The 72089-nt window shown below is 39.8% G+C and overlaps 1 pseudogene; it reads right to left on the bottom strand.

Moving 5' to 3' along the window:
* Nucleotides 1–28786: 28786 nt before the first annotated feature.
* On the bottom strand, nucleotides 28787–57473 carry LOC148532147 (uncharacterized; annotated as a pseudogene).
* Nucleotides 57474–72089: the final 14616 nt, after the last annotated feature.

Here is a 72089-nt window from a genome sequence, read left to right as displayed (position 1 = left end):
AATTAAAAGTTAAAAAAATCTATATGAAAATTACTAATGCATGACAATAGTAAATAATGTAATCTAACATATAAAAAAACATTGGGATATTATTATGAAACATACTATATATTGAAAACTAATAGACAGCAGCTCCAACCTCATGCCTCCCAACCGGATTTAGCTCAAATCTATTATGTTCAATTTCCTCTCAGATTGAAGAAAATATTTCAATTTAATTTTAAAATATTTGCAAAATGTATAGAAGGGCATATACAATGTTCTTTGATGCATTGGTCCCCTTAAAAAAATTAAAATTAATGTACAAATATACATTTTTATTTTTGGCAAGTATATACTTTGCATATAATTGCATCCATTTTAACATTATTTTCCTATTTTTGCTATTAAAAATTATTTAAAAAAATCAAAGAGTTCTATCAGAACAAATATACTAAACTGTAATTTGACATAAATTGTTTCTCAAGACCCCCCTAAAGTAAATTCAAATACTGTACATATATTTAATCAAGTATTGGGTTTCAATATCAATGTGTATCCATTCATAATGAGATGGCTGTGCTGATGCAGGTCAAATTTGATTTTCATAAATGTGTGTAGATTGAATATTTATTTAAGTTTTTTACAATACCCTTGTACAATGAGTGAAGTGCTTCACCGAGAAGTGCAAATTGCTGAAAACTTTAAATTATATTCCTCTGAGATTTTGCACATGAGCAGTTATATATTGTCTGTACAAAATGGGAAATATGTCAGATTGTTCAAAATAATACAAAGTGATGTACCATCACTACATGGACCAGATTAAATGAAATTAAGAGAGAAAAACCATTTCCTCTTACAGTAAAATTTTATACAAAACAAAAAGCAGTATTAAATAATCAGTATAAATTCAAACTAGTTATGTATGGTTCAAATATAGCTACAAAATACAGTATGTGAAATATTGCTCATGGTGAAAGATCGTTCTCCTATCTAATAAACAGTACACATCTGTCAGTCTCATATGCAGTAATTATCCTGCTACTGTTTCAGGAAAGGCAGCTCACCTCAAGAGGCTCAGAAAACTGGAATTTTCTAAGGAGTAGCTTGGTATACAGTTTGCAAGCTGGCAAATATGTGATTTTCAGTTAATCTGCTGGAATTATTAAATTTAAGGTTAAACATTCAATCCACTGGTTCAAATAGGCTTAATTCCTAGACTTGGTTTCTACAGATAGGACAACATGTGGCTTCAGTTATCTTGCCTTTAAAACAAAAAAATATACTGTCAATATACTGTCAATAACTTCACTATGGGTAATAAATGTACTTAGTAATTATGGAAGTAGATTATCGGAAACAACAAGACTTTGAATTAGCCAAAATGCTGATGGGTGTGAATGCTGGAGGGGGACATGGCTACAGCCCCTTATAGTTTGCATAACTCTGGTGCACACTATTACTAAGCAGCAGTGCTCAAAGTAGGAGCATGACCTCAGCATCACAGGGGACTTGGATTCATCTACCCTGCACATGCGGGATCATTCATAGGCCCAGCCCCAGTAATTTGTAACTCCCCACATTGATGCTCTTGATGGTAATAATTTTTTTAGCAGTCAATATTAGTTCACTATTTCAAAGAGTTAATTTTAATAATAATATATTGTATTATAACATAAGTAATATAAAAGTATTTTTTTTTGGAAGTACACTGTGCATATAAATGTATTATTTCATTGTCTGGGCAATACTATGTGAATATAATGATGGCACTGAACTCATCATCTTCCCTCCTAAAAAAGTAGTCACCCTCACCAAACTCTCTATTAATGTTGACAATACCATCATCTCCCCTGTACCCCATCTCTGCTGCTTGGGTGTTACCCTTGACTTCACCCTCTACTTTTCCTACCTCATTCTCTCTCTGGGTCAATCCTGTTGGTTCCAACTATGCAACATCTCTCACATCAGGCAATTCCTCTCCCAGATTGCTACAAAACTGATTATTCATTCACTAATCATTTCTTGTCTTGACTACAGCAACCTTCTCCTCACTGTTCTCCCATGTTCCCATCTTGCCTCCTTCCAATCTGTTCTTAATGCTGCAGCTAGAGTTATATTTCCCATTTCCTATTTCCCTACAGATTCATCTTCTAACTCCTCACCCTCACATACCCTATATAACCCCACTGCTCCTTACACCTCCAACCTCATATTTTTACATACTCCCTTCTGTCCTATCTGGTTGTCCAATGACCTGTGCCTCTCCTCTACCCTGTTTACTGCATGTTTATTGATTCCAAGATCTTTCCCTTCACTGGAAGGAGCTCCCTTTCTCTTTTGGGCTCTCTATGACCTTGCATAGCTTCAAATGTGCACTGAAAACCCACCTCTTCATCAAAGTGTATTCTTTCACCACATAACCTTACAACCAAGTCACACACCCCACACTCCTACCCCATCTACATGCTCATGTCATCTGTCTGTCTCCTCTCTCAGCTAGATTGTAAGCTCCTAGGAGCATGGAGAATGGGAGGGGGAAGGAAGGAGGGCAGGAAATGGATAAAATCTCTCTGTGGTAACTGAAGAGGTCTGTAAGTGTAAAAACTAGAACATGGGCTTAGTGTCATATCACCCTATTCTTTTGAGCAGATGTGTATAATTGTTTTGTGATATGTTGTAATGTCTTGTAGTGATGTATCTTGACACTTTAGCAAAGTTTTGGTGGGTAAAAAACTAAACTAATAAAGATGTTGAGTCCGCACTGATAAATGTTACTATATAGATAATAAGAAAAAAAGAGGATAAATACCTCTAAATAACCTAATGATATGGTATATCATGCAATGTTTATTTATTTGATGACCCTTTATTGGTGGTGCTTCCAAAAAGTTTGTGTAGTACACATTCAAATCCGTTGCTATAGGTAATCAAAGACAAAAATTATCTTTTTGGGTCACTCTTGAAAATTTTTTTTTAAAAAATTATAGATATTGAATGGTGTAATGGTTAAATGAAAATTAACATTTATTAGATACCCTTTTTAAAAGGAGTGGTCATTTTATACACTCCTTCCAACAGCAGACACAGTATATCAGACTGGTAGGCAAAAACTGTAGGCAGTTTCTTAATACTGAATTCAAGAGTTCACATATAATATGTCAATATTTGTCCTTACAGCAGGTAGGCAATAACTCTGGGCAGGTTGTTGAATATACCAGTGTATCGGTGTGATTTCTACTATGTACTACTGCAGCCTTTCTTTGTACACTAAACTAGAATGGTTGTGGCAGATGGTGATTTGTGAGATGTTTCCTTTTATGGACCCTTGAAGAAAAACACAGTATCAGGGTGGTGTGGACACAATAGTGCAGATGGTAATTGTCAGGAATATCTTTACTTATACTATGGTGCTGTTGGTCCTCCTTATTCCCATTGATCTGCTTCCTTGGTACTCATAGTGTATAACTATGAGGGCTGGGGCACGCTGAAATAGGTACAGGTGCTATATTAAATTTCCTGACTTTATACTGCCTGTTATGCAGGTCCTTTATGTGTTCGAATACACCCCTCGGAGCAGGGGCTTCCTCATTTCCTGTTCTCACAGCCCTATTCTCTAGCACCAATGATAACCTTCACCTACTCATTGTCTGTTTAGCCCATAATTCCTCTCACCCCTAGCCACTTGTTTCTTCCAGTGGCACAACTAACTCCTGTTAGTCAAGCCCTCACTATGGGAGATAGGTTCCACCCTTCACCTATTACTCCTTTGCTCAAGTTGCTTCCCAGCTGTATTGTGTTCTGAGAATTGTGTTGCTAACTGTTACTTATGCTCTGTTTGTGTTTAGTTTACTGTATTGTAATGTTCTGTGTATCCTACCTACAGTTTATGTATGGCATTGCAAACCACTTATGGAGCCTTATAAATAAAATGTAATAATAACAATATTATTATTATTATTATTATTATTATTATGCAACAATATTTGTTTCATTAAGGGGGCATCCATTAAAAACTTTTGATATTTTAAGTGTTGCCAACTTTTTATAAGTAAAGTATTGGAACAATCTCCTCCACACCAGAATTATTTTTAATACAGTACATTTTGGTTTGTTGAAGCTATGGAATTTTTTTGGACACATGGTTTCTTATGCCTGCAACATAAAATGATCTCCATTAGGAAGTATTATATTTTTTCAATATGGAATGAAGACTGAAAATCTCAGACTGCTATATTTCAAGGATCAACATTGTTACAGATATATTAATAGTAAGGCTGGATACACACATAAATAGTTTCTGTCCAACCATCCAACTAGTTGATTGGTTGGAATGAAAATCTGGTAATGTATGGGAGAAAATGATAATCAGCAAGATAATTGCTTCCAAACACCGGAAAATGGATAAAAAATGTTGTTTGAGCAAATTGTTTATATTAAACATTTAAGAAACTTGTCTGAACATCCATTTTCATCTGTTTTCTGGCATTTAAGCACAAATTGCAGATCATCATTTACTCCCATACGTTACCAGACTTTCAATCCAACCAATCAACTAGTTGGCTGGTTGGACAGAAAATCTTTACATGTGTATGCAGCATAACACAGAACAGAGTAGCCCATCTGCAATTGATAAAACCTATTTCATATAATCTATCGGTATGATATGCTGTTCAGGTCATGCCAGAGATGATTTTCGCTAGTAAAAAAGTTGCTTGCTGTGAAAAGTACATTGTTTATTTAATATTTAATTATAATATTATAATTTTTGTGAAAACATTGATATAGTAAGTTGGAGCAGAGTAAGAAAAAAAGAAGGACCATTACATCATCAAGTAATAAATGGAAGTATGCTTCAGAAATCTACAAGAGGAGCAAGCAATACAAAATTGTATATATATACTATAATGCCTTTATCACCAATGTCAGGATAACTTTTGAGCCTAAAGTTCTCAAATAAATGACAACAAAATGCTTCATTGCATACTGAAAAACAATTATCTCTTCCAATGTCATGTAAATAAGAACAACAGATATTGAAAGCAAATTACAGTGTAATCGAGCTAGATAAAAAGCAGCTCTATGAGAGATAAAATCTGAATAAAATGATGAGAGCGCTACTAATACAATAAATAGGCCATACTAATTTCATCATTTCATTTTAACAATTAGTAGCGCTCTCATCATTTTATTCAGATTTTATCTCTCATAGAGCTGCTTTTTATCCATTGTGATTATACTGTAATTTGTTTTCAATATTCACACTAAGTGTATCACTGTTGATATTTAACATGACCCAGTACCAATCAATACACATTACACATCAACTACAAATAATATTGAGAATATATTTGATATAGGGCACATCCATAATGAACCACCCAGAGAAGATGAAAGGTTTTGTGCCCAATGGATTGAGGATTAACAAAAATGCAACATTTCAACCGACACAAAATAACTTTTTTGAAAAGTGGAACCTAATTATTGACTCCTGTTCCACAAAACTCATTGAATTGATAATAGAGGATAGGAAAATTGCCTTAGAAAACACCAATGAAAACACAGATATATGAAAAAAGATTTTAAGGTTTAACCAACATGGATGATTTTAAGAATTTGATGACAATGACAAACAACAAAATTTTAAAACTGGAAGACATCATAATACAAAAACAGAAAAAAAGTAGAAGAGACATGGATCAATTAACAGTTTATCAACAAAAGAAGAATGAAAAAAGAATACCCATTACATTTACTCTATCAGATACAAATTATATGAAAAAATTCCACACAGAAACAAAGAACCAATGGAATTCCAAACCACAGCAGAAATCATGCTTTCAATAACCTTACAGCAATAATAATAAAGTGCCATTAATCAAGTACACACCAGCATATACTAAAATAAATTATCTGCCATATAATCAAAAGAACTTCTCCTACAATAACCCATATAAACTCATTAAAAAATCTTATAAATCAGGTAAATAATATGCCATAAGGGAAGAAAGAGAAGAGATCAATTCACTTATACAAACCATTTCCAAAAAAAACTTGGAATCACAAGGAGATCCAACAAGCAGAAAATATTTGATGAAAAGACTCCTTTCCAATTAAATAGTACATATAATGAGGAGGAATTTTTTTTAGAGGCAACACATGGAGAAGAGAAACCACCAGATCGAAACAGGACACCATAGTACAAAAGAACAAGAACAAATGGAGGAGAAGAGGAAAAAGAGGAGGTTGTCAAACCAAAAAGAAGAACATAAGTAATGAATCAAAAACAACAATATTCAATCTAAGTGGGAGAACACTCACAAATGCCCAAACATCAATACTTGGAAAAGGACTAAAGTTTGCCCCACAATCAGGGATAAACAAATTCAATCTATATATTTATGTCCATAAATTTATTAGAAAATTAACCTTGAATAAATATTTTATCAAAGATGCATCAACAAGGACTCAAATGAATTATAATCAACAATTTAAATACACTGGATTCAAGCCTCCATCCACTTTTAATCCCATATTTTGCAAGAGTTCAGAAATCAATACATTCCAGAAGCTAATAGAACAAGAAATAGACCAAATTCCAGAAAAATTGAAGATGAAACATAATATATTAAAAGAAGAGAAAAATAATGTAAAATAATTAAAAGAAGACAAAACAATAGTCATCAAGCCAGCAGATAAAGATGGAGGAGTGGTAATAATGAAAAAAGAAAATTACAAAATTGAAGTGGAACATCTACTATCTGATACGAACTAATGAAAGATGATCCAACTGAAAATTTCTCAAAAAAGCTTGATGATTTATTGGAAGAAGGCCTGGAAATTGACATAATAGATAAAAAAGAATATGATTTTATAAAAGAAAAGAACCCCAAAATTCTGACCTTTTATTTTTTGCCAAAAATACATAAGGACATAAACCACCCACCTGGACGTCCTATAATATCCAGCATAGGATCAATTACAACAAATTTATCTAAATATACAGATCATTTCCATCAAGATTTGGTATCACAGCAAAGAAGTTACCTAAAGGACACGATCAGTATTTTGCAAATATTAGAATTTTTAAAATGGAATAAATATTATTTTTTATGTACTAGTGATGTGAAGTCATTATACACTTGTATCCCACATGATTTAGGCTGCGACCATGCCAGACACTACCTTTCTACTTTGACTGAAATTTCAAACCAACAAATTAATTTTATCATGGAAGGTATCGATTTCATCTTAAAAAATAATTATTTTTGGTACAAAAACAAATTCTTTCTTCAAAAATGCGGGACAGCCATGGGTACATCATTTGCACCAAGTTACGCAAACCTTTACGTATCTAAATGGGAAGATGAGTTTATTTGGAAGAACAATGATTTTAAAAAAAATATATGCTGGAAAAGATACATAAACAATATTTTTTTTGTATGGGATGGCTCAGAGGAAGACTTAAAGAAGTTCATAACCCATATCAACAATAACACCAAAAATTTCGAATTTACAACTACCACAGGTAAAGAAATGGTAGTCTTCTTAGACGTAGAAATTTACATAAAAAGTAATCACTTACATACAAGAACACATAAAAAAGAGGTTAATGGCAATAACACACTTCCTATTTCAAGTAATAATCACTGGAATTGGAAAAGAAATATCCCTATTGGCCAATTTAGAAGAGTGAGATGAAATTGACCGGAAAATAAAGTTTACCAAATACAAAGTATAGAGTTTAAAAGAAACATCATGGACCAAGGATGTAATGAAACAGAATTAGAAGAACATATCCAAAAAGTAAATCAACTAGAGAGAAAAGATCTAGTACAGTATAAAATGAAGGCCAATAATACCAGTTTGGAGCCCCTTTTTATCACCCAATTTAATAGTAATTTACAATTAATATAAAATATGATGGAAAAACACTGGCATATTCTCAGATAAGATCAAGTTCTTAAATCTATTATTCCAGACAAACCAAAAATAGTTTATCGTAAAGCAAAGAATATTAAACAAGAATTAGTAAGAAGTGTTTTACTACCCATGAACAACATGAATAAAAACAATACAAATAAAGGTTATCATTATTGCCTTAATTGTAAGACCTGTAAAAATTTAGATAAAACTACAAAACCTAAAAAAGAATTAAAATCAAATCAAACTGGAAAAACATACCAGATAAAAGACCATATCACTTGTGATACAGAGGGGGTAATTTACTTGTTAGAGTGCCCTTGCGGGCTCCAATATATTGGCCAGACTAAAAGAAAACTCATAATTCGATTATCCGAACACTTATATAACAACAAAAAAGGAATGACCACCCATAGTGTTTCAAATCACTTTCTAGAGGTACATAATAAAAATCCAAAAGGACTTCTGTTTTTAGCAATATAGAAGATTAACAACAAATGGAGAGGTGGAGATCAGATAAATAATTAAAAAAATGAAAGAATCCGAATGGATATTTAATATGAAGACTTTACAACCCTCCGGATTAAACATCGACTTTGAATTCAATGCATATCTGTAATTTTTAGAACACAATTTTGTATATTTTATATATTTCATATCACTCAAATTTTTCTTTCATTCATTATTATTTTTTCTTTCTCTGTATCTTTCTTCATCTTTTTAATCATTGACATACTTTTTGATAATGGCCTATCTATATATATATATATAGAAATAAAATGGCCTTTTTTACATTCGGTTACCGCTATTTTTTATTCACTTCCTGTTCTGGACTTTTGGTTTTTACTAGGAACAATAAAGTTTTTTCCTATAAATAGGAACATTTTTAGGATACAATCCATCCTTGATGAAGTGCATTTATCCCATGAAACACGTTGGAGGCTACCAGTGGAGCCCACCAGGAATTTTAGACTCAGCAGCGTCTTCCCGCACTATCACCCGCGGCATTCACAAGTGATGTCATCACTCACGACCAGTCCCGGTTGGGCAAGCTGGAATAGAACGCCGACAGTCAGCATCATTCAGGAACAGCTGCCACCTGCAAGCCGTGCAAGCGGTATCACCAGCTGCCAGCAGCAGGTAGTGGTGCGGAAAAGGAACGCTAACAACCATCATCAGCAGGGGTCACATCACCACTAGGACAACACGGACGGGACTGAGGTGCCACTTCTTTCTCAGGATAGAGGTAGGGAGAGTTAGTGTGTTGTCCTCTGCATTATGTTCTATAACATCTTAACAGGTCTCCACTGAATTCATCTCAAAAGAGCTATAAACAAACAGTTTTTGTATGTCATTTTTCTTTTATTTTCTCCTTTTTTTTCTCTCCTTCCTTTTATTTCTTGTTTCTCATAATACCTTGGTGTTTACCACAACATACTCATATTTTCACATATGTTCATTTTATATCTTTCATCATTTAATTTTAACAATTAGTAGTGCTCTCATCATTTTATTAAGAACAACAGATCATTTTGTGATCATATTGGAATGATCTCTATATGTTTTTTAAAAAACAAATTGCACCATAATATTCAGCCTGCCCTTATTGTGGTAGCTAATAGCTAGCAGGTTCACATCACTCATAGATACTTCCATAATGTCAAATTGATCAAACATTATCAAGCCCTTCATTAATATTTGTTTCTCAGCTGTAGACTTTTGCACCTACCACTGCATAAAAAGTGCATGTTAACTGCAGGCATCCAACTTGCACAACTCCAAGGCACTCCTACTTTGTAATAAAATAACATTTAACCTACCAATGCAATAAGTTACATGTTTTTAGTAGGCTAAGCAGTGTGGATTTATAAATCAAACAGAACTGAATTTGGGGTTTCCGAATAGAGTTGAGTCCTGACAGGTCCTCTTACCAAATTTTGTTCTCAAACCAAGGCAAATTGTAATTTTCCCAGAAATCTCTGATATCACCTGTTTTGGATTGCATATAAGTAAAGATGTGCGCCAACCCCTGTATTTTGCTTTTGGATCTGTAATTGATTTTGTGTTTTGGTTCTGGTTTTGAAGAACATTCCTCATGTTGTTTTGTTTTGGATCCATATTCTCTTTTCAAAAAATTATAAAAACAGCTAAAAACACATTAATTGGACCTGATTTTGTTTATATAGTATTATTAACCTTAATACCATTAATTTCCAGTCATTTCCAATTCATTTTGACCACCTCACAGCTCACAATATTATTTTCATCCAGTTTTGGCCAAAAGGTTGCACTGAGCAAACTTGCTGACTAAGCTAAGTGACAGCAGTGAATGGCACAAACATGTGGCAGTTCAACTTCCAACATGATACATCTAGGAATTAGAGTGGCACTGCAGTGGCAGGCAGGAAGGCCATGTAATGCACTATACAACACCATATTAGAAACCATGAAAGTTTATTTTTAATTTATCAAGAACTAGATCAGAGACCCATGGGAGGTGGAGAATGTATGTAGTGAAAGGCAGGGAAAAAATGATTGATTAATTTGTACATTTAATTACATTTTTGTATTCAGAAGAAAATTTATGTGGGAGGAGGGGGATCCAATGGGATGCAAGCCCAACTCAGGTAACCCTGCGATGCTCAAATTCGAAATCTGGGCAAAACATCATCATCTTGTTATTGGATTTCACAGGCTTTGAATTCGATATACTCTAAGTCCCTCAAGCTGTGATTTGGCTGCCATTTCACACAGGACTGCTGGAAAAAGAGAAGGAACTAGAAAGCCAGGGCAGAATTAATAATTAATTACAAATGGATGAACATGTCCCATGGATTGCTGCTTAATAAACTATATGACTCCATATTACAAACAAAGAATGTTTTCAGATCAGAGATTTTAGGTAAGTAGAGTATGTATGTAGTGGAAGGTAGGGAAAAGAAGTAAAGATTGATTCATTTGTAAATTTAAGTCACATTTTTGATTGAAAACAAAATTTATGAAGGAGTGGAGCAGATTACAGAGACATTTTTCCCATTCACATCAGTCCCTGCCGCAGATCTATGTTCCCTATCACATGCACACACATAAACACTAGGGCTAAGTTTTGTAGGTATCCAATTATTAACCTACCAGTATATTTTTGGAGTGTGGGAGAAAAATGTAGTACATGTAGGAGACCCCACAAGCACAGGGAGAATATACAATCTCCACACATGATTAGTGTTGATAATTTAACCATAACAGAGCAAATGAGACAAGTGGAGAGCATTGTTAAGAACAAGCAACCAATGACGTTGATTCCTCAGGATTTAAGCCTAGTAAAATTGACTAATTATTTATGGTTTGATGATACTAGTCTGCATCTGCTGAGAAGCTAAAGGAAATGGGACCTATATGCCTGGAAGAGAAGCTGGTGAAGGATGGCATTGCAAGATATTGTACAAAAGAACAGGAACACCCACATAAAGTACAGTAATATACACTACACAGCCTGTCAAACACACACAATCTTGGCAAAGCCAATAATTAAAAGTGGTGCAAATGGATTTGTCTTTGGGTTCTCTCATCCATCCTTATGTTGTATATTAAAAAGGACAATCACAGATTATCAAACTAGGAACTTTATCAACAAGAACTATCACTTTTGTGTCTGAAGTCCTTGGTTTGTTTGAGGCCCTACATAACAATTTTTTGTAAGGACTACCTCCTGATCATTAATTAGGAGGTTGGTGTTGAGGGGTGGGGAATGCACATGCTGGTCCAAACTGTGGTAGCTGATACTGGACTGCTTGCTGTTATTTCACAAATTATTACAAATTTGTTAAATAAATTGCATGAACTCACTGCAAATGATGTAACAGGGAGGATAAGCCTATATGGTTAATATCCCTACCTCTACCAACTTTGGCCTCACAAATGATACATGTGCCTTCACAAATGTTGTCAGAATTTTAATTAAAATAATTCTGCACCCAAGAGGAGGATTTCTAGTCTTATGCCCAGGCAAGAACTGCTGCCACTGGTGGCTGACTTACACAATAACAACCTGATTAGCATCAGATAGTACACAAATTCCCCCCTCATCCTTCTGTTGTACTTCCTCCACATTACCATTCCCAATTTCAATTATGCTACTAGCTAAACTCTACTGCCCGCCTCCACATTTGCACATGGTGCATAAATGGAAGGAGGATTCTCTACAAGTATAGTATCAGAAAGGTTAGCTCTTACATAGCACTTGCGGACATACTTAGAATTACCTCAAGGATTTGTGACATTTCTTAACACACTGTTTGTTCTACTGTCTTAGTGTTTTTTTAATTAGTACTGATTTTCCAGTTTTAATTTTTTTGATACCTCTTCTACACTCTGAGTGAGAAGGGCTTGCATCATCATGAGAGGCAGAAGAAGATGCCTCACTGACAGTAGTTGCAGAACCACCACTCATAAATAAAGGCCAAGGCCTTTGCCTTTCCTTGCCACTGCTTTTGGTGAATGACAGATGGCAATTTTATGTTTTCTGCACTAAACTTTTTCTTTGTTAGAGGTGTTTTTCTCTTTACTACTGTAAAATATTGTGTTTTTTATTTCAGATGCCCTGACACATTAGTAGATGACGTTGTATGACTATTATCATATTTGCCATGACTGGTGGCAGCAGCAGCAGTGCTAGTATTTGGTTACTGCTCCTGCTCTTCTCTCAACTGATCATTATACATATTGACAAATACACAGACGTAGTACAAACAATCTAAAAGTTATTTTTTAATGTTTGTCAATTTGCAGCTTAGCTCATAATGTGTGGAGACACAACGCTTTTATATGTATGTGAACAAACACACTGGGGATCAATGCACATACATAGTGCAAACAGTAGAACCTTTTTTTTACTTTTTTTTATTTGCAGCTCATCTCACACTGTATGGAGACACAGCCTTTTTATATGTACAAGAACATTTGCACTAGGGGACAATATACAGACATATAGTAGTACAAACTATAAAAACTATAGAACATTTTTTCAACGTTTTTTAAACTGCAGGTCAGCTCACACAATGTGCAGTCATAGCACTTATATGTACATGAATAAACACACTGGAGGACAGCACACAGACATAGTACAAACAAAAGAAAATGTTTTGTTTTTCTTCTTTTTTCAATTTGCAGCTTAGCTCACACTATGTGAAAACTCAGCGCTTCTATATGTATGTAAACAGACACACTGAGGGATAGTTCACAGACATAGTACAAGCAGTAAAACAATATAATTTTGTTTCTACTTTTTTCATTTAATTTGCAGGTCAGCTCACACTGTGTGCAATCAAAGTGCTTATATATACGTTAATAGATGCACTGGGAGACAGCACATATAGTACAAACAATATAAAATAAATATTTTTCTACTTTTTTTCAATTTGCAGCTCAGCTCACACTGCTTGGAGACACAGCACTTTTACATGTAAGTGAAAAAAACACACATGAGAACAGCTCACAGACAGTACATTTAATAGAAAATATTTTTTTACATGTTTTTAAATCTCAACTCAAACTGCATGTGCTTATGTATGTGAACAAACACACTGGGATACAGCACACACAGGTTGTATAAAAAACATTTTTTAAAAACTGTTTTTAACTTTTTTTTTTACTATTTCCGTATATACAACTCTGGAGTCACATTGCTTAGACACAGGGGTTCTGTGGACAAAGCACAGCACAGACTAGAGTCAGTGTGAAATGGTACTGAATAACCATGGGAGGGACTTATGTAGAATCCCAAATCAGTGAGAATCTGTCATGGGACGAGGACATTTTGCCTCACTTTGGAATCTGAGCAAGGTGGAAAAATCCAAGCTGTTGCTCAGATAGTCTCAGATCCAGGAAATTCAGGTGGGCTCAGTGTTCATAAAACCAAGCCCTCACATATCTGCATACAGGTTCCTTCTTTGTTATTTCAGGTGCCATTTTACACAGGTAAGTGAATTGAGAGGTTTGTGGGCTACTACTGTACTGCAAAAGTCACCATTAGAGTTGCAGGTGGTTGGAGTGGGTGGGAAGGGTGTAAAGGAAAGCAGGTGTATTTAATATGTGTCTTTGAGGGTCATTCATTAGCAAGCAATCTACAATACATGCCCCTAAGTTTGTTTGTCATACATTAGCAATAGCAATCTGTAATGCAGGCTCCTCCTTTTGTTTCTTTGAGCTTGAAGTATGCTGCATTTCTTACAATTGTTTTTACACAAGTGTGTATATCTACACTGCTATGGATGTTAAAATGCCCACTTTGGAAGTAATATCATAAAGGGACAGTGGCATGAATAAATATAGTTATTAAGCATGAACTTTGAACCTGTTTCACTATTTATTACCCCTCCCTATATTCTGCTTTGGTATATCCCAGAGAATTGGCTACCATGAAGTAGGAAGAACAAAACAGCAAATTACGCTTACCAATAATTGATTTTTTTAGATACTTTATGGCAGCCTATGGTATACCCTCCCTAAATTGTGTTTTCTTTTGCCAGGAACAAAATGTGAGGAGACACTCAGCATACAAGGGAGGAAGAGGAGGAATGAGCATATATACCCTAAGTGGGTGGTTCCTAGGGGAAAAAATTCCTGTCTAGAACTAGGAGGATGGGCTGTAATCCCAGAGTAATGGATGCCATGATGTGTATCTTAAAGAAATGAAATTATTGGTAAGCATAATTTGCTTTTTTCTACTAGACTTTACTCTGGCAGCAATAATCTCTACTGGCCTATGTTCTGTGATTTGCTATTTGGAGAAGTGTGTTGGTAATACATTATATTTTCTACTAGGCTTTTACTTTTAGGCTATAAGTTCTTGATTAATTAAATAATTTTGTAAGGTAATACTATTACTCTGCCAAGCCACAAAATTCATAGATTTAGTTTTACTGCAGCTTTCAAAAAGGTACTATATTGGTACCCTTCTGTATGTATCAATCCAAGAATATCCTTAAAGGAACTAATCCTTCAAAGAAAATGGAAGAACTGTTGAACTAGTTGGAAATTAATTTATTAATCTTTTATTATTAGATCAATTTAGACTATAATGGTTAATTATATAAAAACGTTTAGTAGAAGTATACATTCTAAATAAACATTATAAAAATTAAAAACACATATACTTAAATCTCACATTAAATCAATCCATAAATCCCTGGTTTTGCTGATTCATTTTGAGTTGGCCACAAATATTGATATTTAACCTCCTTATCCCTAATTTATTGGCTTGGTTGAAAATCAATAATCTAGCAAAAAATTGGTATCCATCTTACTGAGTACTTTGAAAAATGAATTATTTATTTTATTTTAATATTCTTACATAGAAGCTTGGATTGTTCCTTTTATGTATTTTAGTTATTAATATTTTGGTTATGCTTTTGATGTTTAGTCACTTATTTTCAAAGGTGATTGACTACATTCAGTATAAATACCAGACTCTCGACTGACCCTCCATACCTTGAAAGACACCCAAATGTGTGGGTAAAATATGTGTGGAACTACTGTATTTAGGACAACTGAGATTTTTCCTTTATATACACATAATGTAAGAGTTTATATGACAAATTTGTATAATTCTAGCATCTAGTCAAGTTTTTGAGGTCAGTGTCTTAGTGGCTTTGAATCAAATGGAAATACTACATGGCAATGTAGGTAAATTCTGAAATTTTCTATCAATTGGTTGCAGAATTAGCTGGCTATTCATCCTGCCTCATTTCTTGATTACTATTAATAGATTTTCTCTTTCCCTGGTGTGGAGTTTTTGTTACAGTTTTATTTTATATTTCCATGATGTAACTTTCTGACATATTTATTTCTATTGTTGGTAGAATGGCTGAAAACTGTGCACAAGCATTTTAAAATTGTAGAATTAATTCAAAAAAGTTGAATTAAATAATCTTCTTTACACACTTGTCAGCTTGAATACATATCAGTTAACAGTGTGTTATGGTTGCTTATTCTAAAACCACCTACAGAGTCAATTTTTATCTGTTTAATCCTCATCAATTATTAAATCTTAGATTCCATAAAATACTATTCTGACTATCATAATCTACATAATTATAATTGTACCCCTTTCACCACAGCTTGAATATGTAGGCATATGTAATTGTTGATTTTTGTTAACAGGACAATGTCATTAACATTATCTTTAACAAATGTTCTAGGAAAGAAATTGGTCAAGTGTTGCTCACATCATAATCATCTCTAGTAACAACCCTGTATTCTAAATTGAACAATAAATTATAAATCACATAATAAGTAGGGTTGCATCAGTGTTTATTATTGGTTATTATTGTTTTGAGTGGGTAAAAAATAAATTTCCCACAAATTTAGAATACCACAAGATGTAGTAGTTGATGGCTTTTCTTGGACACATACTGTAGGTTTTAATTCTGAGTTGGACACAGAGGTGGTGTCAGACACAGTTATCTATGGGCCTGATTCAATTGTATTCACAGCTGCAATCGCACTTGTAATTTATGTATGAAAATAGGCTCATGGCTTCAATGTTTTCCTTGCCTAGGCAAGTGCAAAGTAACTATGTATAATCAGAATAAAGATTGGAGCAAAGTACTAGATGGGTGATATTTGCCATGAACACATGCATGTCCTGGAATCAGTGGCAGTGGCATCACAAGGGGAGGTGCAGGCCACACCCAGGTGCCTCCCACTGAGGTGAGACACCAAAGTGCCAACTCCTCCTCAGTGACAGGAACTGGGTGCTGCACTGTAGCATTACATGCAACACTCAGCTCCTGACACAAAGAGCGAGCTGGCACTGGACACAGAGTCATCCCCAGAGACAGCTCGAACCTTCAGGACCCCCCGGAGTGATTACAATTGGGGTTCGACTGTGAGGCTATTCCCCCTACCCATGAGGCCACACCACTTTTTGTATCAACTTTTTATTTCCCATAAGTTGCTTCAAGACAAAGTGGAGCAGATTGGGCTGCCTCATATTTGTTACAATGTTATTTTTTATTTAGTACAGTTCTGACAGATATACTGTATAATGGTGGAGGAGACAATAGCTTGGGTGGCTGTTTCTGAGTCTGATTCTATTCTGGTATTCACACAGATGGCCAATGGCTATTAATTTGCTCATGTGTCTGAGTGGGCATGCATCTTGATTTTGTACATACAAAGTAGCAGTACCAATTTGGATGCACAGTAGTAGAAATGTAAGGGGTGTTCCTGGATGGTGACAGGGAGATAACAGGGGCAGCTGAAAAGATGAACATAGATGTTGCATCTTATAGAAGTGTCAAAGGTATGTCATGTGTGTGTGTTGCTGAATGCTGTTACATACATATCTGCTCACATATGAGGCCATACTCTGTCAAATACACCTGCCATAGGAATGGAACAACTGCAGATAATGTCACAGGTGATCTATACCTTTGTTTAAGTATCATCATAATCACAGAGTTATCAGTGAATAAACTTGGATTATACTGGCATTATTTCCTGATAAAATGATTAATTGAATATCTGTTAATTTTATATACAGTAAATCCTACATCTAAGATAATTCATATGTTCATTTATGATTATAATAGGTTATAAAAGGTTTCCTCCTGAATCATTTATTCACAAATCTCATACAGTTAAACCAGCAGAAATTACAGTGCTTTATTTTTAAACAGCAATTGTTATAAGCAATTGGATTCACATCTATTAAATCAGCATAATTTACTAGCAACTATTTAGTATAAGCTTAGTTAATTGTCTCATTACTATATTACACAACATTGATATTATGTAGTTCATTGTATTCAGTGTAAGTTTTGCTATTTTTAAGTTTGCTCTCTGTTCTTATTTACAGTAACTATAATAGAAATTAAGTTTTAAATGATCTCATGTAACCCTTTTGATGTTTATAGTACTTTAGCAACTCTTTGCATGTAATCTTTTTCCCTACCCCCTTTTGATCACAGTTATTATTGCCTGTGGGGAGCACCACTGACTAGCCAAACTAGGTACCCGCACAATGATAATCGATTGGGAGACTTTGCTCTATAAAATACACAGCCAGGCAGATTAGACACCCCTATCAATAGCATTTCTTATTTCTGATCAATTTAGCTACCTCCTGTGCAAAGACTACTTAAATCTGCTCTGTATACACAGTAATGTTGCCATAGCTTTAGGCTCTTATCTGTACATCTACTGTATTCCCTTAACACATTTCAATCTATCTGTAGACTAGACATGGGTTGATTGAACATTCCTTTTCTTTATTTAATTATATTTTGTATATTCCTGCATAACATAGTCCAATCCATCTTGGGTCCTTGGTGACATGTGGGTGAATCCTGGGGGTTAAATTGACTCTACACTCCTGTTCCTGTCAGTGCTGATCCAGGCTGGTGAAAGAGAAACCACTAATATTGCTTGACTGTGACAGTATACTCTAGCCAATGATCATGCTGGTAATCCAGGAAGTTTACTAGGAGTAGCACGTGCAGCAGTTCCTATGTGCATCTCTACTCATTTGGAAACACTCTACATTACCCTGAGTGCTCTAGTACACTCATCTGCCCCCATGTTAAGAGACCTGCCACTATGATAGATCCTTCTTAGTTACACACAATATATTTCATCCCTAGAATGATGATGATTCTTCAGAGGCTTTTCGAATCAGTATGTCACCCATTTATGGAGCACAGCTTCATAATCAATATTACTTCCACATCTACAAGAAACAAAGCCTCTCTTTGATATAAGTATTTTTTATGGACTAGAGGAGGAGTGCTGTTACTAGGAAAGTGTGATTATCCATGCTGATTTTTTATCTTGGAGTCAGAGGCATGAAGGTACTGTAGCTTTGTGATAATTTGTGTCTTCTGAATGTCTTCACAAACTTCATCTGGTTGCCTTCAATATGACTTCCTACCTCATAACATATTTCATTGGTGTTTAAATTGCATTAAATCCATTATTGATTAATTATTTTTCTTCTAGTGACATGAAAAGTTTTAGGGCCCTATTTACTGCAATCCATATTTAAAATGCATTTGTAGAGTGATATTTCCAACTAAATTCACAATGTGAATTTAGGAAATATCACAGGAATTGCTAAAAGTCCCTTGCATAAACAGAGCTAGCAAATCCCATCTGCACACTTCTCCCTGTATTGTTTGAAAAAAATAGGGAGAATGTGTCTGCTACCACACCTTCCCTGCATTCCCCCTGTACCCCTCCACCCCACTGCAACTTTCCTGCTTAGCTTGCACTTATGTCCTGTTGGGCTCCCAGCTCCTGCTCTGTGACCCTGGTCAGCTGTTCTATGCAGCTGACTAGGGTCACAGTGCAGTAGCCGGAGACCAGCTGACTGGAGCCCCAGAGGAAATCATGGGAGCACTGATCCCTGGATGAAAGTAAGTTTTTTTTTTCAACAATTTTTTCTTGCAGTAATCAGCTTGTGGTCTTTTTAGACCACACAGCTTATGACTGGGGCCTGGCTCCCGGATCTGCTCTGTCTGGAAATCCTGGGTAATGTCATCTCCAGGTGGCACTATTATCACAGCTGTTTTTTCACATTTTATTTTTATTAAATCTGGGCAGATCACATTTCCCATTACAATTATGGGAAATGTGATCTGCTTACTAAAAATATGTGATAATTAAGGTTCACAGTAGAGTTTTACGAATTCTACTCCAATTGACCTTTAGTAAATTTGTGATACTAAAATAATGTCAAAAGGATGTGAAAATACCCCATTTCACTTTATTTTAGTAAAAAATAATGTTAATAAATAGGTTCCTTAGTTTTGATGTGACATACAAATCGCCACATAAAGTTGTCCATGAGCAAAACATCTCCAGTCACATTTAATGTCTGTGTCTGTGCTTTATTTATTGTCATGTCAAAGCAGGATCTAGTATTGGACTCATTTGAAATTAAAGAGTAGTTTTTCACATAAATGAAATAGGAGTGGTAATTAAAGGAAATAACTGAAATTTTGTATTAGTAAACATGGCTTATGTCAATTTGCTTGAGAACCCTGATAATATATATCAATCTCTACATGGTATAAAATAAAGTCCATTATTGTGATTTATCTAACTGTTTAGGCAGCGTAAGCCAAGAAAGTGTTTGGACATTTGTTTTTTAATTGAGTTTCTACACTAATATTATCACTGCTTGGCTTCCCTTTGTCATACATTAATACATACTTGCCAACTCTCCCTCATTGTCAGGGAGACTCCCTGAAATAGTAGCAATCTCCCTGAAGAGCCTAGCAATTTCCCTCATTTCATATTTACCCCCATTATGAAGCTGTTATATAAAAAAAATAGAGATATATGCATTCAAATGGGATCATTAGTATCATTTCCCTGCATTGGTTATTATAAGGCACAATGATCCCTATGAATTTCTGCAAAGTATTAGTGTGTTTTCATCAACAAACAGATATTACTAACTACTTTTGGGCTGGTTTACATTTGGATGTAAGTCAGTTTTAGGACATGCCTCTCAGAGTTATCAGTACATGCCCACTGAAACACACACTCATAGGTGCTGCTTTCACAATCTCCCTGAAATGCTTTTTCAAAAGTAGGTAAGTATGCATTAATGTTTCATACACCTAAACCTTCCTCGACAAATGCTCCATAGCATAGTGAAAACTGCATCATAATCTGTCCAGCGTTTCATGAGATCAGCCTGAACAAACAGCCAGATGCTTACCAAGGACTGTATTTTATACTACATTATATATAGATTACTACTGTAATAAGATATTGGATATCTATGTTTCTAAAGGTGTACATCAATTCCTTAAAGATTGAGAATGTTTCAGTCCTAAGGACCATTATTGGGGCTGGATTTAAGATCTTCACATTCTCACAAATCTTTTATTAAATGTGCAAAGTTCACTGTTAGGTGGGGAATATTGTCAAGTTCTGTCTATTTAAATCTACTATAATATGCACTATGGGCCTGATTCAGAGATGCATGGATTTGCAGAGTCTTTCAAGCTGCAGTGCAAATCTGTCCATCTCATATGCAAATCAGGGTTGCCTACCCTCCCGATTTTAGCGGGAGGCTCCCGATTTTCAATGAAGCCTCCCGCTGCCCCGCAAAATGTACATGAACTCCCGAATTTTTTTTTTTTAAACCCACCGGACTGCGCATGCGCAAGTCCGGACATTCTGGGGGCGGGGCCTGTGTGCGGACGTCATGACGTCACTATGCGTGATGCTATGTCACTTAAAGGCAGGCCACCGCGGGGTTGCTGTGGCCAGATAGTCAGCCCAGCAGTGTGTGTGTTGAGAGGGAACAGGAGGGCAGACTGTGGTGGTGGCCGTATCAGCTCCGCTGCACTGATCAGCCCTCTCTCTGATGAGCAACTGCTGTCACAGACTGAAAGCGGGCCGGAGATGTCAGTCTGGTGACTGAGCCGGCCCCTGCAACATGCAGCGCAGCCTCTGTGAACACAATGTGTCACTCACTGTCAGTGTACTCCATATACTTCCTCCGAGTCCTATGCTCTAGCTGTGTCTTGCACTGTTGGGAATGTCTCCTTTCCCCGCCCCCTCCCCAAGTCCCCGCCCCTCCTGCTCTGCCTGGCATGTACTCAGCAAACAGCTTGAGGTCCCATCTGCCTGCTTCCTTCCAGTCCCCACCCCCTCCTGCTGTGGCTGGAATATTCTCAGCACTGTGAGGTTCCATCTCCCCGCCCCTTCCAGTCCCCGCCCCCTTCTGCTATGCTCTGCTCTGCAAGGACTGTCCTCCCTTGCACACAGCTTCCGGTGGGTAAGGGTCCTGGAAGACAGAGCTTCCTACGGTGCAGCAACACAGGTAAGTACCATGTATTCATGCTATGGGGTAAGGTGGGTTAGGAGGTATAATTTATTAGGGGGGGTGAGGTCTGTTAGGAGGTATAATTTATTAGGGGGATGAGGTCTGTTAGGAGGTATAAATTATTAGGGGGGGTGAGGTCTGTTAGGTATAAATTATTAGGGGGGGTGAGGTCTGTTAGGTATAATTTATTAGGGGGGGTGAGGTCTGTTAGGAGGTATAATTTATTAGGGGGGGTGAGGTGGGTTAGGAGTATAATTAGGGGGGGTGAGGTGGGTTAGGAGGTGTAAATTATTAGGGGGGTGAGGTGGGTTAGGAGGTATAATTTATTAGGGGGAGTGAGGTGTGTTAGGAGGTATAATTAGGGGGGGTGAGGTGGGTTAGGAGGTGTAAATTATTAGGGGGGGTTAGGAGGTATAATTAGGGGGGGTGAGGTGGGTTAGGAGGTGTAAATTATTAGGGGGGGTGAGGTGGGTTAGGAGGCATAATTTATTATGGGGGGTGAGGTGGGTTAGGAGATATAATTAGGGGGGTGAGGTGGGTTAGGAGGTGTAAATTATTAGGGGGGGTGAGGTGGGTTAGGAGGTATAATTTATTGGGGGGGTGAGGTGGGTTAGGAGGTGTAAATTATTAGGGGGGTGAGGTGGGTTAGGATGTATAATTAGGGGGGGTGAGGTGGGTTAGGAGGCATAAATTATTAGGGGGGTGAGGTGGGTTAGGAGGTATAATTAGGGGGGGTGAGGTGGGTTGTATTATTGTGTCTGGTCTAGTGCAGTAGTATTCTGTGTGGTGGAGTATATTAATAGTACAGGCTGCATACTATGTTCTTTTAGGATATATTGAATTTATTTGGTGATATATATAGATAGATATATTCATGATGAGATGATGGCAATTGGGCAGGAAGATGGAGTTTAGAGAGATTGATGTCTGGGGTGGGGGCCATGGGGGGGGAATGATTAATGATTAGAAAAGAGATGATCTGTCTGTGGTGGGAGGGGGGTTCTGCTGAACTAGGGAGAGATGATCTGTCTGTGGGGTGGGGTTATTTTGTGCTAAGGGCCTGCTAGGGACTATGCTCTGAGGGGGTCTTTGGTGAGGAGAGCTGTGAGGAGCTGTACTGTGAAGGGGGCTGTCATATGTTTGCGACTGTCCTGAGGAGGGCTGTGGTGTGAAGGGCTGAGTTGTGGAGGGCAGCGCTATGATGGGGACTGTGATGAGTGAGGCTGTGATGTGAAGGGCTGCGATGAGGGGGGCTGCGGTGTGGAAGACTGTGCTGTGAGGGGGGCTGTGATGAGGAGGGCTCTGGTCTGAAGGGCTGTTCTGAAGGGGACTGTGAGGAGTGCTGTGAGGGGAGAGGATTTTGCTGTGCTGTGGGAGGATGTTGTGATGTGGGGAGAGGTTTAACACTGGGGGCACAGAGGAGATGGTGCTGGGGCAAAAAGGAGATGGCCTTGGGGGGAAAAGAGGAGCTGGAGCTGGACAGTGGGATGTATTGGAGAGACCCAGGTGGATGGTATTGGAGAGTGACAGGGGGGTGGTGCTGGAGAGATACAGGGAGATGGTACTGGCGAGAACCTCTGTTGCATGTTGATGACATTGGATTTTATTCCTACGCTGACAGGCGGCTTCCGGACCTGACTCAAGACGCTACCTGTCCATGGAGGATCAATTTCTTCAGAGGTTCCTTCTTGCAGAGAAATCATATAGGTAAGAGAATACTTATACACATGCTGTTTATTCACTGGAGAGAGGAGCTGGGGGCATATCCATCAGCTCCCGGAGCAGTAGGCATACCCCCAGAATGATGAAAAAAGAGTAGCTTGCGGGCATAGCATTTCACACGCGCCCATACCTCTTGCCGCAAGGCCACACCCACTTTTTCAGGTGCACATCTTCGGTGCGCTCATGGGGCCTCTTTCAGGATTTTTTCCAGGGCCACTGTAAATTCCCAATCCGCCTCTGACCACAGCGCATGGTCCGCCTCCTACCTTTCCTCCCTGGGGCTTCTCGCAGTTCAGCAGAAGTGCTGCGGGACCCACTCCTCCTCTATGACAGCCACACAGCAGTGAGCCTGTGCTGCTCACAAACTGAAGCACATGACCTAGCCAGCACAGAGCACCACACACATATCAGGGCTGGCTGTCCGATATTGCTTCACAGCGGCTGGCCTCTATCAAGGGACCAGCCAACCTACCACCAGGCTCAAAGTGGGCTGAACATATCAGCCCTCTTCTTCCTGCTGACTTGCTCCTTGTCTGAGTCACTGCCTGTGCCACCTCCCCTCACAACACTGCCCCAGCTCCCTGCACAGTTTTTACAGGAGGAGAAAAAAAGGTACCATGGGGGCACTATGTGTATTGGGGGGATTACATTGGGGCACTGTGTGTACTGGGAGGTAATATGGGGACACTGTGTGTACTGGGGGGTAATATGGGCCACTGTGTAATGAGGGCACTGTGTGTTCTGGGGGTAATATGGAGATGCTCCATGTACAGGGGGTAATATGGGCCACTGTGTGTACTGGGGGGGGCAATATGGGGAACTGTGTGTACTGGGGGGTAATATGGGGGCACTGTGAGTACTGGGGGGTAATATGGGGCATTGTGTGTACTGAGAGGTAATATGGGGCACTGTGTGTACTGAGGGTAATATGGAGCACGGTGTACAGGGTGGTAATATGGAGGTGCTCTGTTTACTGGGGGGTAATATGGGACACTGTGTATACTAAGGATACTATGGGGACACTGTGTACTGGGGGGTACTATGGGGGCATTGCAACCATATATAACAGGAATAACACATGATACATGATTGCCGGCTTTGACTATACAACCTCTGATAGTATACTACCCATAGAAAAACTAGCTCTGGTGGTATGTTGCTCTTAGTACTATAGTTTTCACCTGCCACTGAAGGACACGCCCCTTAGTGACAATAGACAAGCCCATAAGTGAAGCTAGACACACCTTTTGGGCGGAACATGACACGCCCCCCTCATCGCCCTCATCGCCATTATCCTGCCACCTAAAATCTCCCTGAATCTAGTTTTCAAAAGTAGGCAAGTATGATGCAAATGCAGAAGGAGGTGTCAGACACTTCCTTGCTGCATTTGTGATCCCAGCACTGCGTCTGACATTTCAGCCTGGGAACATCATCGTCTGTCGCAAGAGTTGCTCCTTTGGACAGGCTGTGGGAGCTAAAGCTTCCCACTGCCTTGCCAGTGCCTGGTCATGCAAGAGACCAGGACTCTGCATCCAATAATGCAAACCTGGCCTTGTCCCCCCCAGAAAATGGGGGCATCATGTCCACATTCCCAGGAATAGCAGCCAGGCCACATTTCCAGGAATATGCCCCTGCTCCGTCCCCCCAAATGCTGCAACATGTCAACCATGCTGCGGCTTGGGGGATCTGCAATAAAGATCCTGCAGAATGTGTCCTGCACAGGCACAGACCCCTAACAATTGAAGATGTACGTTCATCATCAGATAAATATACATCTGGATTCAGGCCCTATGTTGACAGAACATTAGGCACCTGTAATTAACACCTGTACTCAAGAATTACTGTTCATTTCCAATTGTTGTTCCCTGTGTTTTTACCCTGAATGAACTGAATACTCTCTTGCTAACATTTTCAATTCTGCTTAGCATTCTAAAGTCTTTCTGTGTACAAGTCCAGGCTTCATTGAAATGTATTTATTTTACACCAGCATTTCACACCTGGAACAGCAAAACATTCTACAAACCTGTCAGGTTTGACGTACTGGAATCCCCTAGTGAGGGGTTGTGATGGTAGCTTGGAAGAATTCGGGGAACTGGCCTGGACATCAGGACTCCTCATCCACAGGTCTTGGATGTTGACGAGACCTGGTCAAAGGTGCAGAGTCTAACCTGCAGGGAGGTGTTCGCCATTGACCCCTCCAAGTGGGATATGGGCTTAGCTGCACCCTGCAGGCAGGTCGCGGTCCTTTGACCAGGTATCCAAGCCCTGTGGGAATAGAGACTCGAATGTCAATGGCGCAAGGGAAGTGCCTAACCAAGGTACTATTGCACCTGGAGATTCACCAGGAGATGCTGTTTGTGAGGTACTTGTAAATAGCACCTGAACTGCGGGGTGGCACACAAAGGATACACAGGGAACGGTGTGTGGACACACTTAGCCACACGGAATGGCACTGGTAATATACACAGGTTGAGATGGAATGGTACTGTAGCTCACAGGAGACACTGGTAACTTTAATGTTCAGGCAATGATGGAATTGCACTGTAGCTCACAGGAGACACTGGTAGCAAATATTCAGGCAGTGATGGAATAGCACTGTAGTTCAAAGGAGACACTGGTAGCAAATATTCAGGCAGAGATGGAATTGCAGTGTCACTGAAAACAAAGCTATCAGGCTGGGATGTAATCAGCACTGTTGCTCACAGGAACACTTGTAGCTTGTAATTGGTGCAGCTGTGAAACACTCAGGATAACCTTGTAGCTGGGAATCACAAAACAGCATGCACAGGTAGAGATATTAATCACCCTGGTGCTGAAAGGAGACGCGATAACTCCAACACACACAGAGCTATAAAAGCACTGTAGCTCGCTGGAGGCTAGATACACAGGCCAGGAGTGTTATAGCTCTGTGGCTCACAGGAATACACAGGAGACTTGGAACACAGGCAGGAATTTTATAGCTCTGTGGCTCACAGGATAATACACAGGAGACTTGGAACACAGGCAGGAATGTTATAGCTCTGTGGCTCACAGGAATGACTCTGGAGACTTGGAACACAGGCAGGAATGTTATAGCTCTGCTGCTCACTGGAAAGCACTGGAACAAAAGCTTGGAATCCGAGGGAACCTGAAACAAAACTCAACAAGTAAACTAGGATTGACAACTGTTCATCAGGCAACTTCCTGGAGTTCTGTAGGCGGATTTATACACAGGGGTAGCAGATTACTGGAGCACAGCGTCAGCTGACTGAGATCATGCTACCATTGGTTAGGAGGACTGTCACATGAGAGGAACTGTCATGGCGGCACCCATGATGGGAACTCCGATCCCCAAAACACATAGCCAACCATGGAAGTCCGCAAAAGCGCCTAAGGTAGAATACTCAGCATCACACCCCTCATTGCACCAGGCGTCTTACCCCAAGGAAGTCAGGGGAAGCCGGCACAGTAGTAAGAGATAGCCAATCCTAGGCTGAACCCTGACACAAACCAACCAGCAGCAAGGATTAAACCTCCATGCAGGAGTCCCTGGTGAAAACCAGGGGTTCACCCTCTGTTCCTGACAGTGCTAATTAAGGTTAGTTAAAAATAATCTACTACATCCTCACAACAATGACACTTGAATAAGGGTCTGATTCAGAGATGGAAAGAATGGTGATTTATACACAGATTGAGCGATTGTTTGCCTTTGTGCATGTATATTAGATGCAATGCACACATGCTGTGATTATCTTGTGATTCAGTATGCACAGAGAACCCATTCACAACGGGCATGACAGGTAGTCAGCATTTTATGGGAGGTAATGTGAGGTGGTCATAAAAATGCAGGTGTGTCTTACCATTTAAATGATGTGCATATGTTAGCCAATGCAAATACATATAAATATATATTAGTTTTTGTGCTAATTATTAAAGAGGTCTGACATGTTTATTAAACACTCAAATACTCTAGAATACTTATATAAAGTTATATATTGCACAGTGTAATAGTAAAAAAATTGCAACCGGTTGCTATAATATCATTGTTTATTCCTTTAAAAAATCACAAAACATTGGCATAAAAAACTATTAAGAGAAAAAGAAAATATAATGTATCTTATGTTTATACTACAGGGGTCTTTTAATTGGTCCCCTTTAATGGCTATAAGTGTGAAAGCTCACCGCAGCAGTTTTTTTCTTATTTGGGTGTAATCAATAGAAATGTGCACCGACCCCCGTGTTATGGTTTTGGAACTGGATCTCCCTTGGTTTTGGATCTGGATTTGTTTTGCCAAATCCTCACCTCCATGTTTTGTTTTCGTGTTTTTGTTTTGGATATGTATTTTTTCTTCAAAAATAAAAAAACAGCTAAAATCGCATAATATGGGCCTTTTTTTGTTCCTACAGTATTAATAACCTCAATAATGTTTATTTCCATTAATTTCCAGTCAATTTTGACCACCTCACAGCTCACAATATTGATTTGTTCATTTTGCTTAGGCCCAAAATTTGCACCATGATAGCTGGCTGACTAAGCTAAGCTACAGCAGTGGGTGGCACAAACACATGGCAGTTCAACTTCAAACATGACACATCAGGAAACACTTTTAATATTCAATAGAGGCCTGAGGGAGTTGGAGTATGTATGAAGTTGAAGATTGGGCAGGGACAGGAAGGGTTGATTGGTAGTAAATTTAATTTGTTTTTTGATTCAAAAGAAAATTTATGAGGGAGAAGGGAAGGGGAGGTGGCATTTACAAAAAAATGTGATACAGTACATTTCCATCAGTCCTTGCCACATAAGAATCCTTGAGCATGGCTGCTACTGCTGGGAGTTGATTTTCTCATCCCAGAAGGGGACGAGGAAGAGTACCTTCCAAAAAAATAAACAATTTACTTAAATAATGCTTTGCAAAACTTCTATAAAGGCATTTCCCAACCTGTACATGGACATAAAAACATATATAGTTAGTGGCCTTCAAACTGCCATTGTTCCCACTGTCCACTTAAGCATATGAGATATGTGTACAAGCAGAACAGAGTGGCAAATTCAATATTTCAGATTAAAGGTTTAAGTCTTACATTGTGTCTTTCTTGGGAATTCTTTCTTGAGCGCCATGCCTGCTTGCTGGGAGTGGATTTTTTTCATCTCAGAAGGGGACCAGGAAGTGTGCTTTCCAAAAATAAAAAAACAATTGACTTAAATAATCCTTTGCAAACCTTCTGTTCTGTAGTGGAATTTCCTAACCTGTACAGGGACATTAAAACAATGGAGTTAGTTAGTGGCCTTCAAATTGCCATTGTTCCAACTGTCCACTTCTAAGATATGTGAGTATGTTAGAATATTGAAAGCCAAAAATTGGGTGGACAACACATGGCTGATTGATCAACCGTGGCGACTGGATTAGTGTCATAAGGAAGAGGAGGCTGCAAACTGGGTGTCATGTTATGAGTTGGCCATATGGGGTATGTTGCTGTTAAGGGATCAGGCTGGTTATCAGTGGACACATTATTATAGTTGTTGTTATTTTGGGTTGCCATCTCTTGAATGGCTTTTACCAATAGACAAAGACTACCTACCTATCAGCTCAGGCATAGATACGTCATGAGGAACAGAGCTCTGTTCTCTGAAGTGAAGCCAAATAGGTGGGAGCACCTGTTCCAACAACTGAAGCTCTTATCTCTCCACATCATCTATTATAGATGAAAAAATATCATTGGGGACATCTAGTTCCTCTTTCTGTACCCTGCTCACCCTTTATGGACAGGAAGTCCAGGATGGATGATTTGGAAGAAGAAGGCCTAGAAACAGATGGGGATGGTCATTATCAAGACCTGGTCCCCCCAGTGAGTGTAGTCTGGTAGGTATTGGTTGGCATGCAGGCAGCGGAATAACAATGGCCTCCATGTTTTCTGTGCTTACTGTTCCATATTTCAGTTTGCAATTCAGGTAGGAATAAAGTCGGATACAGAACACAGTGAAAGAATCACTGGATGTCTTAGTGCATTTAGGCCAAATATGATCCATGAATTCCCAGACAGATTCCGGATTGATGAATCCTTTGCTTGTAATAGTCTTTGGTAATTCCTGGCAAAGGTGGGTGTTAAAGCCAGACACTTTGAAGGGTGTAACTTTGAACTGCTTTACAGAAAACATGTGAATGAAACCTTTCCACACTGCAGAACATGTTAGAGAAAACCCTTGAAGTTCAGCACCTAGAGCAGTGGTGGCCAACCTGTGGCTCTTGAGCCACATGCAGCTCTTCCATTGTTCTGATGTGGCTACCCTGACTGCCTCCTCTGATAGGTGCACAGCTGTTCAGAGGAGGCACATCCTTTGATGCAACAGTCTGCTCCACTCTGGAGACATGTATGGGCGGTGTGCTGCTGTCACGCCTCCAAACAGGAGACAGAGCACAACTTGTGACTGAACCTGCAGACATGAGGAGGATGCGGTTGCAGATGACGGATTCTACCTATGTGACACAGACAGTCGCAACAGGGTAAGTGCTGTGGGGGGGTTCGTTTTATTTGTGACATGTGGGGGGGCTGTAGTGGCCTGTGGAGTGGGAGGGAGTTTGGGGGATGGTGGCTGGACTAGAGTGGTCCGAGGAGAGAGGAGGGTTGGAGTGGCACATGAGGGGCTGCTGAAGTGACCCATGGAGGGGCAGCTGGAGAGACAAATGAGGGGCTGAAGTGACACATGGTAGGGCTGGAGTAACAACAAGGAGAGTTGGCGTGTATTATGTAGATCTATTTTTATGTTTTAAATGTATTTTATGTAGATCTGGCTTTTTCAAAGTATTTTTAATATTGTTCTGGCTTTTCCTTTCCCTTTAAACAGTTACCGCCACGATGATTGTGTGCATGCGCTTTTACATGCTTCTTCAAACATCATAACAGTTTTTTTGCACGTGCACCTTCGGGCGTGCAGATGATCTCGACTCTTTGACATACCTACAGATATTTTTGGGCTCTTTGCCTCTGACTAGTTGGCCACCTCTGACCTAGAGCATCTATTTTCATTTTCTCAGAGGACTCTCCTGATTTTGTTTATGTTTTTGAATAGAACAGTTTTAGAATTTAGGATGTCTACTCTATATAGATATGTAAATAAATATAGGCTTTAGGTTTTTAGAGCATATAACTTTATAAGCTGTTAGGATAACATTTCTGCTATGTTTATCACCTACGCCGATGACAGTGACAGTCAGCTGTGACAGACATGCACACAATAAAAATTGTTTGTTTATATTTTTGGGCAGCAGCCCCTTGACAGACAGCAGCACAGAACCCTTGTGCACCTAAGCCAATGACAGTGACAGCCAGGTGTGGCTGACAGGCACACAAAAAAATTAACAAAAGAAAATACAATATTTTTTTATTTTTTTTCAGCTCCAGAACTTGGGACCAGAGCACAGATTAATCACGACTGGAGTCGGGCAGCACTAGGTTGCAACCTGCATTGCTGGCTGCATCTTGTGCAGTACTGTGGATAAGCCTAACACGCACGCACACACAAACAGAAAAATATAACATACACTTTTACTGATTTTTTTTTTTAGCACGACTGGAGTCGGGCAGCACTAGGTTGTAACTTGCTTTGCTTGCTGGATCTTTTGCGGTACTGTGGTTAAGCCTAACATGCACGAAGACACACACAGAAAAATATAAAATACACTTTAATTGATTTATTTATAGCACGACTGGAGTCGGGCAGCACTAGTTTGCAACTTGTGTTGCCGGCTGGATCTTGTGTGGTACTGCGGTTAAGCCTAACATGCATGCATGCACGCACACACAGAAAAATATAAATGACATTTTCATTGATTTTTTTTTTTTAATATGACTAGAGTTAGGCAGCACTAGGTTGCAACTTGCATTGCTGGCTGGATCTTGTGCGGTACTGCAGTTAAGCCTAACATGCACACACACAGAGAAACATATAAAAGACACTTTGATTGATTTTTTTTTCATTATATATATATATATATATTTAGTCCAGAACTTGGGCCCAGATGGACACAGCACCAGCCCAGATGTATCAGCACCAGCCCAGATGGACACAGCAGACAGCAAATCACCAGGCCAGAATGGATCAGCAGCAGCAGCCCAGGACACAGCAAACAGCACAGACAGCCCAGATGGATCAGCAACAGCCCAGATGGACACAGCAGACAGCACAGTGAGAGCACCAGCCCAGAATGGATCAGCACCAGCCCAGGACACAGCAGACAGCACCAGCACATCTCCCAGCCCTACACTACCCACCTTCCTTGTTCAGTCTCCACAGCCAGAGTGAAATGGCATCCATCGCGTGGTCCCTTATATACTACATTGAACATAGAGATGAACCACGAGATTTCAGACTCTATAGTTTTGCCTCGGTTTGAGATCCGAGTCAGGCGGGAAAAATCAAGCATCTGTGTAGGGGCAATTACATATGCAGTATGAGAGCTCTCTGTGTATCAGCAGAGCTGCAGTGTTTGCGGCTGGTCAGACCTGCTGCAAAGCCAAGATGACTGCTCGGTGTGCATCAATGCTACCAATATTTACACAGGTAAGCAACATTGTACTCCGATGAGAAGGCAGTCCTGGGCATCCTTATGCTCTAGTAAGATTTGGAACTATTAGCATATTTTCTCAGCTGCAATGGCTTTAGCATCCATCTTTGAATCAGATCCTAAATTAGATTTGATTCAAAGGTAGGGATGCTTTTAAGTAAAAGATTGGATGTTCTGTTTGATAATATGTTGTAAGCACTCTTTCAAATTGGATGTTCATTAGGAAGTGGTAAATGTGCAGCTGGCTCCTTTAGATATTTTCTGTGGGAGGTTCTGCATGTAAGGCAAAAATACCTTTTTAAGAGCAGTTTTGTTATTAGAGCATGCTACAATTGCTTCTATGTATCCATTTTGATTTTAATATATGCATTATACACACTGCACACACATTCCTCTCTGTCCCATTCAAATGATCATCTCACTCTGCCTGACACTTATATCATATACAAAACAAATATCACACAACTACCAACCCCCACTAAAACACAACACTTATAAGACTAGATGCAACTTAGTAGTGCGGTCCCTGTTCATACAACCTTTGTCTCAGTTTTCTACAACTATGGGCACTCCATTTCTCATGTCACTCAACCTTTGTTGGGAACCTGCATTTCATAGCATAGCACTAAGACCACCATACAATTCAGTCCTTGCTGACTAATGTTCAATGTGAACCTACGTATTTCCACTTATCATTACAATCTTGATGGTGAAATTGCATACAGTAGACCACTCTTTACAACCTCCATATACAGTACTAGTCTGCACTGTACAAACATTATGCACTTTCTTGCCTCTTACAATGAAAACATGGTTTGTTCCTCTGCCTTACCCTACTTTATTTTTTACCTACTATTATATTTGCACAAAAATACTATTCAAAATCCACCCAATAATAGCAAACTCTCCCCCATGACTCTGCCTGTTCCATCACCTCCATCACCAATTAATATCACTCCATTTTTCCAACAATTCCCATTCCTCTGTTTATTACACAAAATCCTTCAAATCATCACTTTCCCACATCGCACACCCACACATTGGTTCATCCTCAAGCCTAGTCTTTTTATAAATGTATTCACCAAATAATGGTTACAACATTCTGATGAAGACCTCTGCATAGATGAAACATGTTGGATTTTAAACTCCATTTCTCTCCTAAATCACTATTGAATTTAATCACAATAACAACAGCAAATAATACTGTGTTCCACCTTCATCTAAGAAAACCAAGAGCATATATCCTTTGGTACACAGGGCCTGATTCAGACCTGAACGCTATTTGCGGATGGTTGTTCCAAAAAAGGGGCCGGCTATTTAAATTGAGTGCTCGCTCTTTGCAGTTTGTTGACGCCTCTATGTCTGAGCGAGCAAACAAAAAATGCGCTCGCTATTTTGTAAAGACGCCCCTTTGCCGTTCTCATCACATGTCATCTTATTAGATTAATCAGGAACATCGAAAGCAATCTGAACTGCTTGCAGTGCTTGTGGTAGGTTTTTCTTACTGCTGAACTGCGAGCAGTTCAGGCTAAAAGACAACCAAGTGACGTGGTCGATGACGCTCCTTTACTAAGTATGCACTCCCATTAAACGCCCTTTTGAGCGTTAGGCATGCCTTCGTTTGGATCTCCACTCCCCCATTTTCAAGCACCTTCCCCTGTTACCACCCACAAATGGTACAATCTGTCAATCAAATTAGCAGCCCCTCGCTGTTTTGCAAGCACATGATTTCCGACCGCAATGATTGGTTTGCGCATGCGCATTATGACCCATACGCATGCGCAGTTGTGCGAACATCGCTCAGAGCAAACGAGTGGCCATTTACGAGCGGCTCTGAATCAGGCACACAGTCTGTGTTCCAATGTCAAAATACACATAAAAGACTGATACTGTAGAAGACCATTCAGTCTGAAGAGAGTTTAAAATTGAGGCATTGGGCGGAGATTGTATGATTCAGTTAGTGGGTGTGAATTTCAGGCAAGTTATTCTATGGGAACTTAGCGCCTGATTCAGACCCACATCACAAGTGATGTCAGTAGTGGACTTCCTGCTCTATTAGAGCAGGAAGTCCACTCGGGCTTGCGGGAGCTGAGACCCTACCACATGGTCTCGTCGCAAGCCCGATGGTCATGATAATTGCGACCATCGCCAGGCCGCTCACACAAGCTGTGGGTGGTCACCCACAGCTATGCGAGTGGCCTGGTGGCGGTAATTTTTTTTAAAAAACCCTCCCTGATTCAGAGCGAGCACTCACAAACAGGGAGCACCTCTGAATCAGGCCATTACCTTGAGTACCATCTATCTTAATGTCTGTGCCTCTGACTTATTTTAATTTTTTCCTTGATATTTTCTTGTTATCCTTATTATATTGTGGTGGGAGTGAGAATCAAATCTAAAGTAAATGGAGAAAAAAAGGTTATACTCTCCTTTACAGATGTGCATTGGATGCCATGGCCTGTATATGGGTCATCAACACCACTCTGTTGTTCGTCTTTGAGGAGGCATTATAAAATAAGTAGATAAAAACCATTGACAGGCACCTTTGGGTGGATTAGTGGCCACTTCTCTGTCAGGCCTGATTTGCTCACTTTTCTCCTTGCAAGTTGCATCCATACTAGTTACATATATTTATTTTTAATGAATACATTTGGTAACCAAATTTAATGTCAATTACTGGCACATTCAGTAGCATATCTATAATGGGTGCAGTGTGTGCAGGGCACATGGGACCCTGGGTCCAGGGGGGCCCTGCACTGCACACCCTGCACCCATATTATTTTAAACGTACCTGTCTGTGGTCCAGCGGTGGCTGTCAGCGCTGCTCAGAACACTGGAAAATGGCCACTGTTGCCATTTTTCTAGTGTTCTGCACATGCGCAGTACTCTCCAGGCACACTCTAGTGTTCAGAGTTTACTGCACATGTACAGAATGCCGGAAAATGGCCGCTATTGCTCTGGTGGCTGGCCAGCCGCTTCCTTCACCTGCCAGCCACCTGGAAGAGAGGTGGGTGCCCCGCATGGGAAGTGCACAAGTGCCCCCTCCTCTCTTAAGATGCCCCAGGGCACATTAGATTTAAGATTCAGGTGATGTAACTTGCCAACTGTACACAAGCATTTTTTGCCATTAAGGGGTTTATTCTGGCATTTGGCTACTTGGCCTGAAGAGGGTTAAACCTTGAGGCATTGAGCAGATTGTGTATGATTCAGTTAGAAAGTGCAATTTTCAGGAAGTTATGTGGAAAGCTTGTTAATGGAACAGTTTTGGCTTGGGTAGTTCCTATATTAGTGTCTCTACCCTTGCTTCTTAATATTTTTGCTTTCCTTACTATTTGATGTTGGTAGTGAAAGTCAGATCAGAAATGATGGTATGCTCTCATTTTCAGGTGACTTAGAACATAACCAAAGGACAGTGACACCACTCTCCTGGATGGAACTTTGATTAGGCATGATAAATAAAGAGTACATATATGTCCTTAAACATGCTCGGAGAGGAGGAGTGTACCATAGTTTTCTTTACATATTTTGTCTTAATTGCATTGCAGACACAGCAAGGTATCACTGAAACTTTACTAGAGTTGCTGGGCTGTGATTGTAACTAGAGATGAGCGGGTTTGGTTCCCTGAGAACCAAACCCACCCAAATTGCAGGGATCCATGGCAGATACAAGTCGGCTCGGGATTTCCCACCTATCTCAGATCTGAAAATGAGGCAAAACATCATCATCCCGCTGTAGGATTCTCGCGGGTTTTGGATTCTATAAAGGTCCCATGATTTGCCACCATTTTTCATTCTGGCTGTGGAGAGTGAAGAGGGAGGGAGCTGGGAGCTGTGCTGTGCTGATGTGTTGTGTTAGGGGATGGCTAATGTTTTCCATAAGGGCTAGGTGTTTTCTTCTTTAGAGGGGCTGGCTGGCTATTGTCATGTCCATAGATGCTGGCTGGCTGTAGTAATCCTGTCCATAGGGGCTGGCTGTTGTACTTATCCTGTCCATAGGGGCTGGCTGGTTGTAGTGCTGTGTTGCCCAGGAAGTGCTCTGTCCTTCAGGGGGGCTCTTCACTCACCCCCAGTGTGAAAAAGAAAATATTGATAGCCACACTTGTCATCAGTGCAGGGGTGCTGTGCTGCTGTCTGTTAAGGGGCTGATGTCTCTTTTCAGGGGTTCACCCCAGTGTTAAAAAAATAAAATATATATATTTTTGTGTGGTGTGTAAGCCACACCTGTCATCAGCATAGGTGCGCAGGGGTGCTGTGCTGCTGTCTGTTGAGGGGCTGCTGCCCAAAATAATAAATACTTTTTTTGTGTGCATGTCAGCAACACCTGGCTGTCACTGTCCTCGGCGTAGCTGCACAGGGGTGCTGTGCTCCTGTCTGTCGAGGGGCTGCTGCCCAAAAAATAAACAATTTTTGTGTGTGTGTTAACCACACCTGTCATTGGTGTAGCTGCTCATGGGTGCTGTGCTGCTGTCTGTCAAGGGGCTGCATGAATATTGCAATGAAAACTTTTTTTTTAAGTTATTGGGTTACAAAAAGTTTTTTTTTTATCTTAAACATAGCAGAAATGTTATCCTAACAGCTTATAAAGTTATATGTTCTAAAAAAAATCCTGTATTGATTTACAAACCTAAATAGAGTAGACATCCTAAATTCTAAAACTGTTGTATTCATGGCTGATTGATTAACCATGGTGACTGGATTAGTGTCATAAGGAAGAGGAGGCTGCAAACTGGGTGTCATATTATGAGTTGGCCACATGGGATATGTTAAGGGATCAGGCTGGTTACTTATCAGTGGAGACATTATTATTATAGTTGTTGTTATTATGTGTTGCCATCTCCTGAAGGGTGTTTATCAACATACAGAGACTACCTATCAGCTCAGGCATAGACCCTTCCTACGGAACAAATCTCTGTTCTCTGAAAGGAAGACAAATAGGTGGGAGCCCCTGTTCCAACATGCAAATCTCTTCTCTCTCCATATCATCTATTATAGATGAAAAAAAAATGTCATCAGGGACATCTAGCTCCTCTTTCTATACCCTGCTCTCCCTGTTTTGACAGGAAGTCCAGGATGGATGGTTTGGAAGAAGAAGGCTTAGCAATAGATGGAGATGGTCTTTATCAAGACCTGTTCCCCCCAGTGGGTGTAATCTGGGAGGTCTTGGTTGGCATGCAGGCAGCAGAATAACAAAGGCCTCCATGTTGTCTGTGCTCACTATTCCATATTTCAGTTTGTGATCAGGTAGGAATAAAGTCAACTGCAGAACACAGAATCATTGGATCTTAGTGCATTCAGGCCAGATGTGATCCATGAATTCCCAGACAGATTCCAGACAGATGAATCCTTTGCTTGTGATGATCTTTGGTAATTCCTGGAAAAGGTGGGTGTTAAAGCCAGACACTTTGAAGGCTGTAACTTTGAACTGCTTTATATAAAACATGTGAATGAAACATTTCCACACTGCAGAACATGTTAGGGAAATCCCTTGAAGTTCAGCACCTAGACCGTCTTTTTTCATGTTCTCTGATGACTCTCCTGACTGTAATGGTGATTTCAATGTTGTCCACTGGATGAGATCCATCTCATCTGAGGATTGGGTTTTCCCCATGCAAATGAGACAATTCACATCCAGAAGGTGACTCTTATGTTTATCCATGGTGTCAGTCTCTCTTTTAGTAGAATTTGCACAATCTTGGTCTTGGGGGCATGATGCTGAATCAGACAGATCATCCAGGATAAACATCTCATCTGGTGGTGTATCTAATTCTATTAAACCTTTGTGTGTGAGATTAGTCATCTGCTGTTTGTGGTGGAGCTCTTTTTCTGCTTTCTAAATGATCTCCAGACACAATGTAAAATTTAAAAATTAAAATGAAATGTTGCATCTAATGCTCTATTCCACTTGTTCACATATCTAAGAAGTGGATAGTGGGAACAACCACAATTTGAAGGCTACTATCTCTTTTTTTTTAAATGTTCCTGTACAGGTTGATATATTCCTTTACAGAAAAGAAGGTTTGTAAATGATTATTTAAGGCAATTGTTTATCTATTTTTGGAAAGCACACTTCCTGTTCCTGGTCCCCTTCAGGGATGAAAAAAATCCACTCCCAGCAAGCAGGCATCGCACTCAAGAAAGAATTCCCAAAAAAGACACAACGTAACCTTAAATCTGAAAAGTTGCCTTTAATGATCTGTACCACTTGTTCACATATCTGATATGGTTAAATAGACAGTGGGAACAATGGCTGTTTGAAGGAAACTAGCTAACTGTTTTTTTCCCTGAACAGGTTGGAAAATGCCTTTATAGAAGGTTTGCAAAGGATTATTTAAGTCAAATGTTTTTTGGAAGCACTCTTCATGGTCCCCTTCTGGGATGAAAATCTACTCCTAGCCTCAGAAGCAGATGCCGAAATCTCAAGAAAGACACAATGTAAGGCCATAAATCGGGGTAGTCAACCTCGGTTCCAGATGACCTAGCTGGTGCACAGTTGTATTCATTACTCACCAAAACATTTTGAAAGACCCACAGTTGGAGTTATTAGGGGTGTGCACTGGCCATTTTTCGTGTTTTGTGTTGCGGTTTTGGATCTGGATCTTTCTTCGTGTTTTAGATCTGGAATGGTTTTGCCAAAGCCACCCTTCCATGTTTTTGGTTCTGGGTTCTGTATTTTTTTGAAAAAAAGCATAAAAACAGCTAAAATCACAGAATGTATGGGTTTGTCTGCTCGTTTATTATTATTAACCTCAATAACATTAATTTCCACTGTTTTCCAGTCTATTCTGAAAACCTCCCACCTCACAATATTGTTTTTAGGCAAAAAGGCTGCACCAAGATAGATGGATGACTATGCTAAGTGACACAAGTGGGCGGCGCAAACACGTGGCCCATCTAGGAGTGACACAGCAGTGGCAGACATGATGGCAGTTTGAAAAACTAAACCCCAAACAGTACATAATGCAAAGAAAAATAGAGGTGAAAGAGAGATGGAATAATCCTTGGGTCCTCTGCCCACCCTTATGTTGTATAAACAGGACATGCACACTTTAACAAAACAATAATTTATGAACCAAGGTCTGCCCCTCGACTGTGGCTGAAATCATTGGTTTGTTTGGGCCCCCACAAAACAAGCTGGCAATCAGGGCCAGAGTAACAATGGGGGGATGGAGCTACAGCTCCAGGCCCACCCATAAAAATAAGCCCAAGCCAGCTGCTGTAAACTGGAAAAAAAAGTGTCCTGCTACAGCAGCCTGCCAGTGGCCATCTGAGGCAGACCATCCCCCAACCAACTGCAGGTTGCTAAACCCCCTCTCCCAGACATGGAATGCTACCCACCCACCCCATTTCTCCCAGCCGCAGGCCGCTCCCCCTCTCCAGGTGATGGCGGATCAAATGCCATTGCTGGCATGTAGTGTTGTTATGTCAACACACTGGACAGCTTCTCTAGCTGTCCTTGCACCGCCTACACAGTCACTAGTGTCTCAGAGGTTGTGCAGCTTGACATCAAGAAAATGCTGCCCTGACATCCACCAAACTCATACCGGTTGTTTTACCTGGACAGGACCAGCACACCACAGAACTCAACGCAGTCACAGGCAGCTTTGTGAAGACAGCCTGGCAGGTTTTCTATTCCTTCAGAATGAGGTTAGACTTCAGCCCTGCTGGCTAGCTACCTGCAGCTGCTTGTGATACAAAGGTCAGTAGGAAATTAATAATCTATATTTTCTTTGTGTATGTATAATATATATATATATATATATATATATATATATATATATATATAAAACTATCTATATGTGTTTATTTATAGTATGTAGTGGGTATGTATAGAAAAAGCCTTCTAGTTTAAACACTGGGCTAACTCAGTTTCCATTGGCTCTGCCTGTCCTCTATGCTGTCTTCATCCTCTTCATCACAGCTCCTTCCTGCTCCCAAACCCATTCTGTTGAATCTCCGCTCACATACTTACTCCAGCGGGCAGTTCTCATCTCCTAAGGCTGTTATATATTTATATATATATATATATATATATATATATATATATATCAAATCAGTTATCACAAGGTGCAATCACTTGCTGGTCACTGAGTGGGGATGATGGTTCTATGCTGGCAGGGTGTCCCACGACATGCCTCACTGATGCAGAGCAGGTTCAAGCCTGTTGGATCAATATTTTCTTACCTGTGCAATATTTAGTAGGGACAGGAGAATCTTGAATCTCCTGCCACTTCTCCTAGTAATCTGTGAAACAGCCCAGGCATGCTGCCCAGTGGTAAATGTGGGAGTATGAGAAGTTAAGTATTCCTGGAGCATATACATGGACAAGCTTTTAAACTATTGTCCACCTGCCTACTGACACAAATACACACCGCTGTCAGTGGCTGTCAGTTTTCCACATGCTATGGACACTAACTTGGAACTGTTAAATCTTATCCCCTGATAAAGTGCCTTCTGCTTTTCAATGTGGCATGATGTGTATCAGGGTGGCATAATGTGTATCATGGGCACTACAGTGTGGCACACTCTGCACCAGGGTGCTACAAAGTGGCACACTGTGTATTAGGGCACTACTATGTGGCATTATATGTATTATAGAACTACTATTTGACATAATGTGTATTAGGGCACTAATATGTGGCATAATGTGTATTCAGGCACTGCTATGGCATTATGTGAACTCGGGCACTACTGTGTGGCATAGTGTGTATTAGGGGCACTACTATGTGGCAATATGTGTATTAGGGGCACTACTATGTGGCATAATGTGTATTTGGAGCACTATGATGTGGCATAGGTTCTGAGTCAGATGCAGATGTGCATGCAGCAGCATCTACTAATGGTCACTAATCTATGACTCTATGAAAATGCTACTACAAACTCCTTCCTTTGTATACATCAGCGCGTCCCAATGTACAAGGTCTGAGATGCCCATTTCAGCATCCGTACATGCGTTAATACCAATTGGTGCATTCTTAGATGCTACCATCGGTCGCACCATCAAAACTTACAACTCCCCCATGGCAGGTGTAATTTCTTCATTTGACTATGGCCCCTTATGCCTGTGGCTTGCATCTGTGTATGCATTCACTCTCCTTGACAGCACTCCCATAAAACGCCCAAGGAACAGTCCCCCTATGTCCTAAGCTACACTGCAAGCATTTTTAGAATTAAAGATTTGTTTAAAATTATGTGCACTGATTAAAAGAAGACTAATCTTTGTACCCTACAGAAATGTTGGTTACACTATAGTTTCATTATTTCTTTCCAAACTGGTTTACATTATAATGGGGCCCTGAAACCATCAGGTAGGACCTGAAATTCTATACATTATGGGTACCTGGGACTTACGTACTGTGAATTTTGTGTTGGTGCTATCACTGTATAGAATACAGAAAGAGAGCTTGGGGTGGTTGATGATAGGTGGTAGCTTTCCCCTTCTTGGTGGTAGCCACACCCCACAGCACAGACCACATCCCTTGTACAGACCAAACCTCCCACAACAGTAGCCACACCCTTGCCATAATGGTCACATCACCTGTGGCAGCACACAATAGGCCCTTCATAGATTTCAGTTCTAGGCCCATGTAGACCTTAATCTGGCACTGCTGGCAATTAATCTGTCCCTACACAAACTGGCTCTATGGAGGCAAGATGTCATCCTCATCCTACTCATCCACCAATTCATCACCCTCTTCAGTGTTGTGTACATCCTCATCCTCACAGAGTATTAATTTGTCCCCACTTGAATCCACCACCACAGGTCCCTCTGTACATTCTGGAAGCTGGTCTCCCAGGTAGAATTGATCATTTATATTGATGAACATCATCTTCTCCACATTTTGTTGAAGCAACCTCCTATGCCTTTTGCTGACAAGGTTCCCGGCTGCACTAAACACTCTTTCGGAGTAAACACTGGAAGGGGGGCAACTTAGGTAAAATAGAGCCAGTTTGCACAGGGGCCTCCAAATTGCCTCTTTTTCCTGCCAGTACAGGTATAGACTTTTTGACATGCCTACTTGGATGCTGTCACCGATGTAATCCTCCACCATTCTGTCAATGGTGACAGTATCATATGCAGTGACAGTAGACATGTCAGAAATTGGTGCCGGGTCCTTCAGTCCAGACCAGATATCCAAACCAGCCCTTTACTTATGACATAAGTGCATGCTTGGCGCTGCTACTTTGATGATGCATGTGCGGCTACTGCAAACACAATTCACAAACACAGAAAAGAAGATTTTTTTATTTTTTTTGGAGCCCACTTTGGGAATTACACCACCCTTTAACAGACGAGCCAGCTGGGCCTTGATATATGACACAGGCACATGATTGGTGCTACTTTGTTGATGCACATACGGCTACAGTGCACACAATTCACAAACACAGAAAAGAAGAATTTTTTTTGGAGCGCACTTTGGGTGTTACTCCACCCTTAACAGACGAGCAGGCTGGCCCTTGATTTATGACACAGGCACATGCTTGGTGCTGCTACTTTGTTGATGCACATGCAGCTACAGTGCACACAATTCACAAACACAGAAAAGAAGAATTTTTCATTTTTTTGGAGCGCACTTTGGGGCTTATACCACCCTTTAACAGACAAGCCAGCCGGCCTGTGATTTATGACACAGGTGCACGCTTGGCACTACTTTGTTGATGCATGTGCGGCTGCAGCGTAAACAATTCACAGACACAGAAAAAAATATTTTGACATTTTTTGGAGCACACTTTTGGGGTTACAGCACCCTTTAATGGATGAGCCAGCTGGCCCTTGATTTATGACACAGGCGCATGCTTGGTGCTACTTTTTTGATGCATGAGTGGCTACTGTGCACACAATTCATGAACACAGAAAAAAATAATAGTTTTTTTTGCACTTGGGGGAGCACCCCTGATGGACAGATCACTCCATAGACAACACTACAGCACCCCTTTAGGAATACAACCTTTATGGGACACTGCACAACACAGTTCAGCCAGACCCTATGGACTGAGTGGACACAGCCCCTATCGACAACAGCAGCACAACACAGCCCAGCCAGCCCTAACTCCCACCCTCCCTCTTTACTGTCCACAGCCAGATTGCAAAATGGCACCAACACGGGGACCTTTTATAGCATCCAAAACCCCACAAGATCTGACAGAGCATTGATGATGTTTTGCCTCGATTTCAAATCCGAGTCAGGTGGGAAAATCCGAGCCTGGCTCGGATCCCGGCTCAGATCAAGGGGCCTCGGTGGGGTTCAGATTTCAGAAATCTGAACCAGTTCATCCTTAATTATTATAGTTCTGATTCTGTGAGGAGACCTGTAAAACATGCACATTTGGTAGCTCTTGAGGACCAGGGTTGGCTACCCCTGCCCTTAAATCATAAATCTTACGCTTATCCACATATCTGTGCTGGTTAAGTGGTACTTTGAGGCCACTAACTATGTTTTTTTATGTCCCTGTACAGTTTTGGAAATGCCTTTATAGAAGGTCAGCAGCCATGCTCAAAGATTAAACTATCGAAAGGACTGATGAAAATGTATCTAATTTTTTTGTAAATGCCTCCTCCCCTCCCCTTCTCCCTCATAAATTTTGATCGGAATCAAAAAACAAAATTAAATTTACTACCAATCAACCCTTCCTGTCCCTACCCTGCCTTCAACTACATACATACTCCAACTCCCTCAGGCCTCTCTTGAATAATAAAAGTGTTTCCTGATGTGTCATGTTTGAAGTTGAACTGCCATGTGTATGTGCTGCCCACTGCTGCAGCTTAGCTTAGTCAGCCAGCTATCATGGTTCAAACGTGGGGCCTATATCAGATGAAAAAAAATCAATATTGTGAGTTATGAGGTGATCAAAAATGATTGGAAATGAGTGGTAATAAATATTATTGAGGTTAATAATACTGTTAGGAAAAAAAGGCCCATTTTATGTGATTTTAGCTGTTTTTATGATTTTTTAAGGAAAGAATCAAAATTCAAAACCAAAACCGAAAAGCAAAAGACGGAGGTGAGGTTTTGGCAAAACCAATCCAGATCCAAAAAGAGGGGAGATCCAGATCCAAAACCAAAACATGAGGGTCAGTGCACATCTCTAATTGTAACAGCACAGGAATTTGAGTTAAACATGTATAGATGAAGCATAAAGAAACTTGGTGTGACGAAAAGCCGCAGCCACTGCATCGGAGTATTTTTTACACAGATTTAGACTCAGTCACACACAGATAAAATAATATTGCATATAAAATTGATCAGTGTAATAAAGCAAAATAGTTTAGTTATGAATTTAACACCAACTGTTTGTAACTAAGTCATAATTTTATAAGGAGTCTATTTACTAGTCTGTGTTAGGAGACAAATTGAACGGTGATATTGTACCAGCCAAATAGCTCCTAACTGCCATGTCACAGGCTGAGTTTGATAAATGGCAGTTAGGAGTTGATTGGCGTGTACCTTATTGCTGTTCACTTTATCTCCTATCACAGCTTAGTAAATAGACCCCTAAGAGTGTCAAGTTTTAATGAAGTAACTGACTAACTGTACATGGGTGGAATCTGCAATTAATGGTTTAAAAACAAAATATTTTTGCTGCATTATAGTAGTGCTGCATACTGTATGGCACAACTCTTTCAACACAACTTATCTAGTTATAACAAGGGCCAGTTAATATAGATGTATGTGAAATAACTACATACTGCACAGTAGCTTAAAAGAAGAGTTATAATACAACAAGTTACAGTATAGAATCAACAAAAAAGTTACAGTATAAACAAAAATTGTAAATGAGTATATACATTAGAAGAAAAAAAAATATTTATACTTCTAGTGACATTCTTTACAAGGATAAACAATACAATATTTCCACAGAAACATGACCGTCATTTAAAATATAGGGCTAAAATTACTGATCCTTTCATCTAGGCTGCAATACATACCCTATTTATTAGCACAGGCAATCTAGACTACCCCTTAGCTCCTCACTCTGCTGAAGCATTTTCTACATATAATAAATGACATTTCCTTTAGTTTTAGAAGGAGAAAATTCCAAATGAAAAATAATCAGAAAATCCCCATCTATGTTTAACTAAATTAACTCAACACTGCTTGATCCAATTCCCCTGAAAACAAATCTTGGCAATGTCTCCTTGCATGTTCATTTAAATGCAGATCATTTTTAATATTCAGAAGTTATTAGCATCTGAAATTAGAAAATTATAATGGGAATACTAATTAACTAATTTGGTGACTGCATCCATCAGTATAATACTGGACAAAAAAGTTTATTATGAAATGTGGCATTGGTGTTGTTTTTCATTGTTTTGTTTAAAGTATCTTTAGTATGTTCTCATTTTGAAATATTAAGTGTAAAAATTAACACTGAAATTTAATGAATGCAACAAGCATGCAAACTGTCAGAGAATAGGCAACAGTACAAGACAATAGTTAGCTCACAAATATCTGTTTACTAAGGAGTCACCAGCTCTTGATTAAAGAGTAGGGTGAGGGTTATGCATAGGTTTATGGTTGGAGTTAGGGTTAGGTTTAGTGTCAGGGTTTGGCTAAAATAAGTAAAAAAACATATACTGACATTCTAGTGTCAACATTTTATTAATTCAACCTAACAGTAAGTACGTATATATACGGGTTGTTGACCTTACATTCAAGTTCACATTCTGACTGTTGACATTCAGAATACCATCTAGTCATACCACACCCATATGGGTAAGGCTTGTTTTATTACAGTACATTGGGGATGGATTATTAGTCAGTAAACACTACAGGTGCATACACACCTGTCTATGCATTTACACTATCTGCACCTCCGTTGTGCTCTATCTTACTCCCAATCCCAACAGTTATGTGGTCTCCTAACTGTTCTAGTTCTTTACTACCTAACCAGCACCAATCTGTATTTCTCCATCTGTACCGCCCCCTGTCTCTCTGCATATGTGCCACTTTGTTTCCTTCCATCTGGACCACTACCTTCACCCCAGCCATGCCACTCTGTCTTCCACTCATCTGTGCCAGTCTTTCTTCCTCCATCTGCACCACTCTGTCTACCCCAACAGTGGCACTCTGTCTTCCCCTCACCTGCACCACTCTGTCTTCCCCCATCTGCACAAATTTGTCTTCCCCAATCCCCACTGATGTGTGTTCTCCCATTGTGCTAGTCTGTATTACCTCATGTATACCAATCTGTTTTACCCATCTGCAATGTTCTGTCTTCCTGCGTCCATGCCACTCTGTACCCCCCATCCACACTGCTCTGTTCTACCAAACCATGTCACTCTGTCTCCCCTGCATCTGCACTACTGTTTTCCACCAATCTGCATCTTTTTGTACCCCCCATCCACCTCACTATTTTCCACCCATCTTCATCACTTTGGCACCTCCCCAACTGTGCTGCTTATTCTCCCCCACACTTTTCACCTTTCTGTCTCCCCCATTCACACTGCTCTGTCTCTTCTCCCATCCAGCCCATACTTTTCCTATCTGTGCTACTCCATCTTCTGTTCAGACCTCAATTGCATAGAATGAATGTGTTTTCCAATGAGTACACAAATCTGTGAATTAACAGCTCCACCATTTTGTGAGTGACAGCAATATCACTCTATGAGAGTGCTGAATCTGCAGTTAACCACAGAGTGTGATGGCATACCATATCTGTATTGTGCAAGGAACATGTCCATTAAGGTGTCAGCCTTAATGATCATAATTTCACTGCTTTTTTAAGGTTGAGTGGCAGGAATTCAACAGGTTTTGTGAAATTTCAGAACTTGTCTAAACATACTTAATTGGACATGTGAAACCATAACGTTTTTTTTCTATTAAACTGCATTGCATTTTTCTGATTTATTAACCATCAGGGACAGGAGCAGCAAACTGTGCCACCTGCAGGGAATAAGGGCAAGAAAATGGTACACTAGTGCTGGTGGTGGAGGAGAAAGCACACAGGAGGTGTTTTGGGGGTGCAGTTCAGAGAAGGCTGAGGGGGAAGACTGCAGGTGTGCAGGGCAGTGGCAGCAGTGGGGCAGTGTACAGAGGTACCAGCTGGGGTGCATAGCAGTGGCAGCACTGGGGCAGTGCACAGGTTTAGCAGCAAAGGGACAGCAAGGCTCTTTTGTGATAATGGTCCCAGCCCTGAGCTGCTTCTAAGGCTCCTGCACAAGGAATGATGTGCTCATGATGTGATATCATGAACAATTTTCCTTGAACACTTCCAGAACACCAGGAATGATATCAGTGAGATCTCTCTATGCATCTGTGTAAAAAAATAAGTAAAAGTATATATAAAAAAAATTCATGCACCCCCCTGGAATCCCAGTACTGGTTGTGCTAAATACAGAGGACAAATGATGTAGATGTCCTCCATATGAGGAACAACCAGCACCAATCATTTCAGAACCAGTCCTGGTTGTCAAAATACATGGGACAAATAATGTAGGGGTCCCCTGTATTAAGCTCTGGGCTCTGAGCCAGGCCTGGTTCTGGAAATATAGGGGAAATATGTGTAGGGTCCCCATGTAATATCCAGAACCATAATATTTCAAGTAGGGGATTTCCACAGCCAATGGAGCCTTTCACCAGGTCCCCCAGCTGAAGCTTTACCCCAGACCACTAGTCAGCCCAGGACAGGGATTCCTGGGAAACTGGACACCCCCCAATAAAGAAATCCCCCTCTACAGGGAACCCCAGGCTGAGGCTGATGGCATAAAGTTATCTTTGGCACTCCTGAGCACTGTGTCCCAGGTTTAATGTGTAGTTTAGTGCATTTGTTGATAGTAAAAATATAATATTTTGCTATGGGACTGGCAACCAGGACTGGTTCTTAAAAGCCCAGTGCTGATAGTACTTTATATGGGGGACACCTACATCATTTGTCACCTGTACTTAGCACAACCAGTACTGGGTCTCGAGAACCCAGAGCTAGTTATATATTAGGGGGGTGCATGCATTTTCTTTTTGCAAAGGATTTATTTATTTTTTTAAACACAAAAGCAATGATGGATCTCTCAGACACTGTATGTGCTTCTGTGTTTTAATTATACACAGATGCAGGAATCATGGATCATCCTGATTCAAGCCTGCATCTGTTTATTGATAATGCCAGCTACCTTCCTTGGGTCCTGCAGCCTGCACCACCACCAGCATTGATGCCAGCTGCCTCCCCCTGTCCTGCAGCCTGCAAAACCACAACTAATGCCCGCTACTTTCCCATGGTCCCGGCCACATCTAACGCCTGCTTCCATCCCCTGAGTCCCGATGCCGCTTCCACCCACAAATGAAAGCCATCTTGGTGCACCCAAGTGAAGCCACTTTGAGTAAACCCCCATGCTGGAGGCACCTCTGAGGCTGCCCAACAAGATGAAGCTTTATATATATATATATATATATATATATATATATAGCGAACAAATGGACCGGCACTCTGCTGAACCATGGTTAAGTTGCTCCTGTGCCAGCTAACATGCATGAACATGCCAAGGAAAAAAGCGGCACTAGGAGTCTGTCAGCATAAATTTAATTGTGATCCTTCACAATGCCAATACCTATGTTTTGTTGCTATATGCGCCCCTTTGTCAAGGTAAAAAGAGTACAAGAAGCTAGAAAGTCCTTACCTTATATCCCAAAAGAAGCCTGCAGAAGTGCCTGAGCCCGGACGCCGCCCGGGACCCCAGGTGACGTCGCCGGAGTCCTGCACTGATGAATTGGCCGCGCTGCGTGACCCTGGTGGCCTAGGCAACCGGGACGCTGGTGCGAGAATGCGGCTGGTCGTCCTGGCAACAGGGAAGAGAAATAAAAGCACCTACGTGACACCAATGTATCAGTTAAAAGACAAGAGATAAGTTTAAAAGTTACAATGTAGAGGGCCTAATCGATAAGTGCATCTACAAAGCAAAACAATTACATACTTGACACCACACCATGAAAGTGCTGGTGAACAAAACTGCATTCAAAAAGGTAAATAAACATGCGAGCACATGACAGTATGCGTGGATAGAGACAGAAACTTATAGCGAACAGAGCATGAATGATATAAACAAGCATTATTAAGTAGAATTAAAGTGAGAACAGGTTGCTCAGGTATAGCAGAGTGCAACACATTAAATCCATGTGCACTGAAGCATGGGAAGGGGAAAGAGGGGAAAAACAGGTGGCACCACAAGGGAAGATCAGTTGAACACATTCCAAGCGATTTTCTCATTAAGTCTTGCTGGACTAATGGTGTTTAAATTAAAAATCCATTTTGCTTTGACTTGGAGCAGTCGTAAGGCCCTGTCGCCCCCTCTGATGGTCTTAGGTACTTGGTAGATGGCCATATTTTTGAAGTCCGAAAGGCTGTGCTTCTTCTTGTCAAAATGCCTGGCTACCGGTTGGTCGATGGTTTTGCCAGCAAGAGCCCCTTTGATGGCTGAACGATGTAGAGCCATGCGTTCCCTCATGGCTCTCATAGTCTCTCCGACAAAGAATAATTTGCAAGGGCAACTGATCAAATAAACAATGAAGAAGGAGGTACACATCAGGACATATCTGATGTGGAACAGATGATCTGAATGGGGGTGCGTGAAGGTTTGGCCGGTCATCATATGTTGACAGGTAGTTCATTTGAGGCATTTGTAGCACCCTGGTTGTTTGGATAAAAAATTCCTTGTGGGGGCATCCTGGTCCCCGCCGAAGATGGTGATATCGGCGTGAACTACAATATCTTTGATGTTCCTGCCCTGCATATAACAGGCTCGGGGTATTTTGCCTTTTAGAGAAGGAAGATCCCTGTCTCTGGTGACTATAGGCCAAAGTGCTTGAGTGGCCCGTTGAATGACCGCACTGGACGTGCTATATTGTCTCTTCCAAGGGATCAGTGTCTCAGAGTTCTTAACTTTCAGCTGAAATAGAGAATTTCTTGAGATGTTCAATACTTCCTCTTTCTGCTTTTGTAATAAAGAGGGATCATATCAACTATATAAAAATTTGCGCACAATCCCGTTCAGACTTGCTTCCAAATTGCTGCTCTCACTGGTGATCCAGGCCACCCTAATCATCTGTGATTTGGGGAGACCTTTCTTTAAGGCTTTTGGATGATGACTACTTGCCAGTAATAGGGTATTTTTGTCAGTTGGTTTAGAGTATACCCCTGTGGCAATGTGCCCATTAGTAATGGCAAGTAGTCATCATCCACCAGCCTTAAAGAAAGGTCTCCCCAAAACACAGATGATTAGGGTGGCCAGGATCACCAGTGAGAGCAGCAATTTGGAAGCAAGCCTGAATGGGAATGTGCGCCAATTTTTACATAGGGGATATGATCCCTCTTTATTACAAAAGCAGAAAGAGGAAGTACTGAACATCTCAAGAAATTCTCTATTTCAGCCCAAAGTTAAGAACTCTGAGACACTGATCCCTTGGAAGAGACAATATAGCATGTCCAGTGCGGTCTTTCAACGGGCAACTTGAGCACTTTGGCTTATAGTCACCAGTGACAGGGATCTTCCTTCTCTAAAAGGCAAAATACCCCTAGCCTGTTATATGCAGGGCAGGAACATCAAAGATATTGTAGTTCACGCCGATATCACCATCTTCGGCGGGGACCAGGATGCCCCCACAAGGAATTTTTTATCCAAACAACCAGGGTGCTACAAATGCCTCCAATGCACTACCTGTCAACATATGGTGACCGGCCAAACCTTCACACACCCCCATTCAGATCGTCTGTTCCACATCAGTTATGTCCTGACGTATACCTCCTCCTTCATTGTTTATTTGATCAGTTGCCCTTGCAATTTATTCTATGTCGGAAAGACTACCAGAACCACGAGGGAACACATGGCTCTACATCGTTCAGCCATCCAAGGGGCTCTTGCTGGCAAAACCATCGACCAACCGGTAGCCAGGCATTTTGACGAGAAGAAGCACAGCCTTTCGGACTTCAAAAATATGGCCATCTACCAAGTACCTAAGACCATCAGAGGGGGCAACAGGGCCTTATGACTGCTCCAAGTCAAAGCAAAATGGATTTTTAATTTAAACACCATTAGTCCGGCAGGACTTAATGAGAAAATCGCTTGGAATGTGTTCAACTGATCATCCCTTGTGGTGCCACCTATTTTTTCCCTCTTGCCCTTCCCATGCTTCAGTGCACATGGATTTCATGTGTTGCACTCTGCTATATATGAGAAACCTGTTCTCACTTTAATTCTACTTAATAATGCATGTTTATATCGTTCATGCTCTGTTCGCTATAAGTTTCTGTCTTTATCCAAGCATACTGTCATGTGCTTGCATGTTTATTTATCTTTTTGAATGCAGTTTTGTTCACCAGCACTGCTTCATGGTGCGGTGTAACATAACAGCATTCAAGTATGTAATCGTTTTGATTTGTAGATGCACTTATCGATTAGGCCCTCTACTTTGTAACTTTTAAACTTATCTCTTGTCTTTTAACTGATACATTGGTGTCACGTAGGTGCTTTTCTTTCTCTTCCCTGTTGGCATGAACCAGCCACGTTGTCGCGCCTGCGTCCCGGTTACCTAGGCCACCAGGGTCATGCAGTGCAGCCACATCATCAGTGCGGGACTCCGACGACGTCACATGGGGTCCTGGGCGGCATCTGGGCTAAGGCACTTCGGCGGGCTTCTTTTGGGATATAAGGTAAGGACTTTCTAGCTTCTTGTACTCTTTTTACCTTGACAAAGGGGCGCATATAGCCCCGAAATGTTGGTATTGGCATTGTGAAGGATCACAATTAAATTTTTGCTGACAGACTCCTAGTGCCACATTTTTCCTTGGTATATATATATATATATATATATATATATATATAATGGTGTAATTGTAAGGTAATACCTGAACCCCAAAAGCTACTAGCATGGAACAATTGCTAGCTAATAATACAAACCCCAAGTCTAAATTCACCCTGTACCTGACTTATGCCTTCCCAATAATTCACCATAGAGAACAGCAGAAAAGTGGTCCAAACTGAGAGTGTCAGAAAAAACTGACAGTTGGAAATTTAGATTGTTCCCAAATCCTCAGGTTTTTTCCCCTGAAATTTGGCCTGCAGTACCGAGCAAAAGTTTTACCCATCCATGTTAAATTTCAGCTCGGTATCTCCAATAGCTTTTGAGTTGTAGCCCCTTGAACATCATGATCCCCCTTTAGGAGTTCTCTATGGGAGAATGCCATTTTTTTTAATTCAGCCATGATTGTGCACTTATAATATATATTGATATGTTTGTGCATATATACACCAGCTTATGTACCCAGGTTCATCCAGGCAGACCTTAGATACAATGGCGCTTGAAAGTTTTTGAATCCTTCAGAATTTTCTGTCCTAATAGTAGATAAAGAGTACAAAATTGTTCTCGGTGGAATGAGATAAGTTTCTTGGATACAAATATGTTAATCAAGCTAAACAAAGAATTATCAGTTAAAAATACATTTGTTACAAAGTAAAAGTAAAATATTAATGTTTAACTTGCTTCTCAGATCATCTATTCAGAACATAAATGGCTTTCTTCCGGGAGCCCCTGTAACACTTTGGAGCTGGAATCTCATACATCGAGCAATAGGCTGCCTCTATACTGACAGATGACAGCTTATATAGGAAATAAAACTCCTACATCAGCATTTTAACAAGTATAAAGGTCATGTTTGGAAAAATACATAAATATTAATAGACAGTAGGGGCACTGTTGCCCCAATTATGAATGTTGGAAATCTCACCAACAACCTTGTTTATTTTGTATGTACTCAGATAAGATGAAGGTAAGACCATATTGACTCAGGATTAATTATGTCTGGTCACAGAGAACTTTGTCCTTTTCTTAGGTTCTTTCTGTCAAAAACATCTTATGCCATTATCTATTGCCTGATACATTTATAAAATCACTAAACACAATATGGCTTTCAGCAACCAATTTCTGCACTCCCATTATAAAATTCAAACAAATCAAATTTTATTGAGGAAAATAATCCAATATCATATATCTGTGAGTAACAAAAATATGAACCTTTGCTATTAGTATCTGGTATGACCCCCATGTGCAGCAATAACTGCTTTTAAACATTTCCGGAAGTTGTTGATTAGTCCTGAACATCAGCTTGGAGTAATTTTACCCCATTCCTCCATACAAAACAATTTCTACTCTGTTACAGTTTGTTGGTGGGTTACCTACCATGAACTTCTCTCTTCAGGTCCATCCAATACATTTCGATTCGATCAAGGTCAGTACTTTGACTTGGCCATTCCAAAACTTTACATTTATTCTTCTTTAACCATTCTTTGGTCGAATTACTTGTGTGCTTTAGGTCATTATCTTGCTGCTGTCAGGGCTCAGCTGGGGATCTGCTCTCGCTTACCATCCCGCCGGCTTCCCCTGACATCCCGGGCAGTTGGGCAGCTGGCGCAGTGGTGGGGAGAAGCTGAGCATTCTCCCCGCATGCATTGGCTTCCGGGTGGGCTGGTGTCTGGGATCACAACTCAGGTTATGGGCACCACCTTGACAGTCGGCCCATGTGACAGTATCTCCATCCAAGGATAGGTGAGTGATCAGCTGACACTGTGCATCTATCAAAGGGTTCCCCTGGCTATATAACTGCCCCACAGGTTACAGGAAGTTGCCTGAACAATGCTTGTCTCCTAGTGTGCTATAGTTGAGTTCCCGGTCCAGCTTTCTAACCATCGTTACAGCAGCAGTGTATACAATTTCTACCTGTGTGCCTCCCATCTCTGGTGAAAATCTGTGCAGCAGTGTATACCATCTCTACCTGTGTGCCTCCCATCTCTGGTGAATATCCGTGCAGCAGTGTATACCATCTCTACCTGCGTGCCTCCCATCTCTGGTGAATATCCGTGCAGCACTGTATACCATCTCTACCTGTGTTCCTTTCATCTCTGGTGATTCCTCATGTATCCGTGAGTCCATCTCCACTTGAATATCTTCTTAACTAGTGATCGAGATGTCAATGGGTTATTACACCACACTGTTAGGATTGTGCCTACCCAGGCATATTCTCTCGGGGCCATGGTTGTTGTGTTTCTATTCCCATGGGGCTTGGGTACCTGGCCAAAGGACCATGACCTGCTCACAGGGTGCAGCGAAGCCGAAATCCCACTTGGAGGGGTCACTGGCAAAGACCATCCTGTGGGTTAGACTCCGCACCTTTGCCCAGGTCTTGCCGACACTCAAAACCTGTGGATGAGTAGAACATTTAACCAGGCCCCCGTCTCTGCTTCTTTCTGCAACCAAGTCCCACAAAGTCCCACATTCCCATCTCAGATGTGACAGTTTGTTCAGGCCAAATGGAGGCTGCGGGGTCCCAAGGATACAAGAGTTGACCTCTCGGATGGACAGCAAAGATGTGGCCCAACAACAAGTGGCTAAGTACTTACAGGAGCTCTTGAGGCAACTGGTTTCTATTCAAACGAATTTGGATTCTATTCTTCTGGCTCCTCCGTCTACAGCCCCTGCACCCTCTCCTCTGGTTCCTACATCCAGTTGCTCCAATACTCAAACCCCGACTCCAGTTGGCAACCTTGGAGAGGTTTGACGGCGATCCTAGGTGGTGCCGAGGATTCATTAATCAATGCAAGATCCAATTTGAATGTCTTCCCCTGAATTTTCCCACGTTTCGGGCGAAAGAGTCATATGTGATCTCACTGTTAACAGGGGCAGGATTTGATTGGGTCTTCCCTCTATTGCAACGGGCCGACCCCATCATATCTACCTATGAAGAATTTGTCTTGGCATTTAAGAGAATTTTTGACGAGCCAGATCACTCTGCGTCAGCATCTTCTGATCTACTTTGTGTGCGTCAGGGTACTCGATCCATAGGACAGTTTGTTGTTCAGTTTCAGACCCTGGCATCTGAATTAAAATGGAATGAGGAGGCCCCCAAGGCATTCTTCCTTCATGGACTTTCTGAGAGGATGAAGGATGAACTTGCCTCCAGGGATATGCCAGAATTTTTCGCTGATGTTATTTCTCTCTGCATCAAAATTGACCTTCGTCACCGGGAGCGGTGGGCTAGTAGGGGAAAAGGTGAACTTTTACCAGCTCGTTCTTCATCTGCAAATCTTCCTATGCCCACTTCAGCTAGTGAGGAGGAACTGATGCAAGTCAATAGGACCAAACTCACCCCAGCAGAACGTAATAGATGTTTCCAGAATAAATTGTGTATCTACTGCGCTGCACCTAACCACATTTTGAAGAATTGTCCTCTGCTTGCGGGAAATGCGAGACCCTGACTGAAGTAGGGAGCATTCAGTTGGGGGTCATTCTCAAGCCATCCCAAATATTGGATAGTCTTCTACTAGTGTCGCTTTCCCATAATTCCAGGACAAGAAGGATCCAAGCCTTAATTGATTCTGGGGCCGCTGGTAATTTTATTTCAGAAAAGTTGATTCACACTTTAGGTGTCCCAGTCATCCCCGTACCTAATTAGTTGCTACTCTCTGGTTAAGATGGTAAAACTATGGTGGGGCCCCCCATTTCTTCTCTCTCCCATCCTGTGGCTGTCTGAATTGGTTGTTTGCACAAGGAAATGCTGGAATTTTTTGTATTGCCCGAATCCTCCTTTGAGCTAGTATTAGGATTGCCCTGGTTGAAAAGACACAATCCTGTCTTCGATTGAGATAAGATGCTAATCCTATCCTGGGGTTCACATTGTTTTCAAAATTGCTTGATAAAAGGTCATTCCTGTATGTAACCAAGCAACAGTTACTAACTGTGGAGAAATCCTTCTGCCCTGAGTCTTCAAGACACCCCTCTCAACCTTGTTTGCCTGAGGTCTATCAAGATTTTGCTGACATATTCTGTGAACAAGCAGTGGATAAACTTCCTCCACATCGACCATGGGATTGAACAATCGATTTACTTCCTGGGAAAAGTCCTCCACGTAGTCGTGTTTACACCTTTTCTGTTCCAGGGACCACTGCCATGGAAGAATACATAAAGGAAAACCTTGCTAAAGGGTTTATCTGGCCATCTTCTTCTCCTGCAGGGGCAGGTTTCTTTTTTGTAGGGAAAAAAGATGGAGGGCTCCGTCCTTGTATAGATTATTGAGGCTTAAACCAAATCACCATAAAAACCAGTACCCCTTACCTTTAATCTCCAAACTTTTTGACAAAGTCCGAGGAGCTCAGGTCTTCACCAAGCTAGATCTATGTGGCGCTTATAACTTGATTCAAATTAAAGCTGGAGACAAGTGGAATACCACGTTTAATACCAGAGACGGGCACATTGAGTACCTTGTAATGCCCTTCGGTCTTTGCAATGCACCAGCTATATTTCAAGGTTATGTTAATGAGATCTTCTGGGATATTCCTCATAAATTTGTTGTGATTTATCTCGATGATATTTTAATTTTTCCAGAGATTTACAAGACCATCGTCATAATGTACGGGAGGTATTGTCCTGCCTTCATGATCATCACCTTTTTGGAAAGCTTTCCACATGTATTTTTGATCAAACTTCGGTACCTTTCTTGGGACATATATTCTCTGGAAAAAGTCTTCAGATGGACCCTGACAAATTAAAAGCGATTTCTGACTGGCCTCTGCCTACTTCATTAAAGGCCACCCAGCAGTTTTTAGGATTTGCAAACTATAATAGGAGGTTTATCCCACACTTTTCTAAGTTGGTGGCACCCATTACCTCTCTCACAAGAAAAGGAGCCAAGTAATCTAATTGGTCTGTTTCAGCAGTACCTTTCTCCAGAGCCCCAAACCTCTGCCAGCCTCAAATAGACAAACCATTCAGTGAAGAGGTGGATGCATCCTCTGATGGAGTATGGGTGGTATTATCTCAAATTGCCGAAGATGAGAAAACCCATCCCTGTGGATTCTTCTCCTGTAAATTTTCTCCTGCAGAAAGGAATTATATTATAGGCAACCAAGAACTTTTAGCTATGCATTTAGCCTTGGATGAATGGTGGTATCTCCTTGAAGGGGCTAAATTTCCAGTCACGATTATTACAGACCATAAGAATCTGATCTATCTTCAAACTGCACATCAGTTGAATGCCAGACAGGCTCGAAGGTCATTTTTTTAATGTTTAATTTAAAGCTTCAGTTTTGTCCAGGTGTGTTGAACAAAAAAGCCGATGCATTATCACACTCTTTTATGACCAAGTTGGAGGAGGAGGAGTACTCTCAAGTTTGCTCCATTCTCGACCCAATTGTTTTTGCTCCCACTCATGTAGTGTCTCCACCACCTGGGAAAATTTTTGTGCCCTCTAATTTACATAAAATATTATTGGTTTGGGCTCATGCATCATTGTTTGCTGGTCACACCGGAATCACCAAGCCCTATAAATTTCTACTTCGATCCTACTGGTGGCCTACCATGAAGAAGGATGTCAGAGAATTTGTCCTATCAGAGAATGTCAGAGAATTTGTGTTAAATGCGCCCAACATAAGACACCTCGTAGGAAGATGATTGGTCCTCTATACCCCTTACCAATTCCAGCTGATCCATGGACCAACATTTCAATGGATTTCATTTCTGAACTACCTCGATGCAAGGGGCATAACACAGTATGGGTAGTCGTGGATCGCTTTTCTAAAGTGGCACACTTTATTCCACTGGTTGGTCTTCCTTCAGCTCCTCAATTGGCAAACATTTTTATTCGAGATATTTTCAGATTGCACGCCTTCCAAAGGAAATAGTCTCTGACCGAGGTTTTCCATTTATAGCCAAATTCTGGAGAGCCCTGTGCAATACATGTGGAATTAAACTGAAGTTTTCCTTGGCCTACCACCCACAGACAAATGGTCAAACTGAAAGGGTTAATCAAGAGCTGGAGACCTTCATTAGGCTCTTTGTGTCATCCTTCCAGGATGATTGCGTAGACCTTAAAGATACTGGATTTACACCTCTATACGCTTCTGCCTATACTTTCTAAATCCTGCTTATACCTTCTAAAATTGTCGCTATTTGCGTATGCAGTCATACAGTAAATAAATGCCTTCAGACTTTAAAATGTGTTTCCAATGCACAAAGGTTATTATTCAACATAAAAACAGTAAGTTACACACTGTGATCTAAAGACAATTTAGCGCAAAGAAATCATGCAGACCCAAGGTACAGTTATACATACGCATGCGCTCTGGCACCAGTTACCGGTATCTACTAGAAACCTCCATCAACAGCATCAGCAAGAAGACTCCCGAATGGGGTCTGAGAGCACATATATACCCTTACAGGGATAGGCAATACAACAGGCAAGTTTGGCATAATTCCATTGGTTCTCTGTCATGGTGCTTCTGTTACAGGACATTTAACAGGTCGATTCAAATGGACACAGGTCAGCCTCCTACAGCCTTTTGTCTCCTTGTTCCCCCTGCATGTAAATCTAAGCTGCTAACATTACAAAGTACATTTTAGTGTTTTAACTCTCTACAGTCCATAAGTTGCGAACACATGTTGATATCTTCTCACCGATGACACCGGAAATCTGTTGAAACAGAGTAGATCAGTACAACACCAAACATGGTCTGCTTATCATGTACTAAACCTTAGATATCAAATAGTCTTTATTTCACAACATTAGTAATAAATGAATACATCTTGAATATTACACTTTTAAGCTATGGAACCTTTTATGTTAGTGTGCAGTGTGTAAGTCTATCTATGATGGATAATATATATATATATATATATATATATATATACACACATACCATACCCTTCCAACACGTGTTTATTTTAAAACTACTATGCAAGGGTTATGAGCAGTGAGTTTCACTCTCAAACAAGGTGGAGACCCCCGGCTGTCTGCTTTCTGCTGGTGCCTTCCTGTCTGACAGTGAATTCAAAAGTTATTTTCTGCCTATTTAGGATACCTGTGTCAGTTCTTTTCAAGCAGATTTCTTACCATTGTTCATTCAGACAAATTCAATTGTGATCAGTGTATGGGCAATTTTTCAATTTCCACAGCTACACCTGTCCACATGTGGGGTCTCTCCATTTTCTGTACATGGAAAAACACCCACAGTATCCTGGTGTATTGTTTTTCTAAATACTTTTCTCAGGAAGCTGTTTTACTAAACTCTGTGTGAATACTGTGTTTGTTATGGTATTTTTTTATGCAAGGTTGTCCTTAGATACATCAGGGTATGGTTTCTGAAAGGATTATTAAAACATTGCCATATGTACTTAGCTCGTGAGTTGTAACTTAAAATGGCACTGGGTGATCAGTTACAAAATGGCATTTTGCAGATACTGATTGTAAACAGATTCTGCCTCAGCCGATTATCCAGCTTTGACAACCTCCTACCATGGGCAAAGTTTTCTCACAATTATAAGTACCACTCTTCCTCTAAATCCACTCCTTTTTTACGGTCTTTGGAAGAAACCCTCGAGTTCCAGGTTTCCAAAAGCTCCCATCTATGGATGTTCCAGCAGTAAACAAAGATATACAATATTTTACAGTTTTGTGGAGTAAGATTCATAAATTATTAAAACAATCCTCTAAAAATTACAAGAAATTTGCGGACAGGAGACGATTGGCTGTTCCACTGCTGAGAGTTGGGGACAGGGTTTGGTTTTCCTCCAAGAATATTCAGTTAAGAGTACCATCTACTAAACTCGCCCCACGCTTTATTGGGCCATATCGTGTCCTCATGGTGATCAGTCCAGTAGCTTATAAATTGGAACTTCCTCCTCAAATGAAGATTTTAAATACTTTTCACGTTTCTCTCTTACGACATCTGGTGCTTAACCGTTTTCCCCTCACCTGTGTAGAAATACAATCCCTCACTCACACCTGGATTAACTTATTCCACTCCCTCACCTCTGGAATAACACTTTACCACTGCTAACTTTTATTGTAACACATTCCCCTCCCTCACCTGTGTTGTAACACATTCCCTTACCTAACCCCACATTAACACATTTTACACTCCCCTCCCTCACCTGTGTAGTAATTCTATTTTCCTCCCTCACCTGTGTAGTTAAACATTCCCCTCCCTCACCTGTGTAGTAACACACAGCCCTTCCATACCTTTGTAGTAACACATTTCCCCCCCACCTGTTTAGTAACACATTTCCCTCTCACTGCTGTTGTAAAGCCGGATACACACTGGCCAACATATTGGCCATTCAATTGAATGGTAAATATATTGTGTGTGCATCTGCCACTGTTCACATACTATATGTCGGTGAATAACATATTTTATAGACATTTCACTTTGACTGTGCTGCACAGCCGATTGCTTGTATACTTGCTGCAAAGGCTGCTGGGGAGGGGGCAGTGATGCAACCCCCAGCCAGTGTGTCCCCTGCCAGATGACAGTGATGGTGTTTCAGTGTGTATGAACAGCCATCATCTGCAGATTTATTGTATCTTTCAGGTGTGTACACAGCTTTATGCATTTTCATCTCTCATCTCTATAGTAACACATTCGACTCAATCGCCGGTGTTGTAACTTATTCTCTTCATTCACCCCATAGTAACACATTTGACATTCCCCTCCCTCACCTGTGTGCTAACACATTTTCCTCTCTCCCCTATGTAGTAACACATTCCACTACATCATCTGTTTGGTATCACATTCCCCTACCTCACCTCTATAACACATTCCCCTTTCACTGCTGTTGTTATACATTTTCCTCACTGACCTCTGTAGTAACACATTCTATTGCCACACTATTCATATATTGGAGCCACACCAGCTGCCAGTAATGTTCTGAAGCACTTGGGATGACAGTTGGTGTTTGAATATGAACTGTGTTACAGCCACAATGAGACAGTCAAGCAGGACACTGCACAGGAGAAGGAAACATTTTAGCCCTTTTCACCCCCTTAGGAGATGAATTTAAAAAATACAGTGGGTGCCAGGAGGCCAGTATGCTCACATACAGTTAGGCAGGGAGGACCACAAATCTCTAAGACATTTTGTGTGAAGCTATAGAAGCCATACTATTATTTTTTATACCTGTGAGTGGCATATTTGAGACTTTTGAGACTGTGTTACATTTGCAGACTAGCAGCAATTTTAGTCAGGGTTCAAGAAATGAGTTAGTGCCCTGAATAAGAACTAGGTATTTGGTATTTTTGTTCCTGAATGCTGACAGTAAAGTTCCATTTATTTCAATTTAAACCTGAAAATCTGCATGTGGACCATTATTCTGCACCTAGGCCCTGTACCACTGACCCATCTACTGAGCTAATTACCATATATATATATATATATATATATATATATATATATAAAATTAATTAGACAAGCCATGTTAATAATAATTCTTGGGGTATACACAGACATTTTTTCATCAGATCCACAAGTATCACTTTACTTGAGCTTAGTTTCTCTCATAAATAATGTGGCTACCCAATTCTTCCACTCCTACCAATCAACAAATATATACAGTAGGTAGGACATGCAAGCAACAGCAAATTTTCAGTTCCACATAAATGCACCCACATGTAATAAATTGAGTATTAATTGCAAAATAAGAAAACTCAAAAGAAAAAACCTTTAGTGCAAAACCCTTCAGTTAAGCGCTAAATCATATAGACATAAGACAAAAATAACCCACTTCAAAGTGCAACCTGATGGCTGCCAAATTCGAAACAAAGACTCCTAGTGTCCACCCAACACTAAATACATACAGGAAAATGAAAAAAGGGAGTCCTCTGATATCAGCACCCAGATATAGCAATGAATTCATCAATAAATCCAGTATATGTCTGGAGACCAACCAAATCCCCTTCTTTCTCCTTATGCTTTCTTCTGTTGATGTTTCAGAAGTGCATGAGGACAAAAAAAGAGAGAGAAGAGAAGGAGGAACAATTTGTTGGTCCTTTTTCTCAAAACTGTGTGGCAAGTATACTTTAGCTCGATAGATATCTTTAATGCGTACCCTAACTCACATTAGTAAGTGGGTAGGCAATTTCTAAAAGGTATCTTTAATTCTCTATTATGCCATCTGTCCCAGCAACAGTTAAACCGATGAGCAAAGTTGATAAACATACCATGCTCACGTCAGTTGCAAGATGTTCTTTCATATAAAGGTTTCTTTTCCATATGCACAGGAATGGATCTGAGATGGAAGTGAATCAATAAGTATTTATTTCTAAAAAAGCTTAGACAGCTTTACATCAAAAGTTAAAATAACAGGTAAAATCCCATAAAACATAGAATCTTCCAACACATTTCTACGCGCAGGTTTTTATCAAGGCATCATGAACAACCACCTCAGATCGACCTTAAAAACTCTCCCCTCCATCACCATTTGAAAGGGTGGGGTCTGCAATCATAACAATCTTACATCATATTTTTCACCAAATGAATTGACTTAACCCACCTTATATACTCGGTGCGATACATGCAACCCACCTCTATTGATATAAGGTGTCAGCTCGTATGTAAATCCCTTAAGGGACGTTTAAACAAGATGCGTTCCATGATTCGGAATGCACCCACTTCCGCCGGAAGGGTCCCAATCACCCGGAGATCCAAACCTCAAGCAATCACATAGCGCTACTTTACCTGGAATGCATCGTCACCCACCGGAAGAGATCTCTGGACCCATGTGACTCAAGGACGGACCTCTCTGGATATCCATACTTCTGCATTCCACTTACCAGAATGCTTACCGGAAGTCGGGGTCTATAAACAACCCACATAGGAGGACTTGACTTCTAACAGACTTATTTTACTTCCACGTTCCACCTTTGGAATGCAAATAGGAAGTGGAGTGAATGTTATGTGAAGAATCATTACCATTCAAGTGAGAAACCATTTTATTTCAAAATTAGAGTTGAGCTCCTTGGGTTCAAGGGTGCCCAACTCGAAGATTGCCCGCATTTCAGCCCTAGCTAGTCTAGACTCTTCATCACTCTTCCTCCATATATTAGAAACTTGGAGGATACCACAAAAGAGGACTAGATGGGCAGGATTACGATCATGTACACTATCAAAATGCGCAGAAAGGCTATGCGTCGCAAGCCCTTTCCTGATATTTCATACGTGTTCTGCTAATCATTCCTTTAATTTACGTGTGGTCCTACCTGCATATTGTTTGTTGCAGGAACACTGCAGTATTTAGACCACGGTCTTACTATTACAAGTAATAACTTGTCAATTTTCTTTTTTAATTCATTTGTACACGACATATATTCAGTAATTTCCGTCTGTTTGGAACCACAGTTCTTACACATAGAGCAATCGCCACATTTATAAAAACATTTAGAGGTGATCTGGCTTCTGGTGAGTCTAGGTTTAGATGGCAAAACACTTTTAACTATTTTCTGTTTAATGTTATCTGCTCTTCGATACACAAATTTCGGTCTGTCCTCAATATACTCTCTGATATCTGCATCTTTCCCCAAAATATACCAAATCTAACTGATAATTCTTTCAAGTTCTTTATATTGCCCACTGTATTTAGTAATGAATGGGATAATTTTATCCTTTTTTTGTTCTCTAGATGTATTTGAATTTAATAGAATGGATCTATCAATATTTTCATATTTCCTAAAGGATTTCTCTACCTGGTACCTCTTATATCACTTTTTCAGGAACTTTTCACTCATTACTGAACCCTGGCTCATGTAGTCCTCTTGTTTAGTGCAGTTTCTCCATACTCGATGAAACTGACTATTAGTTATCGCCAGTAGCCAATTGGCATGATGGTTACTAGAAAAATTAATAAAAGAATTACTGTCAGTGGGTTTAGAGAACACTTTCGTGTGGATATTGCTATCTTCAATAAATATAGATAAATCCAAGAAGTTCACTGTTTCTTTGCTTTTGTTAAATGTCAATCTTATATTTTTCTCATTTGTTTTGCCTGAGCAGCTTGCTCACTTCATCCTGGTGAGGAAGTGAGCAAGCTGCTCAGGCAAAATGATCATCTTCCATTCACCTTAGCTGGGACCAGCTGACACGGGAACCAGCCCTGCAGACACTGTGACTTATTAAATGGTGATATGCCTTTGTTCCAATACCTACACCCAATAAACAAGCATTAATCTCATGTGATACAGGAACAGAGAGCTCTGAGAGTCATATCTCAATTAGAGCACTCATTAGCATGTGTGGTTTGATGTGTTTTATTCTGACATTATTTTTATATCTACGGGCATGCTGAGATTAGATCAGGTGTCATGAGAGTGGAGGTTGCTATTTCCTTTTTCCTTCATTCACTTACTGATAATACTGTGGCAATTGATATACGGACAGTAGTTGGAAGATTTAACAGTGATGCACAAACACATGCTTTCTCTGTATAAAATTGATACATATGAACCGGGTTGAAACTATGTATCAATTACATGGTTTTGTGATATGATATAAATCAGACCTGCTCTGTTGATGATTTAGTGCTGAACTGAAGGGTTTTGCACTAAAGGTTTTTTTCTTTTGTGTTTTTTTATTTTGCAATTAATACGTAATTTATTACATGTGGGTGCATTTATGTGGAACTCAAAATTTGCTGTTGCTTGCATATCCTACCTACTGTATATATTTGATGATTAGTAGGAGTGGCAGAATTGAGTAGCCACATTATTTATGAGAGAAACTAAACTCATTTCAAGTGATATTTGTGGATCTGATGTTTTTTGAGCAAACAATTTTTCTGTGTATACCCCATGCATAATTATTAACATAGTTTGTCTAATTAATTTTTGACTCATTCATGTTAACTAATACATTAATAAAGGTTATATTTTAGCTGAATCATACAAATTAATAAGAGTGCCCCATAAAAAAAGAGTCTGCTTTCTCTCCTCTTTGTACGAATGTTGTATATTCTGACTCAGAGGGACCACCACCAACACTTAATTTAATACAGGTGTTTTGTATATGGAATACTTTGAGTTGGTTTTTGTGTAACAAATATTTATGTGCCAATTATAGGCTTATCTGTATAAACCATATATATTTTTTCTAGAGCGGATTCAATCCCTTGTTGTTGTGTGATATATATAGTTATTAATGATACATACATTATTACTATTAGTGGGACCTAGTGTGCACTTTTAATTGAATACTTATTTTGATTTTGAACCTTGTTAAAAATGTTATGTAATAGTATAAAATGTGTCAACTTAGAAGCACTACACAGTTGCATTTTTATTTTTTATAAAATGTGATACATTGTCTCATATTATCCTGTATTGGGCTTCTATTTTAAAGTCTCTGCAAAGCTTGTTTTTCTTTCCAGTGTGAAAGTAGAAACAGTATTTTAAACTCCATAGTCACAAAATGTGATATTTTTAATTCTAAAAATAACTCTGTCCTGTTTCTTAGTTCCAAAAATAGCTGTACTCCAATTGATGATAAATCTGACATATTTAATACTGTTTTATGCTCACTAATGTTTTCAGTAGTGGTTAAATTTATATATTACCAATAATATTTTACTTTACTTCAATGTAATCCACACAAAAAAATAAAGGTGAAGAGAATTGTTCCTGTTGTGCTCTTGGAGCACAATTACTTTTTTTTAAGTTATGCTTGCCTACTTAATAGATTGACATTCAAACAGTTGTTATATTTCATTAGATAAGCTGCACAGATATACTATAGGTACAAAACCCATGTGTGTAAGTAAATAAACAGTACACAATTAGCAAAAGACTTAGAAGGAACAGAAAGTGGACATAAAGTAGACAGATGTCTGTAGAGAGGGTCTTGACCATGAGGGTTTACATTCTAGTTGCATTGATGTTAAAACATGAGTTCATTTCTCAGAAATTGACTTTTTAAATCATGTAAATTTGAGCAAAGAGTTAATTTACATGGTTGTTATCTGCTTTATAGAAGAGAATTGGTATGATTTCCAGTGGTTGGGATGCCGATGGTCAGAAGACTGACAGTGGCATCCCGATGTTCAACATACCAACAGGGGCCAGTAAGTAGACTAACCTTCCTCCTCTCCCCCTTAACCCTAGCCCTACCATGGTGGTGCCTAACCCTAACCTTCACCTAAATGTAACTCTTCCTGGGTGGTGCCTAACCCTTAACTCCCCCTGGTGGTGCCTAACCTTAACATCCCCTCCATGCAGCCTAACCCTAACCTGCCCTGGTTGGTGCCAAACCCTCCCCAGGGGGTCTCTAAACCTAACCCCCCATCCCCGGGTTAACCCTCATACTTTCCATCATACTTACCTTTGGGATGCCGGAAGTCAGGACACTATCCTGATCTCTTCAGGATGGTGGCATTGGCATTCTGATGGGGGTCAGGATTCCAGTGTTGGTATATTGACGTCTAGGATCCTATCCTCAAGCATATTCACCGCATCCCTTTAGAAGTATACACACCCTATATTTCTTCACAAAAGAAGTTGACATTTTTGGCAAATCTGAGTAGTCAGTATTGGAGTAAGTTACTTTATTTAATGATTTATAGGTTCATCTTTGTTAGTCCTAAACAGACAAGCAATGTGTTTGGCTGTTTGATGCAAGTTTCTCATTGGTATACAGTGGCACTAGGAATGAATAGTTGACACCTTTTGCTAATTGACTGATTAATCTTGCAATGGCAGATGCTTGAACACCCACAATTTTCAAAATTTTAGTTTTTTGTTTAATAAAGAAAGGGAATGTTCTTTTTTTCTAGTAAAAAAATCTACTAAAATTATCTTTTAAATGTGACCTTAATTAAACATCTGTTGAAGTGTGTGTTCAGTCTCCTTAACAAGCTTGACTATCATCTATTTAAAACATACTGATATATTAATATTGCCACTTATTTCATCCCCACTGACCACAACATTTTTTATCTTAGCTCATCACCGAAGTCTATGAAACCTGCCATGGCTTGCTATAAAAAGATGGTCATTTGTACATGGTAGTAAGTCATTGTGATAGTGTTAAAAGCAAACTAAATGCTATAGGTCTAGATCAGTGGTACAGTACAGTATATTAACTTCAATTTGTGTTTCAATCCACATACTCAACAAAAATGTTATGTCAAACATAAGTATTGATTTGGTTTTAGTGTTTTCTTGCACTGAGAGAACTTGACATCATAGCAAAAAAACATAGTTATTCTCTCTCCTTTATAATTGTTCACAAATATATTACAGCCAATCCTAATGTCAGTCTCTTTTACATTTGGTGACATGTTTAAGCCACCAAATAGAGACTATTGTACAGAACTGTTATAATGGAAATGAAAATACTTATTATGCATTTCAATATTCAAATTTAATTATTCATCTGTAATAATGGTACAGTAATGTGGCACCTCATACTTATGTACAGTGTTTTTCCAATTTCAAATCCTTTCTTTGGAGTGCTGTATACATATATCTAACAGGTGATGATACTACTCCACTAATTATTCTCTTAATTTTTAGGAAACATTCATACATCAAATACTGTGAGTTTGTTTGATCTATCACACCACTCCATGAATTCTCTTACTGTTCTTAATATTGGAAGACTATGGGTCTGCAGATTTAAGCTTTTTTTCTTCTAATGCTGTACTTTATTTTGTTTGCTTTGAATGCTGTTTTAGTTATTACACATATACAAGCTGGACTGTTGATGCCAATCTTGTGTTTACCATATGTTTAGCACATGCATATCTTTAATTTTAAGGGCACAAGATGATCATTAAGAATGGAATAAAAATAGCCCAAGATTGGAAAAACTCAAATAAAAAAGCATCAGATAAGGATATTACTGTATTTTATAACCCCATCTAAAAATTTATAATCTACAAGTTTAGATTATCAAACCACTCTCTGAAATGTAACTTTTATTTTTGCAGTTAAAAATATTTCACTATATACTAATTAGGATAGTGATATACAACATGAGCAACTTTATTCTTTATTCTTTTTTCAAAATTGATATGTAAACTATTTCTTCAAAGTGATTAGCTGTCAGTGTTTGTTTTATTTCTAAACTCAAAAGAAGAAAATAGTTCCTTGATCTTTTTTACCTTAAAGTATAGGTGTATTTCTAAACAAAAGTGAATGAAGCTTATGCCACTCAAGTAAGCCTTGGAAAAGTGTTAATGATCTTCATGTAATATTGAATATAAAATATATGAATAAGTAAATATTAGAGGTAACAATTTGATTTAAAACCTAGTCACATTACTTGTGAAAAAGCAATATTAAATTAATTTTAAATCACACATAATATTAAAACTTTGAAGGAAAAATGGATTGCATATAAGGTAAGATGATGTATTATTTTTTTATTTTTAATAGGAGCATCTAGATTGCAAATATTTGCATGTATTATCCACTGAATAAAAGGATCATTTATTCAACATAACCACACACAAGGCCTGAATAGTACAACTTATGAATAAACAGACAAATAGATAAGCCGACATACAGGTCTGCATTCAAATACTATCAATCACAATAAATAACACATCTGGAAAATGAAGGTGTAATACTGAAAAATCTAAATATAAAATGTGATGTCAGGAAAGAAAATACTCTTTTGACCTAACTAGACTGCTTACACTATGCTGTCCAACATCCACACACATTTTCAGTGACACAAAACTAATAATTGTATAAATATATATATATATATATATATATATATGTGTATATATATATATACATATATATATATATATATATATATATATTAGGACAGTGAATATTGTATAGAGACAGTCCTTAAAAGGCAATAAATGCATAAATCAATCCTTAACCAAATAATGTAAGGACAAAACTTTTAATGTCTTCCATTGAGGTGAATCTTGGAACCACCTTCATTGTTCACAAAGATAGGGTAACCTTGCAACCATTAGCGTGCGCCCCTGCAGGATTCCATCTTAATCAAAGTACCTGTGTTCCACTGTGCTCCACCTCAGATTAATTTTCCAATGCTTAAGAGGGATGTTTCTGGGATCGGAATATTCATCCCATCAAACCTTATGGTTATCTACCCAGCTCTCCTCAGGACACCTCCTTAGCACAATTACACGTTGATCTTAATAACATACACAAAGCATTTCTGAGAGTACCTTCCTATGGTTTAAACAAAAAGGAAAAAAGAAAGGGCTAGTTGATGGGGCACTCTTTTATACATAAATCCAGTTAAATATAGTATTTAATCATATATTAATAAAATTAATAGGTACACCACAAAACAAAACAAATATTAAACAGACATAATACATAAATCGCCTGTCATAGGAAAATAAATTATTTTGAGAAATTAGATTGGGGAATATATTACCAATCTAATACAATGAATCTGGTGAAATATTGTAAAGTATGAATTAATTATACTGAGCACCACAATGTTAATGCGTCAGTCATACGGTAAACCATCACAAATATTGGTTGAAGCACAACTTATTTTGCGCCAAAAATATATTTTCATTAAAAATCTCACAGTTGTTTTTATTTTGCTGTTTTCACACATGTCACTTTCCACTTAATCACTCACATATTATATATATCATCAGATGTATATACTTAACAGCTTCTACCTGCAAATGAGGGTGACAGCAATCGGGGCTGTTTGTGCGCCCAATTATGCCAACCTCTTCATGTGCAGGTGGGAGTGGGAATTTGTCTTTGGAGAACCTTTGGAAAAATACATGCAATTTGTTGGAGGCTGGTGTAGATAAATTGATGATATCCTCATTATCTGGGAGGGAGAAGAACAACTACTCTTAGACTTCATTGGTGAACTCAATGATAACAACATTAATATTAAATTAACCCATCATTACAGTCAGACATCTGTGTCCTTTCTAGACTTAAAGATCTACAAGACAGAGGAAGGGTTTCTCCAAAGAGAACTCTATCACAAGGAAACAGCTACAAATAGTCTCCTATATCAGACTAGTGCCCACTTTCCCCAACAGTTGAAAATCTACCTAAGGGTGAATTCTTGCAGTTATTATACATCAAAACACCATCATGACTCCTTGTTACAAGTGTAACACCAATCATCATTTTGACGTTCATACTGGACCTCTATAGCATCAATCTATTAATTAAGATAAACATCACCCTTAAATGGGACTCTCATTATGATTAGCATACGTTACCTTATCCTTGACAGTATAATAATTAAATATGTACATGGATTATTTTTTTGAGATGTATTAAAAAAACCTTTCACATTATTTTATTCACATTCTACATACATCACTTATTACATAAATCTTAAAATCACTTTTTTATAATTTTTTTCACATTTGGTGTATATCACCAATTTTTTATATTTTCATTCAAAATCTCATGGTTGTTTTATTTTGTTGTTTTCACACGTCACTTTCCACTTAATCAATCACATATTATATACATCATCAGATGTATATACTTAACACTTATATTTAATTTCACGTAGGGATACCTACTTAAAACCTCTATGCAATCCTGTCTATACCTTCTAAAATCCTGTTTATACCTTCTAAAATTGTCACTATATAGCAGAATGAGTCGCACAGTAAATAAATGCTTTCAGACTTTGAGTGTGGTTCCAAAGCACAAAAAGTTATTATTCAATATAAAAACAGATGGTTACATGCTATGATCTAAAGAAAATTAGCGCAAATAAATCATACAGACCCAAGGTACAGTTGTTACATATGCACACACTCTGGACCCAGATACTGGCATCAGCATTAGAAACCTCCATCAACAGCACAGCAAGAAGACTCTCAACTGGGGTCAGAGAGCGCACATATATACTCTTACAGGAATAGGCAATACAATAGACAAGTTTGGCATGATTCCATTGGTTCTTCTTAACCACTTGCCTGGCATGGTCGTATCAGATACGACCATACCAGACTGGGCTTTCCCTGACATGGTTGTATCTGATACGACTAGTCAGGAATGCTCTGTGGGTGGCTGCTGAAAAATAATTATCTAGCAGCTGCCAATCACAGAGGGACCTCCTGGTCCCTCTGCATACTTTCCCTCCCTGTGGGCTTGCCGATCACTGCTAGCAGTGATCGGACAGCCCAACGAAGGTGCACCCACCCCTGACAGCAGCCCAGCGGCTGTTGGCTGGGGCAGAGAAGGCAGCACTGATAGCGCTGTCCTTCTCTCCCTTCCCCTTCTGGAGAGCAGCCGCCGACAGGGCAGAGAAGGCTGCGCTGATAGCTCTGTCATTCTCTCCCACCTCCGGAGAGCAGCAGCCCGGTGGCTGATGGCAGAGCAGCCGCCAGGCAGAGAGCATTGTCATTCTCTCTCTCTCCACCCCACCACCGTGTTAGTGGCTCCCCAGCGGCTGCAAATAGTAGAGGGAGAAGCCACTGGCAAAAGAGCCAACCCCTTCTCTCCCACCACCATTTTTGCAAGCCCCACCCCATATATATATATATATATATATATAAACAGCAAAGCCCTAGATGTATGTGTAGATATATTATTTATATATATATATATATATATATATATATATATATACACATACTCTTTGTAAATATATATATATATATATATATATATATATACATACACACACACACACTATATATATATATATATATATATATACACACACTATATATATGTGTGTATATATATATATATATATATATATATATATAATGTGTGTATCTATGTATATATATATATATATATACACACATGTGATCTAAACACATGGATATATACATATACTGTGTATATACAGTATGTATATATATATATATATATATGTATATATACATAGGACCTCATTCAGAGCCGGTCGCACAGAGCATGCAGTCGGTCTGAATGAGGGGAGGACATCTTCAATTTTCAAGACATCCTCCTTTGTGTTGGTAAGGCTGTGGGTTAACACCCACAGCCTTACGACCGCCTAAGGTGATGGTCACAATGGTCAAGAACATCGCGACCAACGTGGCTTACGACGAAACCCTAGGGTAGGGTCTCCCTTGTCGTAAGCCCCGGATAGCTTTCAGCTCTGTCTGAGCCGGAAGCTCTCCACTGACATCACTAGTGATGTCAGTGGGGTCGCCCCCAAATGGTAGGCATTCCCATGGGAATGCCCCAGTTTGGGCTGCCACCCCCCTGGCCTGCCTTCCAAATGGGGCTAGCTGTCAATCAACATCGACAGCTTGCCTCCTTTGGATCAAGACCCACTACGACCGGCGCTGTCGGTTGTAGCGGGTCTCATGCATGCGCACGACGGT

The sequence above is a fragment of the Taudactylus pleione genome, unplaced genomic scaffold, assembly GCF_031769625.1.
Source record: "Taudactylus pleione unplaced genomic scaffold, aTauple2 ptg000083l, whole genome shotgun sequence".
NCBI classification, from domain to species: Eukaryota; Metazoa; Chordata; class Amphibia; order Anura; family Myobatrachidae; genus Taudactylus; species Taudactylus pleione.
This window is presented reverse-complemented; position numbering and strand designations above follow the sequence as displayed.